This window comes from Passer domesticus, chromosome 3, assembly GCF_036417665.1.
Source record: "Passer domesticus isolate bPasDom1 chromosome 3, bPasDom1.hap1, whole genome shotgun sequence".
Lineage (NCBI taxonomy): Eukaryota > Metazoa > Chordata > Aves > Passeriformes > Passeridae > Passer > Passer domesticus.
This window is the reverse complement of record NC_087476.1, coordinates 47,769,405-47,830,352: the sequence shown is the minus strand read 5'-3', so window position 1 is coordinate 47,830,352 and position 60,948 is coordinate 47,769,405. Positions and strand designations below refer to the sequence as shown.

At 41.6% G+C, this 60,948-nt stretch overlaps 1 protein-coding gene and 2 long non-coding RNA genes across 5 annotated transcripts; all 3 read right to left on the bottom strand.

Annotated features, from left to right (window-relative positions):
- Positions 1 to 13,185: 13,185 nt before the first annotated feature.
- LOC135298065 (uncharacterized) lies at positions 13,186 to 15,990 on the bottom strand. Its single transcript, XR_010360035.1, has 5 exons — positions 15,883 to 15,990; positions 14,167 to 14,228; positions 13,745 to 13,832; positions 13,540 to 13,599; positions 13,186 to 13,300 (listed from the first exon to the last, which is right to left on the bottom strand). It is a non-coding gene; the product is annotated as an uncharacterized LOC135298065 (long non-coding RNA).
- A 2,049-nt stretch (positions 15,991 to 18,039) lies between these two features.
- Positions 18,040 to 22,499, bottom strand: LOC135296531 (uncharacterized). 2 transcript variants are annotated; one of them, XR_010358617.1, is made up of 3 exons: positions 22,360 to 22,499; positions 21,269 to 21,518; positions 18,040 to 19,685 (listed from the first exon to the last, which is right to left on the bottom strand). It is a non-coding gene; the product is annotated as an uncharacterized LOC135296531 (long non-coding RNA). The 2 variants fall into 2 exon arrangements; XR_010358616.1 differs by lacking the exon at positions 21,269 to 21,518.
- Positions 22,500 to 42,518: 20,019 nt separating this feature from the next.
- Positions 42,519 to 48,262, bottom strand: MARCKS (myristoylated alanine rich protein kinase C substrate). 2 transcript variants are annotated; one of them, XM_064412967.1, is made up of 3 exons: positions 48,144 to 48,262; positions 45,653 to 45,825; positions 42,519 to 44,559 (listed from the first exon to the last, which is right to left on the bottom strand). In XM_064412967.1, the coding sequence occupies exons 2-3, from the start codon at positions 45,749 to 45,751 to the stop codon at positions 43,807 to 43,809; spliced, it is 852 nt and encodes a 283-aa protein (XP_064269037.1). In that variant the 5' UTR covers positions 45,752 to 45,825; positions 48,144 to 48,262; the 3' UTR covers positions 42,519 to 43,806. The 2 variants fall into 2 exon arrangements, with proteins under 2 accessions (XP_064269037.1, XP_064269036.1); XM_064412966.1 differs by lacking the exon at positions 48,144 to 48,262 and adding an exon at positions 46,065 to 46,438.
- Positions 48,263 to 60,948: the final 12,686 nt, after the last annotated feature.

Here is a 60,948-nt window from a genome sequence, read left to right as displayed (position 1 = left end):
TGAAGTTCAGAAAAGGATGGCAATTCTCTGTCATTTAAGACGCTGTTAGTTTTAAATAATTTGTGGATTAATTGCTGGTTCTGTTGGAAATGAAGACTTAAGTATGAGAGTAGAATTTGTGGACTGCAATATGGTATTTAACAGGACAAAACAGTGGGGGTTTTTATATGGACTAGACTGTTGCTGGCAGTGGACCATGACATGTTTCTGCTAGACTGAGAACCTCTTCAGAAATACCCATGTGATGAAGTGTTGCTTCTTTGTTTCATTTGAAGGGAGGTAAGTAAGGTGCAAATGCTGTACGACCATGCTCTGGCCAAATGGTCTGTTTGACTTCCTCTTGTCTTATGTTACTTCTCAGCTCACTTTTTCTGAAAAAGAACGCAAAGAAGCAGACAAAAAACCCCAAAACACACATACAAAACAAGCAAAACCAAACACACTGCTCCCCCTCAAAAAAGCCTCAAATGAAACCAACAAAAAAATTACAACCCACTCCAAGTGGAAAGGTGCTTTACTTAATATTTTGAACATTCTCTCTGCAACCTTTGTGTGCTGTAAAGGGTTTTGGTCTATGACTGACCTCTGTGAGCATTGGGGAAGAATGTTTGGGCAAGGGATTGGATGGTTGCTGTAAACATTAACTTATTTAATCTTTCAGTGAATCGTATATGCCCCCTTAGAGCTCCTAGAACTTCAGAGATGCTATTTGTGATCTTAACAGTCTTGAGGAAGAATTGCTGCATTTTCTTTTTCATGACTGAATCATGGATTCAGACATAAGTTCTTTCTTTTTAGCAAATCTTCAAAATGAACTTGTAATTGTAGCCAAAAAAGTTGAATTTATAACAGGGTTTGCTTTTATGTATTTGCAAGCCTCACAGAAAATACAATTCATGTGCTTGCAGTTTCCTATTCTTTCAATGGGTTTCATTTTGGGAACATGAGTTTGTGTGTGGGGAGGAAAGAAAATCTGCAAGTGAATTCAGAATTTCTTTTGCTCAGAGCATAGAATTGCTTACTTCTGTACATTTATCTATGCTAGTAGTTGAAGATGGCTGATGTGGCTGTGCTTAGCCAGGTTTTCAATGTGATTTAGAAATCTCTAAATAGAATCATATTAGGGTTATTATTTGTGGTTAATAGATGTTGCAAACATACAGCCTGTAAGATACTATCCAGAAAACAGCAGCAAAAATACCTATTATCAATATAGTTATCAACCATGGGACTTTTTTTTGTTTTTTAAAGAGTAATCTGTAATAATTATCTACTTGTGAGGTGAAGACATAGAACATGGAGACTAATGTGTGACCATATTTGGTCATATTATAATTCACTCCAAATGTTTGAAGGTTGACTTCAACAAATAGAATTGTAAATGCAAATGCAAACATCTGTGCTTGGGTATGGTTGAAGCACTAGCATGAATGATGTATTTGCAGAGGAGGGGATTTGGTGAAGTGCAGCTATCAGCCTTGTTTCCTTAGCACTATGTTCTTTGTTCCCCATCCTGTGGCATGAGAGTAGCTGCACTCTTCCCCCTCTATGGCTGTGTCTTGAAACAGCTTATATGAGCTTATTTTTAAAAAATGTTATATTCCACACTCAACAGTAAATTTAGTGAAGTGTTCAATTCTTTCCATCTTATCTTAGAAAATACTCTATCTTTGACATGGCATTCATTTTAGACAGATGACCTGTCTAAAACAAGCCATTTAAGCTGGATACCAGCAGGCAGAAATAAAGAATAACTTCCTAGATTACGAACTTGTATTAATAACAGTCTAGGCCTAATGTTTTCTATGGTCATGTTGCCATAATTAGAAATAACCAAAAAAACCTAACCAATCAACCAACAAAAAAAAAAAAAAAAAAACAGGGCCCACCAAAAAGGAAAGAAAAGAAAAAAGTTGTGGGCAAGCTTTAAGCAATTCCATGTCGCATTTGCCAAACCATCTCCACATGGGTAATGCATTTGCTGAATTGCTCTTTGTTTTTTAAATCTATTTTTAAAACTTTCTTTATATGATGCTCTTTTAGCAATATTTGATTCCATAAAATGCTCCAGAGACTTGGCTGGTGGGGGAAAAAAATCTATATCATTGCAGATTGTATTGTGCTGCTGTATTAAGCCTAGAACAAAATTGACTCAGTATTTTAAAAGCAGTCTTTTTCAGGCTAGTGAGCAATTGAAGACAGACAAAACGACATTTGGGCTTGAAGTGGAGGGAAGATCAGAGTTAGTTATGATCAGAGAAGGATTATGAGTCAGAAAGCCATGCTGTTGTGTGGCTGACTGAGACCTCATTTGGTCAGGAAGGTTTTCAAACACAATAGCAACATACTTCTAAAGTTTCTGCTTAGTACCTTTCTGTGAAGAATGTAATTATGAGGGAGATATCTGACAGCTCAGATTGGAAGAACAATACTTAAACACCACGGATTTTTAAATGGATCCTTTCTGTGCTAACAGTTTTCATGTTAACCTTTTCATTGTGTGAGTGAAAGGGCCATGTCTCCCTGCTTACTGTGCAGGGTTTTTGTGTTGTTTCCCTTCCCTCCTTCATCCCCTTCCCCTGCTATTTTTGGCAGTGTTTTTTCATTCCCTGTTCAGTGATTGGTAACACAAAAGGAATCCATGAATAGCCAGTGCTTCTGCAGATACATATGTTACCAGTCAAAAAAAATTGTGCTGTGCACCTGAACATTAAAAAGCTAGATGCTCTCCTTTTTTTTTTCTTTTTTTTTTTTTTCTAAAGAAAAAGCAGAATGTTTCTAGAATTGCCCTGCAGAATTTTACATGCTTCTTCCACCTGAGAGAGCCACTAAAGATGGTAGGTTTTCCTCAAACCAGGTGTTGGTCTAAACCATTAGCAACATGGGAATAACACAGATGCTCAATCTCTCTATCCACAAGCAGCAAGAGTCCATGACACCATGCACACACAGAGCAAAACCAAAAGAGTCAGAGCTTAGTATTTTACAGAAGTAAGGACTTGTGCTTGATTTATGGGATGAAGAAGCACCCCAGCAAGGCTGTGCTTCTCTGCAGCCCCGAGGGAAGTGCACTTGCACTTGCACTTGTTCAGCTTTCAGAAACTGAAGCAGAAGCTCAAGGGGGGTAATCCAGGTCTCTGTTCAGCCTAATTTAGACTTTCTCTTGTTTCCTTTTCACAGGCAGGTGTTGCTAAGCCTGGACTGCATTTGAGAGACATTTCTAAGGCTCACATAAGCTCTGAAACTTATTTAGTTTGGAAACCATTCTACGTGCCTCTGCCTAAAGCTATGTTTGTTGTATTAGAGGGAAATAGGCTTGCAGAAAGGAAAAATCCAACCCCTGGTATCTGTAAAGTCTGACAAAAGTGTTTTCTGTTCTGTTTACCTTACTAGTATTTCCTGTTCTCAGATGGATGGTGCCTTAAGGCTTAAAACATGAGGTAAATTCAAATTATGAGTTATTTTGAGTTCCTAAAGGGGAAGCTTCTTGGGATTTGATGTTGAGAGGCAGATAGATGAACAGCATTTCTGCAAATTAATACCTCCAAATGAAAGTTACTATGGAGAGCCTGACATCTTGTAGTTTCTAAATTGATGAACTGAAATTTTGGAGCATGAATTAAGCCTTTATGTGACAGCAACAACCATTACTTACTACATACTTGCCTATCAAGGTTCCTCTACATAATGACATGAAAAATTCCTTTACAAATTTCTATTTTAAATACTAAAAGTATTTGCAGTACTGTTACAAATCCACTTGGGTAGGCGGAGGAGTTTGCTGTTTGTTTTCTCTCCTCAGATTGCCAAGCTGTCTCCTGAAGGCAGGCAAGGAGAATTGCAACGCAGGTCTTGGCATGTCCCCACCGGGCTCATTGTCAGTGTGTGCTGAGCATGCCTGGGCACGCCACAAAGGAGCAGCAGGGCATGATACCATGGCTGCATTGGCTCTTTGAAGCCCAGAGTGATACAAACCTTGATGAATGGTTGGGGCAGCTCCTGCAGGGACAAGCATTGAGACAGACCGCAAATAAAGGCGCGTCTCTTCTAAGGCTTGAAACGACCTTGCTCAGCTTTCAGCAACAGTTGTGCCAGGACAGAGTTCAGCTCAGGTTTATTTTTAAATTAGGTCTCAGGTAGGCTGAGCTTGTGTATAAATGAAACAGTTCTGGCTGAATGTGTTCCAACAGCAAGGCATTGAACTCTAATGTTAAGACTGAAATAGTTAATTGAGTTAAGGCTGATTATATGTGATAGGAAATAGAAAGGAAATCTTGCTGTTGTTGGTCTTATCAGAGGGTGCAACAATAGGACTTTCACTTTTAGTCCTGGAGATCTCACTTCACCGGGATTGCCTCCTTCTCCCCTGCAGCAATCTCATCTCTGCTTGCTTAAAAACAAGCGGGTGCTGCCTGTGCAAGCCCAGCCATGGGATTTCCTGGCTACCAGGAGCACGGAACCCTGCGAGAAGGGCCTTTGGGTAAAGGTGTTTACAGTTTCAGATGTTGCATGTCAGTGAGGGCGCACTCCTCTGTTCCCTTTCTTTTGGTGGATCACTTCTCTTTGAGGGGCAGAGAGCAGCTTAGTTCTGTGTGTAGTCCTTGTGCTGTTTGAGCTTGTGGATATGAGCAGTTTTTTGTGGCCAGCCAGAACCTGGAGTCATTTCTGGGAAGCATGAACTGCTGCCTCTGAGGGGGTGGGAGCCAGCAAGAGAGGAATCAGGGGCTCCACCTCTTCCCTCCTCCCTGTGCAGGAAGTTATATGGGAGGCTCTCACCCTGGTGGGGACATTGCCCTCCAGGACAAACAGAGGAGGTATTTTCAGTATGACCTCAGTCAGCTCTGCTCCTTTGCAATGAAATGCTGTAAACAAGGGCTGCCTGCATGTGATAGTTCTTTGTTAATCTAAACACAGCTAATAGAAAAGATGTGCAAGGCCCTAGGGAAACTGTTCAGCAAAAGAACAGAGCCAAAACCCTCATTACCAAGCACTTCACTAACATGCTTCTGATTTTTTTGAAAAGAAGCTCAGAAAACATGTGGTAAAATCCTGCAGTCTTTTTCTTGAACTCCTGAATGGTCATTAAAATCACTGTTACCCTGTTTAAGGAATTTGAAGTGTTTCTCAAGGCTAAAATGTGTTCAGAGTATCCCCATCTCACCCTGCTGGAATAAGACCCCAGTCCCAGAGACTGAGAGCACTGGATGAGTGCATTCATCTCCATAGTGTCAGCTCAAGCACTGTTTTCTTTATTTCTGCTCTTTTTCTTGTCCTTACACTTCCTCAGCCTGTGCCAGTAACACAGTCAAAGGTGACATAATAAGCTGCTTTGGAGAATTGTTCTGGGGCTTGGAAGGACCCAGCAAAAAGGTTCTGTGCACTCATTCTCTTTAAGGCTGCCACCACTGTAGTGCGGATGGTAAATGGGAAGAGGCAGAGGTTACCTAATGTGGTACCAGTACTGAAAGAAAACCTTAACAGTTTCTCTTTGGTGTTCCTTCTCCTTATTAGACATAGGGCTCACTTCCCAGGGTACAAATTACATCAGTTTAAAAGCAGTGCTATAGAAGTATTCTATACTAAGGTGACCAGTCTTTTCAGTATTAATGTTCAAATAGTGAGTAAATGAGTCCTTCTCCATAATACTACTGGAAAATACTACCTGATTTTTAGAAGGATTTTCTCCTTTCCAATTTATTATTTCCATTTTAAAGCAGACTTGAACATTTATTGTTTAACTCCCACTGAGTTCTTAGGCTGCTGCTCTAGCAAGGACATCTTGTCGAATGTGGGATAAAAACATGACTACTTTATCACTAGGTAAGGCTTTTTAAAACCTTACCTACTTCATAAAAAACCAGATCTAACAAGAAAATAATTCGTCTTGTTTGACCTTTTCACTATTTCAGCTCCTTTTCCTTTTGTCAGTTCTCCAGCCCCAGGAAATGGTGCTGCATGTTACCTGAGAGGAACTGAAGAGCTGTTACAAACACAAACTTGTGGTCCTGCTACTACGTGTAGTCCTATTTACTGTTTCACTTCTGCCCGAAGTTTTGTTGTGGATGGAGGGTTTGTTTGTAAATTCTTTTGGAGTTTCTCAGCTTGGTGAGTTCTCTAAGGGGTGGGGTGTTCAGTGTGTGATTGCCAAAGATACTTGGACGTGTCCTTCAAGTGTTTATTGTCCTAGGATTCTTGCAGCTGCTTTTATGGGTTTTTTTCCTATCCCTACTTTTACTGCTCAGTTTTTCCTGATTCATCATAAAACCCAAATTTAATAGTTATGGAGACTATGCAGAATTATTTACTTACCCATGTAAAGTCCCTTCTTTAAATTGTTGCTTTATTGAACTTTTTGGCACTTTGTGTACTTCTGAATGAGCCCTTCTGAGCTGACCTTTATTGCTTCCTCTTATTGATAAAATCAGAGGGAACAGTTAGTAAGCACTAAGCCAGTGCAAATTGAAGACATTCTTTTATTGTTTTATTTTCCCTTCCATCCCAGCTCTTAAATTTTCAAAATTTCAAGGACACCACTGAGTGTCCTTTTTATGATCTGAAGCAGAAAATAGATAAAGATCCAGTGAAAATAGCTGAATGGCTGCAGACATGACATGGGAGACATTAAAAGAGCATGCATAGCACAGGGTAAAAAATATTAGCAACACATACATTCATGCTGAAATTTTCCTTTAATACCAGGATGCTTGAAAACTGAGAAAGCATACTGAGAAAAAAATCAGTTCTTGTTAACCTTGCCCTCATTATTAAAAAAAAAAAAAAAGCATCACTTCTGTCTCACTGTCCTACTGTCCCACTGTCATTTTTTGAAATGGAAACACATTAACACATTATTCACAGGAGTAGGAATGTATTTTGAAGATTTTCAAAGGCCTGGTGCAGGCAAACTGAACTCTTCTCTCCAAGACCCAAAGTCTCCTGGAAAACTCATATTAAAAAAGCAGACCAAAAGAGTTGAAGTGGAATGGCAATCTATTTTTGTGGTTTGGATCCATCCTTTGGAATGCTCTAGTGAAATAATTCCCTATTAAAATATTTTTTAAAAAAATTAACACTTTCCTTTTTTAACTATGTATATCTATTCAAGTAAACTTTTCCTTTCTGCTCAGCAGCCAAGAAATTGTACTCTGCATGGGGTAGCTGAGGGTTACATGGGTAAACGGGATCTAAGTGTTGTGAATTTTAGCATGACTGTACCTCAATTTTGATTGCCCAGAGGCATGCAGATTCTAAAGTGTTGTTCCCAACTTTTCTCACTGATACAAGTGAGGCAATTCCACTGGAAGCCTACTGAGCACATAGTTTCTTAAAGGAGGCCTTAATAGAAGCTGATGTTTGTTTTAGAAATAACTCTCAAGCTCCCCTTGGGAGATGCTTCATTTCCCTTCAATTTCTTTACTTTGGACCCTCTGAAAATAGGTACTCAAGTTTTGGATTTTTAAAAAGTACAAAACTAGATGCTGAGAAGGGATAGGACTGAAAACCTGGAATTCTTGAAGAGTCTTGAGTTCAAGAAAAAAATTTAGGGCACATCAGCATCTCATCCAAGAATGAGGATGAGGCATTCCTGAGTTGTCTTTGGAGCTAGGTGCAGCATAATCATATTGGATAGTGTTCCCCCAAATTAAGTTCTGCTGAAGGACAGGACTTGTTTGATGCAGAACCGTGTAGGCATAGCTGACCTGTATTTAGCTGAAAAAAACACTGTCCCCATGCAGTGCTGTAGCTGCACATCTCTGTTGGCTCTCCATTGCACAGCTGGTTGAATCCTTCAGTTCATGCTTGAAATCAGAAAGATAAGTCTTAACAAGCTTAAACAGACACTTGTAAAAATCAGTTTCTGATAATCGTTGTAGTAGCTCTGTTAATAAACTCAATAATCCCCTTTTCATCCTAAGAATAGCCATGCTGAAGAAAACACTTTTTTGGGAAAAAAAAAAAAGAGTAAGAAAGAAAGAAAATAAAATTATAAACCTCATATAGGATTAAGACAGAGGAAATATCTTATACTCAGGTTGAGTTCACCCAAAAGGCCTATGTATTATTTTAACATACAAGATGTTCTACATTAATTGATCACACTATTTCTAAGTAGCTATCCATAAAAAAGGGACAAATAATTCAAAATCAAATGTCTATGTAATACAGAAACTGCAGACAAACATCATTTAAAAGGTCAAACAGACATGATGAGGAAGTACCTCATTTGGGAAGTTATGGTAAAAGTGCATTGAATGACAGTCATTGTGGAAAATTCTCAGCTGATGCCTGTAAACCCAGCCATAGTGACATCAGGCCTGTTGAAACCATGCTATTGCTATAGAGTATTCAGAAAACAAAACAAAAAAAAATTGATATGTTTGCTTACTAAATAGCTATTTACTACCCTCAAATACACAGGTCTTGGTGGCAGAGTGTGGGTGTGTTGTTTTCCACAGAAGACAGTGAAGCTGCATTGTTCAGAACTGTCAAGGGGCAAAGAATACTCTGCCACATACATGGGCTGAGTATCTTTGGTTCCCTTCCCCTGTGCATAAGGCACTAATTCAGCTCCATCAGTCAGCAGATGCATTTTGTTCTAGTTGTCACTTCTGGTCTCTGTGTATTAGCTCAGGATTTTTTTAATAAAGACTTTTTCTTCCATGTGAAAATCATGTGGGTGTCTGAGACTGCTTGATCTTGGATTCAGTGAGAATCTTTGTGCTCAGTTTCTTTGTAGGCTACAGTAGGTCAGGGTTTTAAAAGCCTGGATAAAAGCTTTAATTATCTTATCAATCCATCATCAATGGTCTTGTTTAGCAGAATGTGCAATAACCTGCTCTTTTTTCTAGCATGAAAGATCTCTCTTAACATGGGACTGCATTTGGATGTAAATATCTTTTGAGATGCTCTCATGGGACTGTTTTTCTCCAGGAAACACTCAGTGCCTGCACCAGCTTGTATGTACAAATAATATTTTCTTGTTGTACTGAAACAAAAATGTGTGTTGGTTGTGAAGAACACCTCAAGCTCATCTTTGGTCTGTTTCACACACAAGCTTGATCGAGGTAGGTACTGAAGAAATACTCCTCAGCCTGGAGAAAAACATACTGTCTTCTTTAAGAAACAATGATCCCTGTATGATTTTATGCTAGTGCTTCACATGGTTATCTATGGACAACATCATTCTTTCCATTACTGGTAGGTTCCCTTCTCATTCCAGGTTTGGTGAATAACTCAAGGCTTTCAAAATACCTTTTCCCCTCTATTTGGAAAACGTGTTTCTCCCTCTTCAAACCCAATTTACATTAGCAAATCCTAAGGTCCTGGCACACTCCTAAAAAACACCCCTTTCCTTGTTCATTTTATTTTTCTGTGTTGGCTGGAGGTTTTGATTTTCTAAACCTTTGGCATTCAGTAGTTTACCAATCTACCCGAGGCTCTCTTGTTCTGTGCCAAAAGCCCACAATATCCTTTTTTATAGCGTGGTAACTTAGCACCTGGTGTATATTACCTTCTACGGCCTTGCAAAGGAGGATTTGTACATTCTTGGAAGACACCACCTTTTCTGTAGCTTCTTATAGCTCTGCATATCTACACACACAAATACATCAGTTCTGATAACCATGCTGTGGGACAACTGAAGCAGCACATCCTTGATCAAGTTTACTCACTTGAGCTTGGAATAAGAGACTCAGTGGAGAAATTACAAGATTCTCTACCAATTCGTCTGTATTAGCAGGAGGAATTTGCTTTTAAAAACCAAAATGATAGCCATAAAACGGAAGCTTTACTTTTTAGGCCAACTGGTGATCTTCACAATCTTGTTTCTTTTTGTTGTTATAGTGTTTGTTCTTGAGAGGAAAAGTGTAACTGCTGTGAAAGTGTTTAATGTATGAAGGCATGTGTTCTTTATGTGATGACTTCTGCCTGATAATAATTTGCAGAACACACCACCTATTGCAAATGCATCTCTCCAGTATAATTCTCAGTTAAAGAACAGAGCCCAGAAGTCTGTGTTTTGAAAAGTTTTTGGTTTTCTTTCATTTTTCTTTGTAAAATTGAAAATGCTTTGCAGTTTCTTCCTTCTTTGGAGCCAATTTTTTCAGGCTTTCTGCTATCTCAGCAAATCTTTCATTTGCTTTTTCAAGTGGACTGTTTAGACAAGGAACAAGTTACGGATTTTGGTCCTCTGCACAAAGCAAAGCTGCTCCCTGTTTCTCATTGCTGATACTATGACATGCTCAACTTATCCACTCTCATAGTCCTTGCTTAAGCTCTTGAACTTGTCAACTGTTTCCAGATTTTTAACTTTTTTTTTTTTAAATCCTGGTTCCAGCTGTAAAGTAGGTCATTCAGAGTTAGAATAAGATTAAGTTTTTCAGATCTTATTCCCAAAATATGTCACTTAGTATCAACTGAAACCATTTTGAGCACTTCCAAAAGCTAAAACTATGCAGAATAATCAAAGATATAATTTGAAAAATCTTTTCTTTTTAAAAATTCTTTCCAACAACAAAACTACCTTTAAGTAAACGTTGAATCTAAAAGTAAACTTGAATTAGTGGTGAGTACTGCCTTTATAATTTCCTGTTTTCAAGGAAAAATATACTTTGGATGTTTTAAAAAGACCAAAAAAACAAAACCCAAAGAAAACCTGTGAACCATCCTAGTTCTGGTGCTGAAGACTGCACACTTATCTCCTGTTTCCCTACAGCTCTGGGATCACTCCTTATTCTGTTCTCTCAGTTGAGAATTGGACATATTTGTTATACGAGGATCTGTACAAGGGTAAATATAATGCAGTATTACATGCAAGATGTGGATACAGGGGTAGCAGCTATATGGGAATATCTGTGCAGCTGCACCTCATTTCCAGGTTGCTGCCTTGCTGTCTTTACTAACTGCACACAAATCCACCAGCCCTCCAGATGCTGTCGACCTGGCCTGCCTCTTGAGTGGAAGGGAGGCATGTGCATAAATATGATGTTATGTAATCTTTTGATTTGAGAACTGAAAACCCGTGCCAGCATAGGATCTTTCCTTGAAGAGGGAAGGGAATGTTTTTATGTATAGGTACATACTTTTACAGTTACATTTGAAATTAACCACCTTGTAGAAATAGATAGAACTATCAGTGGAAGGGCAGAACTCCTTTGAAATTAGCTCTCTGGGAGAATCCTGAATAGTCTTCCAAGATCTGCTTAAACTGTGTTCATTCATTTATCCTAATGATAATTTATTGGATGGATTTAATATTTCTTAGTGCAATGGGACTTTGGGGTTTATAAAGCTGAAATACATCATGCCGTTTTTCTAGCCAAAGAAAGGGGAAGAGGTCAAATGTAAATCTCATCCTCCTCTTAGAGGCTGGAAAACAGTAACTGCAAAAGAGTATTTGGTTCATTATCATGCTTTTCATAGGAGTGTAATAGTAGTGTGGTACTTCTGGAAGTAGCCTACCCATTTTTGGGATGGGAGGGTAAATCCCTTACAGTAAGGGATGCTTCAGTAATACATGCATCTAAAACAGTACTGGCAGCAGCCTGAACATCCATTCTTACTAAATGTACTAACACAACATCACTCTACCAAGAAATGAAAATACTTTAACTTCTTCCAGGAAGTAGCAAAAAAGATGGATTTGAGCAGACGCCAAGAGATGTGTAAATAATAACTATGATTACATTGACCTTCCTGCATAATTAAGGCCAAATGAAAAACAAGCTTTAGCAATCTGTTCTGAGGATTTAACCCCTGAATGTGTAGGGTTGCAGGTCTGTTAACTCAGGCATCTATGATGGGTGAATGTCCTGAAACTCAACATATTTTAAAAGATGAAAAGTTTGGCAGCGTGGACATTTCTATCTCTATTCCCTTATGTTTTGTCTCCTTCCCTCAGGACAGTCTGGCACAGTGATCCTGAACACCTGACAGTGTGTTCTGCAGGAATACAGCTAATTACTGAGACATGAGTAGCCTCATTTCTGAGGCTGAGCAGGGAACACTTCTGAGTCCTCATGCATTAAACTGCTGCACGTATTTCTGTAAGACGGGAAGCTGAGATGAGCATTTGCAAAAATTACCATTCTGCTTAATTGTATATAAATAGTTTAAGTCTCAATTCCTAAATTTATTCCAGGGGGAAAAAAATCCTAACTACCCCATTTCTGCTGAGGCAGAATTGCCCAGCATTCAACACTGCTGAGAAGCTTAATGATAACCATAAACCTATACCTTGGAAATGTCATTACCCTATTTAGATTGCAGTTTCTAGGGATGCTCAGAATAAAATTATTCCTCAAAAAAAGGAGTGAGAAACAAGTAGCAACTTGCCATTATCATGCCAATATTTAGATACTTCAAACTTTTAAATTGGGCATGGTGGATGTTGATCTCAGCTCTCTCATTAGAGCTGGAATATGTTTATTTCCTCCCTTTTATGCTAATCTACTAAACACAGTAGGGTTTATTTGGGGGTAAGGTTGAAATCCAAGCTGTCCTGGTGACTTCTGAAGCCACCAGGCTCTCACTGAGCTCTTGAGTTTACCTATGCCTGCGGCCACATGGACTGTGGTTGTCTCATCTGCTAAACAGGGACTGCAAAGGTGAGCCATGTGCATTGACAAGGCTGAATATTTAATGCACACGTGTTGAATTCAAAAGCAGACTTTCACACCTCATAGAGGCGGTGATCAAATAATGTATAGAGATCTTTAAGCATAAACCAAGGGTGACATATGATACTGGATGTGGAGCTACTGATTTATTGGTATTAAATTTAATAAACAAAATCCACTTCTTATACAGACTAAAACCTAGAAGAACAGCTTTGAAGTCCACTGCCTATTATTTGAAATTACAGTGTCCTAGGGCACATAACTGCAAGGAAAGAGCCATTACCATTGACCAGCTTTCAAACTAATCCAAAGACGTAACAGAATTGATTCACTATTTTCCTTTCAAAATGAGAAAATGTAATAGATTATCACAGGTTCTCCCCTCAGGAACAAGAATGCCATCCTCAGTCTTTATGGAATAATACTGAGCTTGGAGAAAAGCTTACAACTTCAATAGGTCTTTACAGCATCCCAGGAGCATACAATATTCATGCTTTAAAGAGCTTGTCACAGTTCTTCTTTTACTTACGTAAACAGAAAAAAAATGTTTAATGTAGTCACAAATGTAGTCACAAACTCTGTTGTATGCAGATCCCAACAGAGGATTATTTTTACTGCTTCTTTAACTTTTTTCCCTACATAAAAGCTGTCTGCATGGAGGTGACAGGAAATCTTCCCTATCTCTGCAAAGATATGAGAAGAGAATTTTAAAGATAGCAGTAACTATGAAGTTTTACTTACTTTGGCATTTCAAACTGTGTGTGCCTCTGATTTAGCTGAAAATAAAGAAGTCTGAGGCAGACTAAAGTCTCCTCCATTAGAGAGTCCTCATTCTGTTTTTCACAGGGAGACAGATATAAGCTTCTGGATCAAAGCCCAGCTACTTTTGAGCCCCAGGATCTGTGTATTGCAGCTGACCAACCTCAGGAGTGCCAATGCATTTTCATTAATCCCAGCCATATCCACACAGCCAAAGCCTGCCCTGTAAATTGGAGACACTCATTCATAATTCATCATTAGCACAAGAGGCTTGGAAGTGCCTTTTTGCTATGAAAAACTGCAGTTAATATATTGCACTCCATTTTTATATCTGTCTGCATTTAATTTCATGAGGAAGGCAATATTACCTGTGGCAGTAGTGTCTGCAGAAAGTTCCAGAACCACTCTTTTCCCTCAGGTGTCCCCCCAACATGCCCTGGTGGGCAGCAATTCCTTCTGCAAAGCAACATGCATTCACTGAATGTGCTTGTCCCCAGCAGAGTGCCAGGAGCTCAAAGAGACAACTCAGGGTGACTAAATCAGTGTCCGCTTTCCAAAGTGCTCTCTAACTAAAACAAAACAAAAATAGAAGTACATTTTTCTTTCACCCCAAGGATTCTGCCTGGGTAAGCCAGGTCCCATGCACAGCTGAAGTCATCCCTGGCACTGGTGGGACTCCTTGTGTCAAAACCCCCTTGCAGCCTGCCAGGTGCTTCCAGGTGTTCTCAGACACACACAGGCAGCCCAGTTGTGGGCAGCTTTTGGGCTGTCAACCAGGTAGCCAGGGTACCTCAGAGCACACTGGCCTCAGTCCTGCTCCTGCTGTCTTCCTTAGTGCAGCAATGCCATAACCTGAGTGCAGGGACAGGGAGGTTAGTTTTTAAACATGCAACAGAGCTTTTGACTTTTACAGCAGTGTTTCAAGGTGGTTTGACCACACTGGCAAAATCAGTGTTTAGCAGAGCAGCTCAGAGAAGCAAACCATAAATGGGTTGAAAGCAAACAACCTGCCTCTATAACTTTTGTGTTCTCCCAATTTCCTCTAGTGCTGTACCTACAGGAGAAAAAAATTCCACAAGCATTGCCTCCAACCTCAATGCATAAAGCATTCTCATGGTAGGACCCAAGTGTTCCCAAGGCTGTTCCAGGACTATCACCATGCCCTGCATCAGAGCACTTCCTGCTTGTGCATCACCACACACGTGCACAGCAGCCCCAGGAACTGCTCTGTGCTGTTGGCCAGCTTTGACGTGAAATAATCAGGTTCACCAGGTGGGCAAGACCAGGGCACAGATACTGCAGTGAAGAAAATTTACAGAAACACAGTCAACATATCCTTTTCCAAAGTGGTTCAGTTAACAAAATCCTCTTGTCTGCCCAAAGCCATAAGAATGAATGGCTGTTCCTATACTGTGTAATGACCAGGCCTTGAGCTAATAAATATTGACCCTATGAAATACAATTTTGTTTAATTCAGTTTTGCTAAGGGAGCATCTAGTGACCTGGGGGATTGGTAAACCCCAGTTCTTTTATTCTGAGGTAATTCTGTTTCTTTGCAATGCATTAGTTGAATGCCTCATAGTGAGAGAGACCAAAATTATGAGCATGAAAAAATGCTCAAGAGAATCACAAATTAATGTATATACAAACAAAAGAGTAATGATCATTCAACCACAAGAGCTTGGGTTTCAGGGTAAAAATACTGATGTCAATGCTGGAAAAAGGACAGAAACCCAAGCAGCTAAGCTGGAGAGCGAAGAATAAATTAATTTAGCCAAACCTAGTTATATTGGAAGGTAAGGTACTTCACTCAGATGTTCATCCTTCTGAAAGAAAACAACCCTGAAACTTCCAGAGCTTTAAATTTCTTCCACCTGGACAGAAAGTGGTGTTTCACTGCTGAGGACAAATCACATTTGCAAGCAAGGGTGGAGATAGGGAAGGAAAACACCACATTGTTGCATTCTCCTCGTTTAATGGTCTAGAGGGATGTTGGAGTTTTTTGTTGTTCCCATCACAGCAATAGTAAAACCAGTATTATGCATAAGATTTTAGTCATCCATTTACGTATGTGTGTGTACACATATACTGCTCTCTTAGCACAATCAAACTGAAAATGGTTATTTCAGCCAGGACTGCATTGCTATAATAGGCCTTTTAAATGGACAAGTTTATAGTTTAACTTCCTATAAGCCCATTAAAAGATTTGAGAGAGAAAGTACAAAACAAAGGAAAATTGAAATGGAATAAATTCATTGATGTGGCTCTTTTCAGCAGCACCCAGGATTCATGAGACAATCACTTACTGATTGACAGCTTAACAGACCTGAACCTCCCCAAAAGTGTCAGCACTGGCATTCTACCCAGGTGTATAGTAATAATTATAGTAGTCGTACTGGAACACAGGGGATTCAATATTACTTGCAAATGTAAGAAACTGTTTTTATACATGGTGTAAAGCTAATAAGTCCGTGCCACTAGGATCGATATTTGTGCCTGAATTTACCTATCTGAATGAACAATGTGGTTTTAATGTTTGTGAAATTACAATTTCTGTTCTCCATCGAGGAGTATTTGAAAGAAAACGACAGATCTAAGTCCATATTGTGCATCAGTATACCTGTGTTCTGCTTCCAACAGGCTGTGCTCAACACTAGTTACCTTGAGGTGCTTCAGCCTATTTCATAAAGGTGCTGTTCCTCTGTGTAGGTTTGCATGTGAGCAACCAGCCCCCCAGCAGCCCAAGAGCAGGATGACCCACCCACTGGATTCCCAAACAGAAACCACAGCTGGAAGTAAAGCCTTCCATCCCCCCATCCCAGAGAGCTGCCCATCTGTCTTGAGTGAGAGAGTGAGAAGGAGAGTGTGTTTCTCAGAGAAACATATTTCCCCTGAGAGTTAGGCTGAGCACATCTTACATATTTCACATAAGGTACTGAAGAGCCCTCATCTAGTTAAGAGTTCTGAGTGACTTGCTGGAGGGTTAGGATTTTACTAGCCTGAGTGTAGGAAGGCATCACACCCCATTTCAACCTCCCTGGTCTTCCCCAATCATCCAGACTTTTCACTTTTTAAAGCAGCATGTTAAATTGGATTCAGGGGTGTACCTTCAGCAGGTAATGTACCAAGACTAAAAGCCAAAAGAAGAGAAGGGGAAGTCTTCTAAATCTCCCACAGCAAAGAACCTCCTTCAGGCCCACCAACAGCAGCCTTCACAAAAACACAAACCCAGAACTAAACAACGATCACGATTATGTTTCATGCTTGGAAAAACAATTAGATAAGTGATACTTCTAAGAAAGTAAACTTCTTCTATAAATGCTTGCTACAGACCTAAACACTTTCTAAAATACAGCGGCTTGCAGCTGGAGAAAGAGAATGCCACAACATTTATGTATAATAATTTAGAAATTATGTTAAACAGTTTGATGAGGAGAAAATGCAGTTTTCCTGAATAAAAATTTCTAAAAAACTCACTCACAGATTTTGGAAACAAGACCTAGTGCAACAGATGTCTCTGATAAAACTAAGAAACTTCAAATTTTCTTACTATTACTACAACTTGTTCAGCTTCATGGGGTTTAGCTAAAGTCAATACTTTTGCTCAGACAACTTTCATATAGTCTTTTTTTTCTCAATTATAAGCTTGATCACAAATCCACTGAAATAAAAAACCCGAACCTCTCCTCATTTTCCAGTGGGACTGAGTTGAATGGAACACTTTATGCAACTGGAACAAATAGCTTTATTAAGGCTTTCTTAGGAACAAACTGCAAAACACCATACAGGATTGATTCTTCACTATTGAGGAGTCAGTATAGTTTAGCTTTTTTTTTCTTTTTTTTTTTTTTTTTAGGCTGCTGTAACATTAACTACTCCAAGTTCTTGTATCACCCTGATGTTATTACCCAGCCCAGTCCTTGGAGTGATGCTATCAGAGTCTCTTTTAACTTTGTTTCTCTAGCAGGGGACAGAGGAAGGAGGACAGAGATAGCAAAAGAGAGTAAATAACATTAAATGATAATATTAGTAAATACATTTCTTTCCTGTCAATCACAATACAAACTGGAGCAAGGTGATAAGAAGAACCACTACTGATTCCTACCATGGCCCTTACTTCCAGTTGTGGCAGGCAGAGGAAAAGAGCAAATGCCTGCTTGGGAAAAGCAGAGATGGGACAATTGACAGTTGCTTCTTATGATGCACTTAATTGAAAACAGAGGTTTTCTTTTGCAAAGCACATTGACCTACATTTCTCTTCTAACATAGGAGCTTCCTGCTCAGCCTTGAGGTTTGTCACACTTCACTTTTCCCAGCTTGGTAACTGTAGCCAAAGGCTCTAGTCAGCAGAGGTTTAAGGCAGACTGATATCAGATCCTGGAGATCCTGTTAGTGAATCCCATAAGTCTTCCTTTGACCAAGGCTGGTTGCTGATAGAATGAGTATGCCATGTTCACTCTCTGTAGGAACTGACACACTGCTTTCTGCATAAAAACAGGGGGCAGACAGACATTTGGACAGATGATCCATCCACATGCTTTTAAGATGGCTTAAGTTTAGTCTTTGGATTGCTCAGCCACAACTGCCTTTTGGGTGAGAGAGAAGGGGAAAAAGAAAACAAAAATAAAACCTTGGGGGGAAAACATTTCTGGAAAAAGAAAACTTATTCAAGAAAGGATTTTATTTACCATTTAGTACAGAGCAGAATCTGATATGCAGAACATCAGCTATAAAAACAGTCAAAATACAGTTTGGACAAGACAAAAATAAAGATGGGCTATGTACATATTCCAAATGTCATATTACATTGCATATCCTTTCAAAGGAAAATACAATTAGGCTGTGATGGATGCATCAGCTACATTAAACTTTCCACTACCAAAATCTAGCACCGAAAGAGTTAACAGGTCTGGCTTTTACATTGTCACAAGGAGACTTCATTGCTAGAATCCCACTGAGATGAATGAAGGCAGCTTATGTCTAGTGTTATTGTTTCCATGTGTTTGGCTCCAGACTCAAGCCAGCATTCCTCTCAGTTTATACTTGAAAGGTTATCTTCACAACCAGAAGAGACAGAAACTTTCTGTAAATATATGTATGTGTAAAGAGGAGGGCAAATACAGGTTAACTCCACTTATTCAGTTCCAGCTTTCCTGAATTAATGTTTTGATACTTATAGCAAAAATAATTTTGTTTACAGAAGCTTCTGACTATCAGAGTGGCAGAGATGTCCCTTACAGCACATTTGGTCTGTTTTAAATAGACAGGGTGACCTGATTGATACTAACACAATTTTATCTTGTGGTTGATAATTTTTAGTCTTTTAGGCTTAGCAATAAAGTAGCAGCTAAAAAAGAACACAGCAAAATATGCAACTAGGAATTGCAAATGGAAGAGACAAAATCTGAGCATATTTTTAAAAGGGAAAGGCAAACAATCTGCCTTTTGGTAAATTAAAATATACTGCTTGTAACAATAGTGCTCCAGAAGGAAAATGTCTGCAGAGACTGGAAGTATTTCAGTTGACTCTAGTTTCACCATGTGAGTTTTGCTAAAGTCTGTTTGGTTTTTACCCCACTTTCTCCACCAACAATCTAACACTGAACTTTCAGCATGGAAGAGTACCTGTAATTGTGTATTTACCTGTGCTTCTCTGGGGAAAAAAAGGAATCAGAAACAGCTTGTGCAGATCAGTAATTTTACCCTACCTTGAAAATTATTCTTCTCTGACTGACAGGATTTAGATAAAGTATAGTTTTGAAAGCATTTTTCTTTGGGAATGCTCAGAGTGTTTCCAGCAATATCTATTTTTGGGGTTTTTTTTGCTGAATCTAGAATTCTTCTGATACAGAGTCTCATATATATATGCCCTAGCTATAACATTGTGTGGTTCTTATTTCTGCAGTAGTAGTTAATAGATCAGCATTTTTCTTCTTTAGAACACGAGATTTTCATTTAATTTTAAAACTGATCTATGAGGATATCATTCCACAGACTATTTTATTAAACATCTGGCAAAAAAGAAGGTAACATATTGACAGGGGTGATGTAGTGCCTTAACTTCTAGGCTCCCCTCCCTTCTCTTAAGGTAGTAAGAACCTCATACAGAGAGCCATCAGAGCCTCACTCAGGGACCTCAATTCCAGTCTTGACCTGAGCTCGCAGTATCTTGCCAACAAGAGGCCTCTGAGAGCTTAACACTGCTATGAGAAAATATGGCTTTAGGTGGAATTTCAGATATCTGGATATGGTCCTTCAGAGTTCAGAGAATCAGATCCACAAAAACAAGTCTGAGACTGGGATGCAGACCTGTAAAACAAGTGGAACCAGGAATCAGGACTATGTCTTAAACTTGGTCATCTTTAGCAGCAGCTCCAGAACAGGACTTTATTACTTCTATTCTGTGGAAGGTTGTTCTTTAGGCACCTTAGTCCAAAGCTGAAGACAAGATATTATTTTGCTGTGTGCCCAACAGCAAAAGCATAGGCTCCCTGAGGGGCACTATAGCCCCCCAAAATTAATTACCCAGATAAATTAGGCTGGGGTAGATATCTTGTGAAATACAACTTTCTGTAGGCACCAAATGTTCCCAGAAGTAATAAATCTCTTAAATATATGAAATAAAAAGACCTGACTAATATATGTAGAGTTTTTCCTGTAAAATTCTTTTTCATGGACTTCTTGTTTCCACCATGGAATTTGCTAAATAGCCAGAGGCAAGGTAAATTTTAAATGTACAAACATTCTACAAAACTATTGCTGGAGGAGGCATTGACCACCTCAGTATTGAAAGCAGTGAGCTCATTTCTCTTTCAGCCTGAAGCAGTCAGAGTGCTACATGGAGATTGACACCCCAATGCACAAATACATTGTACAAGTTGTTCCTCTATTCCTCTTAATCTCATGGGATTTTTGTGGCACTAATCAGCACAGCCACACGGGTCCACTAGCAATGGCAGACCCCTGTTGCCAGCAAGACAGGCTTTAGCAGTAGCTATTCAGTGAAACTGGAAGCTATTTCTATCCAAAACTTCACCAGTTTGTCATTACAGACAATGACATTTGCTGAGGTTTGAAAGGTCTTGCAGAAAGCCTCCAAGGTCTGAGCAGTGGATGCAGATGAGGTGCTCCAGAGAAAACAAGCCAACACCTATGGGGACAGGGTGATCTGAAGAGGTCCCTCCTTTCAGTTATGGTGGCATATTGCTTGAGCAACCTTAATTGCCTCTTAATGAAGGTTTACTTTAATGGGTGAAGCAGGAGCGAACATGATTGTTGAAAAAAAACAGGCTACAATCAAATTCCTATCATTAATTAATGAGAACAGGACAGAAGTAATGAGGTTAAAGAGGCAACAGAGAAAAAAATTTAGCCTACCTGGAGACCTCATTTGCAGAGTTACACACAGGATTTTGTCATAGTAAGTCGTGCAAACATTTCCATCAAAAACATATAGGTTTAGACTAGATACATTTGCAATGAAAATGGTTCCCAGGACAACAAGTTTGAGATGCAGGTTGGACTAAATTCCCTCTTTCTTTTATCTAGGCCTCTATCCATTTTCCTTATGCACATCATCTTCCTGTCCTTGAATGACCCAAGAAAAACTATAGACCTTTTTTTAGGCTATTTTATGACCCAGCTTTACTCTTTTGTTTCTATGATCATCCCTTCTCAATCTTCTGGGACCACAAACTATCTCTCTTGACTGCGGAAAGAATTTAATAAGAGCCAAATTTTGATTTTAGTTGTATCTACTTAGCCCCAGTCTAATAAACAGCATTATGTGAGTGAAATAGTAATTAGATAACACAGCTGAGGTTAAGTGTGAAGGGAATAGTTCAGTCCCTCTCATGCTCTTAGGGCTCAGGTTCTCCTTTATGGCTACATACCAAACAGTATTATACTCCCAATGGAATGGAGAGGGCAGTAATCTTCCCTGGGATGCAGGGTTGGAGCTCTTCTGGCTGCTGGGTGGGGAATGCAGTGGCTTGGCAGCATGGAGCCAACCCAGCACCAGTTTCAGCCTCATGACTTCCGCAAATATCAGCAAATTTATCCCTTAAGATTCCAAGTTTGAGAGGATCTATTTCAGCAGGAAGAAACTCACAGCAGAGGTACATGCAAGGATGAAAATAATATCTGGAGGGAGGAGAAGAGATTATGTGCAGGTAAAGCTGCCTGAATATGTGAGAGTCTCTATTATGTTTTTCCTTGTATTCTTGTATTTGTTTGGTCCTGTGCAGGGCTCGCCTGAGAGGTGAGGCACAGTAACTGACATAAAAGCATTAAGATGTTCCTGAGCACTGCCCCCTGAGAGACATCCTCAGCAATGAAGTGTTACAAAAGGCAGAAAATCAGGTTGGTGGATGAAGGAAGAGTGGACTGTTCATAAGGAGAGACAGGCTTTCCTTACACACAGAACAGCTGCAAAGACAGGATTCATTCCCTCTTGAGGTTCTGGGCAGGAGAAACGAGAGAACCTCATTTCCATCATAGTAGGATTGCACAACAAATACTTTGGAGGCCTCTCCTCTCCTTTGTTCAGCATTATGTTAAAGCCATCAGTTTAACAGCTGCAGGGGACACACACGAAGGACAGCCTCAAGCCACCATTGCAGACAGACAGGCCAGCCAACATGCTGCATTCATAAAGCTACCAACAGGAAACCAGCCCAGCAAACACTCCACCATGGGGAAAAGAGACCACTTCCAACTACCAGGGAGGGAACAGGCAAGAGAGAGGTTGTGTCATACCTGCATGCAACAGTAGGCTCTGTAGAAATGCCCAAAAACCATTTCTAGGTCCCCTTGAGGATGGAAAATCTCTACAAGGCAGCTACATGTATATTTTCTTCCATAGCCATACAAATTTTAGGATATTACATTTCATCTTTCAAATCTTTCTCAGACACATCGCTGTTTAAGAAGGCTTGCCCAGGGACCACACACACGCTTTATCCCCACTGTATGACAGGCTTACCAGTCCTTATATTATAGATGAACACCCAGCTGGTACATTATTTTTTAGGTTTTCTTATGATGACTGCAAGCAGTTGTCATGAAAGTCTAGTCTTCTTCCTCTGGAAAGGCAGATTTAATTTGTGGCTGTTTCCTCTTAGTTTAAATGACAAAGACAGGATAGCAGCTGGGAATAAATACTTAAAGACTTAATTACTTTCCCCTTCTCCAACCAAATGAGTACCTAAAACCAGCTGCAATGGAGGTAGTCCTGTGATAGCCTGTTGCTGGGACTAGTTTTCAGGTTAAGCAAAATTGTCTAAACTAATAAAAATAATAAAAAGAAAATTATAATAAAAACAGTTAACAAGCTGGGAAATCAGAAAACAGAAATATATGGTCCTTTTTCTTCTTTTTATTGAGCTCTTGATAAGGAATCTGTAGTAGAACTACAGTATTTCCAGGAAAAAAAAAAAGAAAAAAAAGAAGGAAACTTTGTTTCAGCACAATTTAAGATGCCTAGTTTATTATTGAGATTTATGAATATTTCTATCCAATTTTCCTGGACAAATCACAGTTAGGAATAACAGTGTTCCTGACATGCAGGATTCAGACAAGAAGTATGTATGAGGTGTCTCTGTGGACTCTGTATGTGCTGCTTGGAGAAAGCACATGTGGTTTTGTGTGGAATATTCTGGCTATCAGCACAGCAGTGCCTGACAGGGACTAAGTGACTGGGTTACTGCAGTTCTCATTCCTGGCTGTGGGCAGTCAGGCAGATGGTGAAGCTATTGGAATCTTGTGTATTTCACGTGCTTTAAGAAAGGAACAGGAGGGAGCCAAGCATCTGGAAGGACCTGTCCTTTCTCATTGTCCATTCTCTCCATGCAAGTTCTGGGGAGAAGGGGGAGAGAAATCTTCAGGGAACAAGGAGGAGCTTGATCCCATGGAATAGTGGAGCAGGGGAAAGAGCAATGCTTACTTTGTACATCAAGCATATGATGAGGCTGGAAGAACTTCCCTACAGTCATCTTTTTGTTAGGAAAATCAAGATATAAAGCTCTTGCCTGGTCATTAAGAAAAGGCCAAGCTTAAAGTCTGTCATGTCATTAATTTAAAAGGTAGGCTAAATACTTAAAGAAATGAGCTTTGGGAGGCCCTCACACTGCAAATAGACTCTAATAATGAGATGCTAGTTTCAGCCAGCATGTTTCCAGTTCTTACATTTCAGCTCCCATTTTTTAAAAGCCTTTTGCCCTTACAAGGAAAACAGACTGAGAGAAGATTTTGAGACTGCCTGATGAATTTTCAACACTGTTTTGGAAGGAAAAAATTAAATCTGCAATTCCATTATTTGTATGAAGAAAAACGGAGCATTGAAAACAGTCAGAGTCATCTTCTCATAAAATCATTGGAGGTTTTTTTCTGCCTGTAGGCTGAACTCAAAGAGGCCCATTAATGTGACTTGTACAAAATGGAGCAGTTAAGGAAGAAAGGTAAAACGGATGTCTTTGGGCTCCTCCTTGTTTTGGGCCACCGGAGGCAAGTTCTGAGTGAGGCTGGCTGCTTTGAAGTGGCTGGCTGCAGCTCTGGCCTGCCTTTGCCACATTGGCTCTGTTGAGGGTGTGGTGCGGAAGAAGCAAGAGGAATCCTCCCTGACCAAAGGATGCATCTGCTGAAGCCCATCACAGCCTGATGCTGGGCAGTGACAGAAATCTTCTATAATACATGGTAACATCTGGCCCATGTCATCTTTTTCTGGTTCAGCTGATGCTTTTTTTTATGTGAAAATACTAAAAACAGATCCAAAGACTCCATAATTGAGGCTGTAGCAGTTGTTTCTTTTTTATTATTATTTGAGAAAACCTTTATGACTCCCTTTAGATTTTGCAGCTCATGGATTATAAATCTGTTCTTCAAAGTAGAGGAATGCAGCTTTCTGGCGCTGGGAGCTGTCACATCTCCTGCAGGAAGGTAGACAGCCTGACTGCTTCAAGCTGTATAATTGCAACAGCCAAAGAAAGGATTCACTTCTCTTTCCTTTCTAGGTCACACAATATGAAGAGACAGACAAGCTGTCTTTATGCTATCCCTCAAAAACATTTCTGTGCTATCCTTTCTAGCTATTCCCATTTCAGGTGAATGAACAGAGCAAAGGTAGGAGCAGCTCAGACCTTGCCTCGTTCACTTTTTTTCACACTGAGCAACTCACATGCTGCCTGCAGAGCTCTTGTAGGTGTTACATGTGTCTACAATTTACATGTGTCTCCAGGCCGCTTGGAAGGTTGGGTTAAGTGGGAATATTGTGACCCCCTCGGTATCTAGGGAGGAAGGATTGGGGTGGTAAGAGAGGTATTTTGAGTGCCATAGCTTTGCTACAAGGATGGCTTACCCTGCCAGAGATTCCCAGCATGTCCCCTTTGCAGCTGGCAAGTGGTGGGAGTGTCTGTAGTGCTGCAGGCACTGATGGGAGAGGCTGCAGCCTCCTGAATGCTGGCAGTGAGTGCTCCTCCTTCGAAGCAGATGAACCAGTAGCCCTGAGGAACAAAGGAGATCACGGGTGTGGAGGTCAGAAGAAGGGTGCTAGAGGGTCACTGTGCGATATAAAGTTCTTCTCTTCCTGGGTTCTGCCTGCTTTCATCTCCAGGAGCAGAGTGCCCTGTCTGTGTTTTTATAGCCTGAAATAACAGATGCTTTTTAATGAGTGCATGGACAGACAGCCTATTGTCTGGGTTTGTGCCTCAGAACTGCATGGTGGGAAGGGCTTGGAATTGGCACTTGCCTTTGTTTACTCTGTTTCTAAGGATGTGTGGTCCTTAGAAGGATGGGGGCCTTGCTGTCTTCCAGGTGTTTTCATGGGCCAGGCCAGAACATAGCCTGTTTGCGTTATGTTTGCTTTTCTCTGAGTAACCCAACTATGCCATGGCCTGAGAAGGACCTCCACATGCATTTCATCTGAATGGACTCTAAGGGTATCCAAATGGCCCCAGTTAACAAGGGTGGCCTATCTGGAAATATTTCCTGGTTGTGAACATAGCAATGTAGTCTGAGACTAGTTAGAAAGCCTGGCTTGTGCATACATATTTTCTCTTCTTTTAGTGTCCCAGTGGGGAAGAGAGTCCCTGAAAGGCTATGAAGCATGGACTAGCTTTCAGAGCTTACTCCTTGCCAGCAGCCTCTCTGTGTGAGGCCAATAAAATTTGTTTGCACTTGACAACAATAGAGTATTTTTGCGTTTCACAGTGTGTCTCCTCAGGACTAACTGCTGTTTGGGAAGGCCCTTAGCTCTATCCCTCCCTTTTATCCCGTGCAGATTGAAGACACCACCCTTTCATGCCCTGCCTCCAGAACATGGTTGCTTGCTATAAACATTGGGGTGGGCTTACAAACTGGGTGGAGAGGAGCTGCTTCCAAGAACTGACCTAGGAGAGGTCAAAGGAAGGATAAAAGCTGAGAATGTGGAACTTGTCTCTGAGATCAAATAACTCATGGGTGAAGGGTGGTCTTTGAGGAGGCATTGAGATGTGGTAGGAGTGGGAGTCAACTAGCTGTTTTTCCTGTGGGCTAAGAATGGATCATCCAATATAATCCACTCATGCTCACCTCTTTTAACCCCCCAGCCTCTGTCACCCATGCCGAGGGGCCGAATTAAGAAGGTTGATCACCTGGGAGGGAGGAAGGGCATTTGAGCACACAGTGCAGCCCTGCTGGGTCAGAAAGCAGCACTCTGTTCTTCAGGGCTAAAGCTCACCTTGACACTGGGACATGCAGAGGCCTTTTGCTTTTTGAAATGCTCAGCCCCAGGCTGATCACCTCAGATCTGGCGGTCCCAGGAGCGGTGCTAACCCCAAGTGCCCGGGAGGTGGGGTCTGCCCTGTTCTTTAGTACAGCAAAGGCTTTTTCACCACACCACTGACCCTACTCAGAGGGGTCAGGCACTAAGCATTGCAAAATGGTTTTATCCCCTTCTCTGTGGATAACAGGGAAACTTTGCAATCCTTCTTTTTTCTCTCCAGCCCTATGAGACATGTGGGTGTTAAAAAAGTCAGGGTAGTAGGCATATAATCCTACAGGATTGAGCATGGGACTGCTAACCTACTACAAAAACAAAGAGGCAGAGCCTTTCTAAAGAACGATCTAACAAGCTGTGGGCAGCTGTTTTTCCTAGGGCAACCCAAATACTGTGCAAGGAGTCTTGTGTGTGGCAGTCTAAGATGCTCTATGAATTTGTGACAAAAGCTCACTCGTGGAGATGTGATACTCTTGCTGGAACAGCAATCCAGTGAGCAGCTGGGCAGACCCCACCGTGAGGGGGAGACAAGCCCTGCAGTAGCCAGGGGTTGCTCACCTGATGGGTTGCTGACAGTGGCTCTTTTTGCTCACAGTATCTTCCAAAACCCTCACCAACTCCTTTTGTTGTGCTGAGCACGTCAGCTGCAAAGCCCTTATGAAATAAAATACTGGTTCTGAGAAAGATAATTATTATAGGTGTTATGATCCTGAAAAATTTTTCTATTAACTCAGATCTACATTGCTTAAATTATTTTGAAAGAAAATGACAGTGTCTCTATTTCAAAAATGGTCAGAGAGTGTTATATTTAATACAGTTGTCTAAAATACTACATGGAATACTGCTGTGCAATAAAAAAATAAGCAATGGGAACAGTTATATCTTCCTCAAGCACAGCAGCTGGATTTTTTTTTTTTAATCCTAGGAGCTTGATTTGCCCAGTTCTTGTAAGGGACAATTAAATTTAATGATCCACACTTCAAAAATGACCTGTGATTCTGAGAATTTTAATTTAATGGTTTCCCTGCTTGAAATATGTCTGAAGTGCTTTATTGTTTAAAATAATTGTATTTGGTGGTTTTTGAAAGTCAAAATGGAAACATTTCAAGGAGACAGAGCCAGCTTTTCCCATATGAAAGGCTAACATACCACACTATTCTACTCGGCTTTTGCCTTTTGGTTTGAACACATATAACTAATTGCAAAAGGTGCTTCATTGATTTTATAAACAAAAGAACACAAATTTTGGAGAAGAAATTATAATTTTAGTTGAAAGAGGACTAAAATATGTTTGTGATGATGCTTCCTAATGTTTACAATAGCATGACATCACATTTCCAATGCAGCTGTTTTACTTCCATGCTAGACAATTTGTACGGTCAGTTTGGTAAAAATTAGAAGCTTTAGTGAGGTTTTCTGGATCATTTATAATCTTATGGGTTTTTTTTAAGATTTAAAATTGCTGACAACAGAGAAAACCTGAAGGGGTAAAGGAGAAAAATCAGCAGAAACTATCTTATGACTTGTGGTTTTCTTTGCACAGACATATTCTGTAGCAGTTCATATACTTATTTAATTTTGTAAGGGAATATTTATTTGAAAGGGTTACAGAAGGCTTTGGCTGCCTCTTACTGATAAATCAACTTTTCTGCATGTTCACTGACTCCTTTAGAGCTTGGAAACGTGTTTTATTTTCTGAACAAGTTAATGAAGAGCAACTAGTCTGTCCATTAATTGTATAATTAGTTGCTTTTAAGTCAGTATTTACCAGCACAGTGCAGTAGGTAAGAACCAGCTCCTGTCACATGAAGTAGCTCTGTGTACTGGCACTGAAGTTATTTTGATGGGTCCCGTGAAATAAACATGCAGAATTTGGGTTTCACAGTGGGCAAAATTGAGGCCTTGCTGTTTATTTCAGGCCACCACAGCAAAAGCTGATTAAAGCACAGCAAGATAAAATCAATTAGTACACAAAATATTTTATGCTAGGGATTTAGTGTAATGCTGTCTGTATAAAAATTGTGTTTCATTCCATTATTTAATGCACTTAATGGGTGTTCCTTAACAAGGGGCATCCTTATACATGCTATTTTATGAAACTTGGTAAGTATAGGCAACATTCAGTCTTGACAGCTGTAGATCAAATTACAAGCAAGCCACAGAGAATGTTTCTGCAGAGGGAACCCTTCCTCCCCTACTGGGCTCCTATGAAAGGCTTGGCCAAAATCCAGCTGACTTTGCTCCCCAACTGCAAGGAGCCAGACTGCATTACACTGCTGGCAGCATTCAGCATCCCCGAGGAGGTTTTTCTGAGCAGAGGCCAAGAGCAGCCACCACCCAGGGCTGCATGGTCTGGTGTGCAGCTGGGGGAACCTTGTGCTGTAACTCATGGCTGGGGTGGTGGCCAGGAGAAGACTCATCCAGGGCAGCTGGAGCCTCACCTCCTCCAGCCACGAAAGCAGTTCCTGCAGTGCATGTCAGTGTTGGTGTGGCTGTTGGTGTCTTCACATCCTTGCCTATCTGCTCATGATTGTCCCCATAGGCTGGGGGAACATTTGTCACAGATGCTGCCTACAATGCTGTCCTCATGGTTTCACAAAATGAGGGTGCAGACCCTGGGCACTTGCATCCCCCCTCAACCCTTCCTGAAAGCACTGGGACTGATGCAAGTGTGCAATCCCCATCTCACATTCTCCAGTAGAGAGGAAAAGTTTGCGTCACACAGATAAAGCTCTGCTCTCACCATGGACTGGACAACTGACATGGTGAAACCGGCAACCCAGCAATGCAACATACAGGGCACATTTATAAATAAAACCTTTATTGTGTACAAACGATGAGGAGACTCTAGTATTGCATAAGGCCATGTTTTTAATGGACTTCAATGCACCAGTGGTTCATGCCTTTTATCAATTTCTGTTCTGACAGTTACCATATACAATTGCCATCCTTCACCAAAATGTTTGCAGCCGTGCTTAATACTGGTTTTCAAAGTTATGGCTGATGTTCATTTGTACCATATGCCAATTGTCATCTCCTGCAAGACAAATGGGGTTTTATATCTACATCTGTGAGAGACTGGACTGTTAATGGTTAATGACTCACACAATAGACCACCAAGGAGGAACCTGGGCATTCCCACCTGAACCTGGGCATATAAACAGAGTGGACCCTGTGCTTTGAGGGCTTCTTTCACTGGATCTAGACTACAACCATCACTTTGATAAAGCTGATATCCAGACAGCAGGGAGGACCAGAAGAAGAGGACAAAATGGATGCTGTCAGGATCCATGGAGTGGTGATATTTTTCTCTACTTAATCTGTCTTTTTGTCGCTCTCTTTCTTTCCTCCCTTAGACCCCTTTTCTTATTTCTATACAGACCCCTTTTCCTATTTCTTTCTCTCTCACTTTCTACATCTCATTTACTGTTAAATAAAAATACATACTATTGAATTCAGCATACGGTCTTGTCTGCATCTTAATTTGGGCAGAGAAATCTCTCTAGTAATTTTAATAACTGGATCTTAAGTATATAGTAGAAGTGATATTTCTTTAAAGACCTGGTGGAACATCTCAAATTTAAGTAGCAAGCTTGCTGATACTGTCCTTTAAAAGATCCATGAATGACCAGGGAAGATTTTTGTGGATTTGTTTGGTTTTGGTGTTTTATCCATCCTTAACAAAGTGCCCAAGATGGCTGCTATTAAAAATCCCTCCTCATGACTGTTTAGGTAAAGCTCAGTGCCAACTTTCGTTTTAGCTTCAGCTTAGCAGCTCTCATTAATTTCTCACATTCTTCTGGGACTTGGGATTTCCATATTTGGTTTTACTCTTGGATTATATCAGACAAGTTTGAACAAAATTCTTTCAGCTAAATGAATGTGAAAAAAATATATTCCATATGTTGTTATCGAAATCTTCTGTAGCTGTTTAAGTCAAAAATGGCAAGACAGAAATCTTTGTGTAGGCTTGCAATATAGCCTCTTCAAGAAAACAATCTTAAGTTGAAGAAAATTGGTTAAGCAGTTTTAAATCAACTTGTCATTTTTTCTGCATACTCTGTAGACATCTTTCATTTTCCCCTCTCTCTTTTTCTTAATTTAGTTTTTAAACCCTTGTTTAAAATGAGTTTGCCAGAGATTCATTCGCTAAGAATATCTTTAATGACATCTCAGTTATGGATGCATTTGTCAAGAACGCCAGCTGCTAAGACCAATGGAGTTGAAAAAGACAAAATATACATCCTTGCTTCAGAATATGTGTGTATTGTCAGCTTCCTTTCCCAATTCTTACCAGCTTATGCATCAGACCTGATGATCTTACTTAGGTCAGTACAATGACAATTTTTGCATGTGTATGGTCAGACTGTTTCTTGCCCTTTTTTTTTTTATCCTAAAAAGATAAATAACATACAAAAGCTAGGCTAAAAAGGGTAGCTAAGTATCCACTTAAAAATCAGAAAACCACAGAGCCTGAGGTTGCTACAACAGTACTATGACTTCACACCCTCTTCATGTTCTTATAAAGCTTACAACACACTTTGACAAAAACCTGTGTTTAGAAAAAGATTAAGCTTTTAAACTCAACTACTTAAATCTAAGAAAAAGTAAGACTCAAAGCAGTTCATTCTCTGGCCCACTAAGTATTTTATAATTTGAAGGACACTGGGATGTCCTCAGTGAGAGAAATACTAAACTCTCCCTTTCCTACTCCTTCCCTCTGCAAGAATGAATACACTGCAGAGCAGAGGAAGGACTTTTCTGTGAAATGGGTATTCAAATCTCTTCAGTCAGGCATGGAAGCTTGCCAGCAGTTCCCAAGAGTATGCTGGCTCTCAGCTATTGTAAAAATAAGTAGTACATAAAAACATATGTCGAAAATCCCTCACATCCTTCCTTCCCCCCCTTTGCTGTGTTTGCCCCTGGCTAAACAGGGCAGCTAGGAGCAGGGCACTGGAATGTCTTTCCCAGGTAGTTTACTTTCTAAGGCATTATAAAGGGACCCTAGACATCAAATCCATGTGTGAAGTCAAGGAATCCTGTTATTCCCCCTCTTATAGGGAGAACTACAGTGCAGAGAGATTAAACCCCAAATTTCTAAATGGTTTGCTGCTCCTCATTCTTGTGTAAAAATCTTAAACACCAAAGGACTGACTGTTCCCATTTGGTTTGGTTAGAGTGGTAAATATTCATCCATTCTGAAAAGCACCCCTCACAGAACACTTCGAAACCATTGGACTAATCATTTGCCCGAGGTGTATGGCAAAACAGTGGCAGTGGCAGTGGAAGAGCACGTTTCCCTGGTACTCCAGTTCAGTGCTTTAAGCACACAAGAGTCCTGTCTCTCCTTCATTCCTGCTTTGTTACCTGAATTATAGGGATGTAAGAAACATCAACCTCATTCTGCTTTGTTCAGAGGAACACTGCATTACTCTTTTCTTAGCTGATCTACTTCATAAATAACCGTGTCTCTGATGGTTACAGGCACAGGAGGGGAAGGTACTACTGAAACCCACGTGCTGGCTTTGGCAGGTACCTTTACAAAGAGACCTTCGTGTTTAGGATGAAATTCTTAAAGTTTCCATGAAAACTGTGTTTGTTAAAAAACCTAAAATTAAGTTTCCGTGTGTAACTTTATTTTTGACATTTTCTCAACCTTAACTTTGTTCTTCATATTTCCTTGTTTTAAGAAGAAACTGGGCTCATAACAAACATCCTTAAGTCAATTCCTGCATGTTATTTTAGTGAATAAATCAGAAATTTTGATACTTTAAAAAGCAAAAAAGGGGAAAACCAAGTTTGTTCTGAAATGCTGAGACAGATAGGAGTCTGAGATCAGGGAATCTCAGTCTCCACCTAGATCAGACCACAGTGATTACTAGAGTGATGTAAATTTACCACTCTCCCTTCTGGCACTTCAGTGATTAATGAAAATACATGCACAGGAGAAGGTGTCTGAATTTCCCTTGAAATAAGCCCAGTCACACTCAGAGGAGAGTGTTAAAGTGTATGTACTAGGAGAAAACACACAATGAAGTAGTGTGTGTCCAGGGTAGACATAATAAAGAAAATAAAACAGTGATGAGACACCTAACAAAATATAGGCTGAAACCCACAGTCTTCTCAAAGCCAGTTAGTATGTGGGGTAAGCAAGGTGGTTGCAGACTCTGTTTATATGTACGTGTGTTTCATATATACACACTATATTACATGCTGTGTATATAGAAATAGCTATAGACTATGAAAATGTAGGCCTGATTTTAGCACCTGAAGATCAGCCCAAAAAAGGAGGACTCAGTGAAGAGTGATGAGCATTTCTCTTTTTTTAGAAGTGTTATTTTCTTATTAATCTGTTCTATGGGGCAGCATGCTACAGACATGTTTGCCATTGTGTACAGCAACAGTCTACAACACTATTTAGATATGTAACATGTTTGCTGCAGGTCCACCATAGATTATAATATATATCTATACTCGCAGATATGTCAACTGCTAAATTTAGCAGACTGTACCTTTGGTTACCACAAAAAAAACCAAACGTGGTTTAATGACTGATGCTAAAGGACAGAGACCCTCCTCTTGGAAAACTAGTTCCTTCTTATGAAACCAGCATGGCAGTACTTCAGTGCTGCTTTGCCTTCAGTTGTTTTTTCTATATCCTCTATAGATTTTAAGGAAGGCAAAAGAAAAGAGATAGGTTTGTATGCTACAAACAAGGAGAAGTTTGGAGGGCTAGGAGTTTAGCTGGCTTTATCATCACATGAAAGTTTATAATAACGAGAAATCAGTTCTCTGTGCCAGCTGGAGGGAGCACCAAAAATAATTAGTATAGTTTGTGAGAAAGGGGATTTTACTTAGGTTTTAGGGAAGGATTTATGACTACCAGTCTAATTCAATGAGCTAACAGGTTCTACAGTAGGTAGAAAGGTGTGGAAAACCCTGTGGAGGTTTGAGGTTAGAATCTGAAAGGTACAATCTGTTTTTATCCTGTCTTAATGCCAGTGGTGGTCAAAATGTTTAGCTTAAGCTCTCTTCCCTACCTATATATCTTTGCTTTATAATTTTAATTCAATGCAGTGATTTCCAAAAGGTCTTGAGAGATCAAGGAAAACTTTGTCATGTGCTTCAGTAAAAGTAGTACAGGAAAGGGAGGGTACAATAACAGTTGTCCAGAATTTATCTCATGAGATACATATGTATAAACATCCAACTAAATAAAAATACACATGCATTAACAGAGCCACATATTATTCTTAATGCAGTTATCAGTAAGGTCTCCATGCAAAAACAGATTTTGGAAATAAATCACTTTTAATATTAATCATATGATATTTCATTACATGTTAACTATTCAGTCTAAGACATAGACTCTATTGAGTTAGGTATTATACACTCACAAGAAAAATTAGAACTGTTCTTTAAGTGTATCTTTCTCAAAAGATGCTCAAAACAACCCTATTGGGCCCTTGCCATTGCACTCAAAAGAGGACTAATTCTTGAGTGATATTTCCTGTGACCCACCTTAACCCTGGGATTTCTGTTGCCTGTGTAGTCCCCATTTTCTGTTTCTGAGTTAAATCTCTTTTCCTGAAGCACAGTCCTTTGCTGAACTTCTGCTTGATTTTTGGACTGTCTCTCTCATGTGTATTATGAGTATTCTGAGTTCCCATTTATGTGCACTTCCAGTCCTCCCAATATAGCAGCAAACAATTGACTGTTATACGTTGAAGTTATTTTTTTAGCTGACTTTTCTCAGCACCTATTTTCCTAGCTTTATTTCCATCACTGTGTTTATGAGAATGTTGCACAGTAGAGCATCAAAAATATTACCGACGTCAACATCCATTACAGCTCCTAACTCCCACTGAACTACTAAACTGGGTATACAGTCAGAACAGATAATAAAATGCAACTGACATGGTTTTTCATTGTGAAGCTGATCTTGTCTATTTCTAATAATTTCATCCACCTAAAATACATTTTTCTCTAGTGTATTTTCAGTTATCTTTGTTAGCTGCTTAATCTGTAACTTCCCTTGTCCTTGTTTCATCATGTTGTGGTTCCACTCAATACACATCTCTCTGTCCTCTGCCAGCCCCTCTCTTTGTTTTCACACTCCTCAACTTTTTTTTTCTTATTATCATTTTTTACCCAAATCTTTTGTGAAACCATACCTAAAACAGGTATTAGATTTATTGTTCTCTAGTTTTCCTATTTCTATTTCTTTTTGTTGTCAAAAGCTGTCACTAATGACTCAGAAATTGTTCAGCTAATTTCCTAAAGCTGTATGGAATATTTTGACTACTACTTTTTAATGTTATTCTCTTAACTATTTTTCCCTCCCTTGGCATGTTGTAGAAAGAGTTTTCCAAGTTTAACGCTCTCAGTAGCAACAAATGCTCAATGTCCCAGTGGTTATGTTGGCTAAAACAATTTTAGGGAAATTCTCTCCCATAGCTCTCCCATGTGGCTAGCAATACAGAGACTATAAATATAGCCAAACCACAAGCATTTTTACCACTTTAGCTGATTTATGCAGCATGATGATGAAAATGTCATCAGGCAATCCCTGCACTACCATTCCTGTCTGCGTTAGAGGAAAAGTTAGCAAAATTTTTCAACTTATGATTGTCAGGTAAGAGCCTCTGATAACTTTGGCATAATGTTCTAGAAATCACAGTGAACACAATCAATTTTACAAACCAGTGAGGCCACTTTTTTCAATGTCATGTGAAAATAAATATGAAATAATAACCAGGTTTTTCTTCTGTTTAATGCACAATGTACACACTTAGTCATCTGCTGGTCAAGGAGGATTCACAGCATTCCAGATGATGGATTTGAACCAATTTCCAGTAGTTCCATTCTAAGTCAATTGGAATACATACATTTTCTTCCTATATCTGTAGTTTTGAAATATAATTTGGATAGAGAACTTATTACTAAAACTCTTGGGAATCACAAATTATAATGGGAAAATTCCGATTAAGGTACTTAATAGAAAATCAATGAAGAATCTTCTTTTCTGTACTTTAATAATATTTAATAACAATATTTAATCAAGCTGGAGGATAGCTTTTGATAAAGAATTAATAGCCCCCGAAAGAAAAATCATATATCTAAATGCAAATATTCTCCCTAAAATGGGCACCTTCCCTCCTTTCCAAAAACCCACGTTTACTTTCACGCTGGAAATTGCTGCCAGTGCTCAAAACAGCCACTTGAAACAGTGAAAAGTATTTTCGTTTCAGTACATGAAAACGGCCTCGAAGTGTCACTAGAGAGCTATCGATAATCTGTTTCAAGCTACATTTCAGTGTTTAGGGGCTGCTTGATTTTTTCACTCAAGTGCCACTTTTAATTTTATTTTTGTTATTGCTTACATTGCCCATCAATACGTTTGGCCATGAAAATGCCCTGGCCGTTTGCACATGGATAGCAAGGCTTTCAGTATCACAGTTCCACTTTTATGATGGCAAAGAGCATGAAGTGAAAAAAGAAACTTGCAAATAACAGATCTTGGCGGGGGGGAGTGGGAAAAAAAAAGGAAGTTGGTAATTTATTCCCTCTCCCTTCATAATCTTGACCAAGACAAATAGAAATGTGATTCTAACAATGGTAGGAAGTGAAGCAGCCTAACCTTTCTGCATTTAGCCTGGAAGCTTTTTCAGAGTAGAGACTGTCTCTCATACATGTTTACACACAGTGCCTGGCACAAACAAGACTCATATTTAATCCTGGCCTTTAGAGCCTGTATCACAGTATAAATATTTCCTAGTAGTAGTAGTCTTACAGAAATGAACCTTTGTTTACACTGCTGTTCAGAAGCTGTCCTCGGCCGTGCTCCTCCTGTGGGATTCCGTCCCAGCTGTCCACGTCACCGTCAGCTGCAATTTCATTCCCTTTAATGTGGCAGATTCATGTGTAAGGAAGCCTGCAGTACAGAAGGTTTTTAAATGTCCAGTTTCACTTGCAAATGGTGCATTTCTTACACGTATGTTGCTTCACTCAAGTGCTGCTGGGAAGGTCTGATGTTCTGCATCCTTTTATAGTCTCATTGTAAACTTGTGTGGCTTCTCTGAAGAGCCACACTACAACTGTCCTCATTCTATCTTTGTCAAAAAAGATGAAGAGTGTATTATTTCTCCTAAAATCCTCAGGAACAGCTCAGCGCTTCCATCTTCTGTATCTCTGACACAGCCACATAGAATGTTATTCCAGCAATTGCTTTTGTAGTTCAATCCAGCACACCTGTCATGAAGCATTTAGGAGTAGGAAAACTTCAGAAGTACTAGTTTGTTTCTACTTCTATTTATCCATAGATTACTGAACTAATGACTATCATAACATGTATGCAACAACAACAACAAGATGCAAGTCAAGGCCCTAAAGCCTGTTTAGATTAGATTAGATCTGCACTGGGATTTAAATAGAGAACTACTGGCTTTGAATCCCTCCATTTTTTAAAGTTGATAGTCCTATTATAACATCACTTTAAAGTATTTCCCCTTTCCTTCTTTTCTTTGGCCCAATTTATAATGACAGCAGAAGCTTCATGATCTTGATATTACAATTTTCTGTGCAAGCGACACAAAGGCAAAAAAAAAATCACCAGATTAACACAGCATTCAGCAGATAGAAGTTATGACCACAAAGTATGATTTTTACATTGAAAATAGCAAATTTTTCTGATTACTTATCCAGAGGAGCTTGTAAATACATTTCTGCATCATAACTTTGATGTACAAGCTTGTTGAACATTAGAAAGATTCCATGTGATGGAGACAGAGGAAAAGCCTGGACTGATGAACTTCCAGAGTATAAACTCTCATATATATAACAATGATGTTAAGTTTCCAGCAGCATTTCATTTTTGTCATTTGTAACAGCAACACGTGAAAGTGCTCCTGTCCATTTTGCCAATATGGATCTGTGGGTCTTCAGCCTCTTCTTTCAGGCAGACACAGATACTTTCTGGTACCTTTATTGCACACCATTTCTTGTGGATTCCAGGTGGATGCTGCACAGAAGAATCAAATGTGCTTCTCTTATCATTAGCAACATCTACCAGGGAATTTCAGAAGTGTGTTGCACAGCTTAGCAAACTTTGGGAAGCGCTGATTTTGGCCTCATTCTAGTGTCACCAAGATCCATAAAAGGGAAGTTAGCTAATTCAGCATACATATGAATGACATTGTTTCGCCATGTGAACATTAACTTGTAAAGTTGTTAAACAGCAGAATAAAACATCACAACAATTTTCAAATTTACCTGTATAAAAACATCCAGGAGAAAGAATTCAGACAAATTCTGGAATTATTTTCACTCCACTGCTTTGAATTATCTTCCTGGATATTTATTAGAAAGCAAACACATATGTAGGATATGCAGAAATGGTACTGAGAGAAAAATAAAAATGATCATGTTCCTTCCTGTGTTCTGAGTATCAGTCCATGATTTCTGTCATTTTATTTAATTACCAAGGTGGGATATATTTGCTGTCCAGTGTCCTCAGAGGAGATAAGTCCTCTGAGTTATATCTGCTAAGTTTGCTTTAACAGACTCCTAAACTGCAATGTGGGACTTGTGAGTGCCCTAATGATTCATTCCTGAAAAATGTTACCTTCACCAATCAGTTTTGGACTTGGTTTCACTGGTGACGTCCAAAAGGAACATGGATCTGTACTCCAGTGGAAACAGTGTCTCTCATAAGTAAATTATATTTTTAAAGGCAGAAGAGGGGTGCTTTAAGCCTATGACAGTCTTCTTCAGGGGCCTAGAAAAAGCAGTTTCTTCCTTTAGTTCCTAAAGCTTAGGGATTGGTTTCTTTTTCTCTCTTGGTTCCCTTTTAAAGGCCCTGCCTATGCAGGTCTTAACGGGTTCAAAATGGTTCTTTTCCAGTGAGATTGAATGGGTTTTGCTTCCTTTGAACATCAGGTGACCCTTGTAAGCATGGCTTATTGCGTCATCAAATTCATTTTAAATACTCAGGTGGTTCTCCATACCAAACTTCAGAGAAATAACTACTCTAGTATAGGCTACAAAGGAATTTTTTGCAGCTATTAGAGCTACTCAGCAAGAACAACTTACCTAACCAACAGATCCATAGGTATTTTTCTCTTGTTTTGGAACCTAAGGTGTGAACTTCAGGAGAGTCTGGTTTGTATTGTATCTAAAAATAAATCTCTAGCCACTACAGGCTCTGCAAAGAGCAACTATCAAATATTTTATTACCCACAGTATCAGCTGTGGTGTTGGAAAATACCCCAGAAGGTGGCATTTCTTGGCTCAAAACATTCCCTCTCCAGCACTTTTCTAGGGCAGGTTATCACATACATGGCCACAGGAACTATCTTAAGAATCCTAACTCCTGGAATATTTGCTACTTGGTGATAAAAATGCATACATCACCAGTAAGATTTCCCTACTTGCAGTTCTAAAATCAAAATTGTGTTAGGTGAAACAAACAAACAAAACAAAACCACAAAATCCTCCCCCCTCTTTTTAACTTAATAATGTCTTTGATATTTTATCTAAATTCATCATATCTTAGAACTAACATTCCATATATCTTGTTTGTGTCTTTCTAATTGCAAATATTAATGTCTTGTTTCACCTAGTACCTTGATAGTCCTGTTTTGGATAAACATGCCTTCCTGCAGCAAAGCCTGAGAGCAAAGATGTGTAAACAATATTTGTAACCATCCTCAAGGCTTCAAAACATTCTAAAAACATTTACTTAACCTTTATGTCACCTCCACCAGGTCACATTATAGGTATCTAAAAACAGGGCATTCTGAATCTGAATTCTTCTGTATAAAGAATACCTCTAGCTCTTGTTTAAAAAGTATACTCAACAATACAGCTCAAATTTACATATTTCTAACTCTGTACTTCATTCACAGGGCAATACTTTGGTCACCCTTCTGTTTAGGCATAATTGCAACTTGGATCCCATTGCTAACCCTCCTCTGATCTTCCCAAAAGGCAATGTTTCCACTTCAGAGCAATCTCAACAGTTGTTCTAGTAAATGCATCATGCTACATCTTCCCTTTCTTAATCCTCAAACAAGCAACAGGCCTTAAAAGCTCACCACCACCCTGGCTCTCCCTAGGGCAAGCCAGTACACAGGCTTTCAGAAACCTTGCACTTCTTGGTAGCACCACCTCTTGCAGTGACAGGAGCCTGCTTGCCTCTGCCCTGCCGGACTCACCGCAATGCCAACAGCTCCCACTCACTGACAGCTGTCCCAGGATCTCAGATTTGTAATGAGAACAAATTAACCCCACTGTCTACCCCATATTATAAACAATATGCCATTTCACTTTCTTCTTACTTCAGGAAAAAAAGGACCCGCTTTAGTCTATCTCGGTGACCTGAGTATGGTAAAAAAAAAAAAAAATAAAAAAATGGTCCTAAGCTAGAATCAGGATGCTTTCAACTAAGCTTCATCATTATGAAAAACACATTTCACCTCAGTGTCTCAAAACAAACACTGAAACCAGTTCAATATCACCAGTGATGACCTTTTACTACTCTTTCACTATAAAAAATAGCATAAAGACCAAATTCACAGAACTAATTTTGCAGGAAACTATTAACCACCATTACAGTTTCAGAATGTGTGTTATTCTAGATTTTTTAAAAGGCAATATTAAAGGACTTGTAACTTAGAAAAACTTCCACCTTTATCAGATCATCTGCAAGTGAAGCTCAAGAGTTAGCTGTTTCAAACAGTACTGCAGAACAAAAAACATTCTTCAAACATAGACAACACCATAATAAAGGAGTAAAATACATATGCAACACTTGTATCTAATACAACCAACAGGAGTTTTTAGATATGGCAGAAGTCGATACAAGACTTGATTTGTATCCAAGGATTGTGGACACAAGCAAGAAGGTGATGGCACTCCAGCTGAAGACAAAACCTGGATTCCACTTCCCTCACCCATCCCACCTTTCCCTTTTCCTGCCTTGCTTCCTTGCCTGAAGGAAAAGTCTCTACAGTTTCACATTAACAAGTATCAGGACCAGATACAAAACTCAAGTACTTGAGGTAAGACACCTTGATTTGGAAAGTCTGAAATGTAGTTTAGATTTTACCAAGATAGACATGAGATCTAAAGCACTTTTGTGCAACCAGGTTACATTCTTGAACAAGGAAAACTGTTGTCTCAGTGTAAGTAAAAAAACAAAAGAAGTAAATCTCTAGAGCCCCTAATCAGGCAAAATCATATCTCAGTGTTTTACCTAAAAATATGACATTGTTTCAGCACTACAGAAATTACCATGTTTATAGCAATAATATTCTTAAAAAGAAACAGGATATGGGAAAATTAGTTTGAAATCACACATTTTAAATTCACATGCTCTGAGAGGATTTGTTGAAATTACAATACTTATTACAATTTGCATTTTCATTAAGGCAGCCAATGCATTTAAAAAAAAAAGTATAAACCCCTCTCATTAAGAAAATGAACCACCTGACCAGTCACTAACACCCAGCCCCTTCATTTTCCTTGTACATAAGAAAGGATATTCCACAATTCCACAGAAATGACTACTCAGTCCCTTGGGAACCCAGGGAGGAATGATGCTCCTGCACAATTCTCTGACAGGAGGAAGCAGTTCAGAACTCCTCCATTTCCATGATTCCAAGCCATTTCTTGACTTCTGTCTTCTTAAACCACACAGTGGAAAACTGGCATCATCAAATCTCACCCGACTGCTGGGACAGGAAGAGCAGACCGTGCAACTGGTGCTCTTAAGATGCACTTTTGAAACTCTACCAGTGTTAGGACTTGGAAACACATTTAAAGTCAAGTCAAGCCACAGAATGACAAAGCCCCAAGCCAAGAGTCCATCTGCCAGGGGCAAGAGCAATTCTGCACTTCCACGAATAGGAAGTGCTTCAGAAACCACCAGCTGAGTGAGGAAAAAACATGAAAGCTTGAGAGGTTAAGAAAAATCTGAAAAAGAATTTTACTAGCAATTATTTTCTTCATATGTACATACACAGTTTGACCAAAAAAAAAAAAAAAAAGAAAAAAAAAAGAAGAAATTCAGACTTCTCTAAGAATCCTTGGATTCAAATATATATATTTATTAAAAAGAGACATTGACTCTATGGCCAAGACATTATACGTCTCAGAACAGGTTTTTACAGCCATGTTATAAAAACCCCTTAGCAAAGCAGTTATGCACTAGACTTCAAACACATGTACTCCAAGAATGACACTGGTGTGGAGGATCTTGTTTTACATCCATTTATTTTTGTCCCTCAGCAACTATAGCATAGTTTCAATACATTTCTAAAGTTATAGAGAAATACCAGGGCAACTAGAGTACATACAAGCCAAAGTTAAAATGGTAGACAGCTGAATTAAAAAACAAAAAACCAAAAAAAAACCAACCCCAAACAAAACAAAAAGAAGTATGCATTCAGCAGGAAATCTACTATACTTCATTCAGTTTAGGCTTTGTTCTTTAGGGAACAAGGTGCTAACGTGCCATTTTCTCATAAAATGAATCATAATTGCTTCCAATGAGTTTCTGCTGAAAATGGTGGAAGCAAATAAGTGTAACACTAAACTTTTTCCTATAAACTTAGAAGCAACACTTTCTTGAATCAATTTCCACCCTCCAAACACCATTGCTGCTTTTCTTACATGAACTCACTGTTTTATTAAGGCATAATTGCCCTGAGCAATATGCTGGAAATTAGCCAAAAAGCCTAACAATTAAAGGCAAGCACCAAGTAATTTTTCTTTTTTCTTTTTTTTGTTTTTAAATTGACAAATTTTGAAATCTGTTTTGAAACTCACCTGTAACTTGGGAGTAGCACTTGAGGAAAAGAAGAAAATATTGCTTTTAATTACTCTAAGTAGAATGGCAGTGTTAGGTTTCCCCCTTCTCCTTCCAGGCTAAAGTTTTCAAGACAATCATCTAGGTACCAAAGCAAGACCAGCATACCAAGCCCTAAGTGGGACATCTGTTCAAGAGCTTAATTTTTAAGCAACTCAGCATAAAAATTTCAGTGCCCCACCCTAAGCAATTAAAATGAAATCTTATTTTCCTCAAGAGGCAAGATCATCATACACTGGATATCTCTGGTCTGAAAAGCAAGATGGAGCATGGACAGGAGAATCACACACTATATGCTCAGACTGCCTTCCAGTCTTCTTTTTAAAGCCAGAAAAGCCTACAAATTACCTGGTGCACTGCACACTTTCTCTGTAAAATGCACAATATTACAGAATCCAAGATCCAGGAAGGTACTTTTCAAAGCTAGTGCTAACAGCACACACAACTGTCTCTGTACAAATTTAGGCAATACTGGCTAGTCCCTTTAAGCTACCAGAGTATCCATAAAAGAAAGACAACCAAATTATACATTTTATTCACATTTATTTTTCGCTTTTAGTGTGCTCACAGAAAATTAGAACACCTTAAGCAGGAGTTTAATAGCAATTTTTGTAAGCAAAGTTACATTCCATCTCTAAGTCAAATTGGTCAAAGCTTCTCCAGTATTTACAAAAACATGATAGACAAGATGCTACACAAAAAAAAAAAAACCAAAAAAAAACATTGCATCTGAAGAGTTTTCCTTTATTTTCAAAGACAACTGGAAAAGAAAGCATTGTCTGCTGTAATAAAAAACATACCACAGTATAAACAGTAACCATTCCACTTATCACAGCTTGGTTGAGTTTAAAATTTGTGTTTAAAAGGTCCAAGATGACTGCAGTTTTACAAAAATGGGCAGGGTGGAAAGAGTTGCAAACTTCATGTGCTTCTGGATATCAAGATTTGTTTTTTTTATACAATAGTCACAGTTAAAAACACCCTGCTGGTAATACATAATTACACTTTATTAAGGTCATAAACCAGCAATAAACAATAAAGCCTATACAACTTGTATTTCTACTTAATCACTGACTGATACAGCTAACATGAGATAAGTGAAAAGTTCCTATGGTTTAAATGAATTTCTAAGACTATGATCTCTTTATCTGGGTATTGATTTTTTTTTTCCTTTTTCCTTTCCTTCTTAATCAAGACTTGTAGTGTTGTAAACCTTATAGAACATCTGCCTCACAAAATACATCGTAATAACTTTCTTTTAAAAAAAAGACTAACCCCTTACATCATTTCTGGCGGGGCGCGCTCCCGGCAAGGGCTGCGCGCCCCTGGTTCCCCACTGCGGCCCCTGTCACTTCATTTGATATCCCTTATTGACCCACCCATCTCCTTCATATATGGGCATGTCCATAGACCGATCGGCAAAAGTTTTATAATATGAAGAGAGTTGCAAAGTATGAAATTAAAAAATAAACGAACAAAATTTTAAAAATAAAAAAAAAAAAACCAACGAAAAAAACCCGAACCAACCAAAAACAAAACATTAATACTGATGAAAAAAAAAACCCAAAAAAACCAAAATATAAAGGATGGGAGAGGAAGGCGGAGGGGAGCCCCCCTCCGCCCGTTGGAATGGCGGCAACATATAACGATTTGAGATGGGAGCTGCGGGGGGAGAGAAAAAAAAGAAACGAGACATCTTTTAAATCAATCCCTGGTTGTAGACAAGTTCTCCGAGACCAGTACCTGGCACCACTCCAAAAACAAACAGGGGGGAAGAAAAGTCCGTCGGCGAGGGGCGGCGGCGGCGCTTACTACTCCGCCGACTCGGCGGCGGGTCCCTCGGGACTGCTCTCGGCGGGGGGCTCCTGCCGCGCCGGCTCCTCCGCGGGGGCCGCCTCCTGCTCGCCGCTGCCCGCCTCATTCGTGGCGGCGCCGGCGCCCGCCGCCTCCTCCGCCTTGCCCTCCGCTGCCTGCTGAGGCGGCTGCTGCTCCTCGGCCGCCGCCGATGCCGGGGCCTCTTCTCCCGCCGCCTTCTCGGGGGCGGCCTCGTCCGATTTGGCCTCCTGCGAGTCCCCCGCCTCCTCCTTCGCCGCCTCGGCGCTGCCGGCCGCGCACGCCTCCTCGGCGGCCGCCTTGCCCTCCTCGCTGCCCGCCGCCTCGGGGGCCGCCGCCTCCTCCTTCCCGCCCTCCGCTGCGGCGGCGGCGGCGCCGCCCTCGCCCTCGGCCCCCTCGCCGGCCTCCTTCTTGTTCTTCTTGAAGGAGAAGCCGCTGAGCTTAAAGGACTTCTTGAAGGAAAAGCGCTTCTTTTTTTTTTTCGGGGTCTCGCTGCTGGACGAGGGGGTCGCGCCCTCCTCAGTCTTGGGGGAGGACTCGCCCTCCGCCGGGGAGGCCGGCTCGGTGCTCTCCGCCTCTCCCGCCTCCTTCTCGGAGGCGGGCTCCGACGAGGCCGCCTCCTCTTTGCCCGTCTCCTCGGCGGGCGCGCTGCCGTTCGCCTGCACCTCCTCCTTGCCCGCCTCCGCCGCCGCGGGGGAGGCGTCGCCGTTCACCTTCAAGTGGCCGTTCTCCTGCAAGACAAGGACCAGCGTTACCGGCGGTGCCCGGGGGGGTCGCGGGACGCCGCCGCCCTCCCCGCCCGCCGGCCTCGCCTCGCCGCTTCCCGCGGTTCGCAGCCCCGCGCTCTCGCCGGGCCGGGCGCCCCCAGCGGCGGGCGGAGCGCGAGGCGGCCGCCAGAGGGCGCCCCGGCTCCACGCAGCGGCGGCCGCGCCGCGCTCCCCCGCCCTCAGCGCGCTCCGTCCGAGCCGCGGCGGCGGCGCGGGGCGGGGAAGGCGAACAAAGCTCGCCCGGCCCGGCCCCGGCCCCCCGCCCGCCGCGGCCCCTCTGCGCCCGGGCGGTGCGGCGAGGCGCCCCCGCCTCCCCCCCCCTTCCCCACTCACGCCGCATTTGCATCTTTCGGGCGCCCGGAGCGCGGCTGGCTGCCCGGGGCGGCAGCTGCGGGGGCGGCGGGGGGTGGCTGCCCGCAACGCCGCCGCCTCTGCGCGGGGCAGCGGCGGCACGGCCAGCCCGGCTCACGCGTGGGGAGGGGGCGCGGGTGGGCGACAGAAAGCCGTGCCCCGCGGCTGCCGACCCCCCGGCGGGGCTACCGTGGACGGGGCGGGCGGCGCAGCCCCCGGCCCGCGCTCCCGCCCGAGGGGGCTGCCCGCGGAGCCTCCTGCCCGGGGGCTCCGGGCCCCGCTACTACACGGCCGTCCGGCTGTGCCGCGAGGGGCACCGAGTGTCTTCGGGAGGAGGTTAAGCGGGCAGAAAAGCCCAGCGGTGTAAGATCCTTCCGTTTACGAGCCATTGGGACACTCCACCATAATACACGAGGGATTTTAAAAAAAGAAAGGAAGAAAGAACCGTGCCCCTTCCCCCCCGCCCCCCACTCACGAAAGATAAAGGAAGGAATCATTCAAAGCCGAGCCCGTTTAACCAAAATAAAGAAATTATTCCTTTGCCTCGAGTTGCAAAGATAAAAGGATCGACCGTATTCTCCATTGAATGTGCCACTCGGGCATCAAAGGAAGAAGAATAAAACAGGATGCGAAACAGAGTCCGTCGAAGTTGGCTTAAAAAAAGGAGTAGATTTAATATTTTTTAAAAATTCTTTTCGATTTTTACCTGTCCATTCGCCTTGGATGGAGATGCAGCCACTGCTTCCCCAGGTTTCTCGGCGGAGGCTTCGCCCTTTGCAGCGGTCTTGGAGAACTGGGCACCCATGCTGTCTTATTCAACAAAGAAACTCAACAGATCCAAAAGGAGGGGAAACAAAGAGCGTTGGGTTGGTATAAATACTGGGCGACCAGCAGCAGCAGCAACACACACACACACCAGAGGGGAAAAAAAAAGAGAAGAGAGAACAGAACCGATTATAATGCACTCCTTTTAAAAAATTTAAAGTTGAAGAGATCAAAAAGCAGCAGCACAGGAGGGAGGGGAAAAAAAGGGAGGAAAAAGTCGAGCAAAAAAAAAAAAAAGGAGCCCAAGTTTAGTAAAAAAGAAGTAATAAAAAATCCCAGATTTGTAGCCGTACTGTAGACAAGGAGAAAATGGAGAAATCTCCCTGGTTGCTAATAAGATGCGGAGTCCAACGCCCAAGTGCACAGATGAATGGGCTTCCCGAGCGGTGACGGCAGCGCTCCGCCCGGCGCCGGCCAATCGCGGCTGCCGCGCACAAAGGGGGGCGGGGCCCGCCCGCCCGGCGAACAATGGAGCCGCGATGGCAGCGGTTTGAAATCGGCCCCCGGCCGATAATGAATGTGCCGCTCCGCTCCGCCGCGGCGCGGGCGGGCGCGCCGGGCCCCGCGCCGGGCCGCCAACAAAACACCCCGAGCGGGAGCGGGGAACAGAGAGAGAGAGAGAGCGAGCGGGGCGGGCGGGCAGGGACAATGGTGCGAGGGGCGTGCGGGTGAGTGCGAGTGCGAGTGTGAGTGAGAGAGCGTCCCGGCCCCGCCGCGCGCCCCCGCCCGCTGCCGCCGTGAGAGAGCAACAGATAGTGTGTGCGAGCCCCGGGCGGGGGAGAGCGAGGGAAGGAGGGGATTTGGTGCTTGCTTTTTTTTTTTTTTTTTCCCCCTTTGTGATTTTTTTCCCCCCTTTTCTTCCCCGGGTTTAATTGGTCGCGATTGTTAAATCGCCCCCAATTTGGAAGGTATTTGAACCACGTAGATCGGGTTTCGCCGAACGAGATCACGAGTCGAAATTAGTAGGTCTGTAGGCCAGATGTTGCAAACGCTAAAGCAGCGGCAGCAGGAGCCGCTGCCGGAGCAGAAACGGACCCCTCCCCCATAGCGATATTGGCTTGGAATAAAATATTTTGTGATTAGCCTACGGCTCTAATTAAATTCTGCTGTCTGATTATTCCTGATTTGTGTTTTTAAAGTATTTTCTGAGGCGGTGACCCACTTCACGATTACATTTCCATGCACTCAAGTAGTGGGCGAAGCGACATTATCAGGGAAACATTCACGCTTTCCCAAACCTCAGCCCCGCGTGTGTATTTACGTTAAATTTAAACCCTCGAATAAGATGTAACCCGAAACTAATGCATGCGAATTAACGGTGATCTGGAACGCTTATCAGCGTTGGGGTGGGCGAAATATCACGGACCCGAGTGATTTCCTTTCTCGGGGGAGGGGGCGGCCTGTGCGGGGAGCCGGCCGGCTCCCTCCCTCCGTGCTGCGATGCGGGGAAGGCTGGCCTAGACCCCCTCCCCCCTCCCCGGCACCCCCATCCCCTTTTAAGGAGCAGAAACGAGCGTCAGAACGATCGTTTCCCATAGTCGGGTAATCTCCTCCGAACGCCTCTTGTTTATAAACAAGGATGTTAAAATGATTCCGATAATGAAGGGCTGCGGAGCTGGGAGGTTCGGCTCAGCCGCCCACCTCCCTCTCCCCCTGGATTGCTGGGGCTGGCGGGATCGGTGGGCTTCATGCGGACGCCGAGAGCCGCCTCTCGGTAACCCCGGTTGCTTTCAACCGCTCGAGGGGATTACTTCGTTTCTTGGGGGGCAGAAAGGGGCATTTGGCCGGTGTTTTTTACGGAGGGGGATAAAACCTCTCCCTCCCTCCCGCCGCATTTCACGCACAGCCCCGCCGCAGCCACTGCCGCCGCTCCCTTTGTCTCGGCCGCCGCCGCCCGCCCCGCCGAGCCCGGCGCAGCGGCGTCCCGCTCCCCGGGGCAGCCCCCACGCCCACCCGTGCGCCCCGCGCAGGCAGCACCCGCAGCCCCCGGGGCCGGCCGCCGGCCCTGCCGGGGTGACCGCCCTCGGCAGGGCGGGGGTGCCGCCGCGCCCCGAGGCTCCCTCGGCGGGGCCGCGCCGCCGGGCGGTTTCCCTGGCGACGGCGAGGGGCGGCGGGGCCTCCATGGTGGGATCGGGAGCGGCTCTGCCCGCCCCGGCGTCACCTGCGGCCGCCGGCCCCGCTGCTGCGGGGCTGGGCTGGGCTGGGCTCGGCGGGGCCGGGTGGGGCCGGGGTCGTGGCCGGGGGCGCCGCGGCGGCGGGAGCCGCTCTCCGGGGATCTGCCGGCTGCCCCTTCTCCCGGGCGTGCTGGTGGAGTGGTGTGCGGCAGCGGGCGCCGGCGGCAGAAGGGATGGAGCGAGCTGCGGAGGGCTCACCTTATGGCGTGACGGCACCGCAACCGTGGGGCACGGCCAGCCGGACTGCTTCCTTCTTCAGGATCCTCCCCCGCTTCTCAACTGCACGCGTTGTGTTTTGCCTGCTCCTTTTAATCTGGATATTAAGGAAACCGTGATTTTGTTGGTGTTGGTTTGGGTTTTTATCTTTTTAGACTGGTTTATATAACAGATCACCTAAGAAGACCTGGTGGAAGACCATGACAGGACTTCGCAGTCAGTATCAAAAGGCACCTGTCCATCCTGAGCGGGTATATGCAATTTCACCGGCACGGGCATATGCATTTCTACTTTCCACCGTAGCTACATCTGAAATTCAGAGTAGCCTCACTGGAAAATTTCACATGGTGACTTCGAGTTTAGACGGTGTGTTTTGCATTATGCTTTTGATATGTTTTTCAACCATTTCAATGTTTTACAACTTGAAAAGAAAAAGAGAAAGTAAAAAAGACTAAGCCTTGACTGATCTTACTCTAGGTACTTAGTTCCACAAGTTCTTCTGTAGAACCTCTGGACAAGCAGAAATCTGGGGTATATGTATGGTCCCTCTGTCAGTGTCAGTGCAATTGAAACCTGGACATCTATCTCTAACCCAAACCCTTGACCGCAGGGTGCAAATACAAGATTTAACCCCTCGAATGACCTCTTGAGCCCATCAGCCACCAGGCTGCTCCTTGTCGCACCACACCTTTATGCACCAAGCAAAGAGATATGCTGGAGGGGAGATTCCTCTTTCTTAAACTTGTACTTTACTCAAGTTCCTGGTCTTTTAATCTCCTTCCAAGAGGCAGGGAGAGGGAAAAGAGAGAGACAAAAAGACAGACAGACAGAAAGACCTCCTTAGTTTTTTGCAACAGGACAAAGAAGAGAATAACACTTTTCTGCTGTGCCTTCCACATAAAAAGTTGTCAGAATTTCTGTGGCAAGAGCAGGGATGTACCAGTGTAAAGTTGCTTGTGTAGAAGGTGTTGGAGATTTTGTGTCTGAAAAAAAGGTACTGTTGTCAAGTGTATTTGCACAGAATAGAATATTCTTAGTTGGAATTTGTGTTAAGGCTTTTACCACAATAGCTGTGTCAGCAAAAAAAACCCCCATATTCCCCCCTGTGTCATGTGTAGTGATATTTCTAAGAACATGACAACTGTAACCGAGAGACAGCTCTGTGGAGCCCCAAAATGAAGAAGAGACAAGGCTGAGGAGCTGTTCTTGGTGAGGGCAGGGGGGCAGGGGCAGCAGGGTTTGCCTCCCCTTGCTCCTCCAAAGGTTTAGGGGCTCTGTCGATGCAGATTTCTGATAGTGAGTTGCACCCTCTAGATGAAGTTGTCTTTTTGCAGTACCTCCAAAGGGTGACTCCTATCGGCACATTTTTCCTAAGGTATTTTCATCCTCAACCTTTTGGGAAGGTTGAAGAGCTGTAGAATGATAAAATGCTTTGTGCAGGGCTGCCCAGCAAATCAGCCTTGCCGCTGACTGTGTTACTGACTCTTGGCTGTGACTTCATGATCATTAATAATAAATCTGTGCCTTGCAGCCACAACTCTGGGCATAAACACAAACCTTCCTGTCAAGTTAGCCAGGTATAAGCATGGTATGTAATGCTTATGTCGACTTTACATTAACATCCTGTGGGGAGGCTAGGAAAAAAAGCTGATAGCTTTTGGCCCAAGAGCAGCTGAGGCAAAGATGCTCCTGAAAAGTATTTGGCCACAACTAGAACAAAAGCTGAATGTGGTGCCACACTCTGGGTTGTGTGGCTATGGAAATCCTGACCTTACATCAGGTACCCTGAAGCTGCAATTTACCACCCTATGAAAACGTGGCTTCTGACTCCTGAAGCTACTGCCAAATCTCCCAACTCACTTGTACCCAATGTTTTTTTTCTTCTCTCAATACTGCCTAAAATATTAATTTTATCCATTCCTGAAATGCAGGTGAATTCAATGGTATTTTCATTGGACAGTTGAAAAGGACAAGGAGAAAGCTGCTCAATAACAGCTCCCTGCCGGTATGGCAGCTTCTCGCTGGAGTCCCAGAAAACCCCATCAGTGACACTCACACTCTGCTAAGGTAAAAGCACAATCATGAACATGTTTTAACTCCTGTTAAAATTTGAAACTTTAAAAAACATGTCCTAACTTGCCACACGTAGTTGGGACACAAATGTATTTTAACTTGTTTGCTGGCAAATGCACTAAAATGCAGCACACCCTGTCAACACTGAGAATCTGAAAACACGTTAATTAAAAGTTTTCACTGACACCTTTTTTTTTTTCTTAATGCACCTTTATCCTCGTCCAGACAAGCCTTTAAAGAAAGTGAATCTACAAGCGGTTTTGGGAGCTGGAATCCAATGTTTACAGAATTCCTGAAACAGTGTGTGCTTTCTAGTGTTCACATTGTGACTCTCCCCTGGGTGACTTGAGCTCTGAGGAGGTGCTGGGAAAGTTCCTTGGGTCCTGGGGTGCACAGAGATCTTTCCTATGTGCAGAGACAGCAGCAAGCAAACTAAAAATTGATAATCAAATTTTACTCTGAGACATAATATTCCCTAAATGCTCATCTATCACAAGTCCTTTCTTGTCCTTGTCCTTATATAAGAACAGTGTAAGACAAGCGTAGGACAAAAAACATATTTTTTTCACAGGAACTTTCAAACTGGAACAGTTTTGGTAACAGGGAACAGGATAATATGAGGTAAATAATGTTAAAAGTTTCAAAACGAAATTCAGATATGCAGAATTGTTGCATCCTTTCAAGTTTCTTAAAAAATGAATATTTAATGATGTCTGAATCTGTGCTGAGATTTCCTACTGACACATCACTTCAATTTCTTCAAGCTTTACTCCAGTTTGGTGAAATGCTATAAAAAGGTTTTAACCTTTATGTCACTCAAACCATTACAAGCCCTTTACTAATATTTGCCAAGCTTTTATTAACTGAATACATTTGACAATGTTTGTTAAATAGGCTCCAGACTGTTTGAATGTCCAGTGTGCTGGGAAACTGAAAGCTTAACAGAGCTTATATATTTTAAAAGTATCATACAGCTGGTCTCTATCACAGATAATTTAAAAATATCTGTCAACCAACGGGATAACTGGCATCAAGTAGTGAGGCTGTTTACTTCTGAGAAGAAAAAAAAATCCCCAAAGTAAAATCAAGAATAAGAAAACCAACAACAAACCCAACCCAGCCCAACCCAATCAAAGACTTCTTAGATGATACAAAAGCAATAACACTCTGTAAATCCCAAGCCCCTCCCTTAAGAGCAATCACAGCAAGTTGCAATAACAAACAACAGGGAAGGTGTGAGTATATCACTAAAAGACTGGTCCATGCTATAGGCTGATTCTTCTTTAAAGAACACCATTTCAGCAGCAAAGAAAGGGCATCAGGGCTCCATTGCGTTATGGGTGTGGACAAAAAAAATAGAGATAGTGGAGAGTTGTAAACACTTTACAGCCTTCAGTTCTAAGGACAAATACTGCTCCACTGTGGTCACAGCTTTACACAGGGTAAGGCAATGCAGCAGTAGTCCTTTACTCCCTTCATTCCTGTGCTCTGACCCTGCAGTTCCATTCCCTCCATTGTGTGTGCCCTGGCTTTCCTTCTGACCTCCTGACAAGCCATTTTGGAGAGTTAAACCAGCAGAAAAATATTCTTTCTCTCTTCCCAATGACCTTCTTCCATTCTCCTCCCTCCACAAGCCTTCCCCACCCCCCATCTTTTTGAGCAGGGAAGGGCAGTTTCCTGCTGGTTTAGCTTCTTGCAACCCTTGGTGTGGCCAGACAAGTTGCAGTGATGACAAGCAGGTGATAACCCGATTGAGCATGAAGTTAAACTTCAGTTCCATCGACATTTGCTTCAACAGCCTCACACAGTCCCCCTTCTCTGCAACTTGTGCTTTCTTCCAGTTTCCTGATTCTCTCCCAGTTCTTCTGGGAAGAGTGATCTAAGCAAAAAATGCCTGATGAGCAGGTATCTTTTAGAGTGGCACTGATAGGTGATGTCTCATCATGTTTCATTGAAAGACCATGTGTACTTTAATGATGGTTACTTTGTATCATGTGGCCACAGCTAGCCTGGCTTTTATGAATTCCAGCTAGATTTGGAGGGGACAGGAGTTACATAAGAGTAGAATAATGTAAATTTATGCTGAAAAGTGTCCAGAATGTGAAATGAAACTGATGGACCCAGCTAAACAGAAGTCTGTCTAAAAGAGGAAATAGGAAGCATTTGAGCTTGACTCAGAGATTTGGATTCCTGGCATTTAGTTGTTGTGAATTGAAACTGATTTAGGGTTAAATGAAACAAAGGCTTGGGGTTGTGGATGTAACAGCTTCCACACCAAGTGCCTAGGCTCTCTGTAGGGCTTAGGCTATGGGGAGAAAGTCAAGTGCCAAAGTCTGTAATTTGCTCAGCTGGCAGGTAGAGGCTGGTACCCTAAGTCTGGTTTTATGATTCTCACTGCCTGAAAAAATACACTGCAGCCACAAGGTGCAAAAGCTAAGCCAGTACAAGGTGCTGTTGTTGAGTTGTTTTTGTTACACTCAGCTCAGAAAGGCTGTTTGTTTCCGGTAGCTGGAATAAACATTACAGAGTGCATCCCAGTCAGCTTGGCAGAAATCTATGTGACATGTACTGCTTGGTGTGCTAGTAAGGCACGGATTTTATACCAGTGGTGATGTAATCCCCAGCTATACATCACAAATAGGAAACACAAAGCATTTGTGCCTGTCTCAGAGACTTGGATTCCTTGTACTTGGTTGGACAGAAGTATATCCCTTTACTTGGAAGCCAGCATTCTGACCTCTTCCCTGCCGTGAGGTGCTTTTGCCCCTTTGAAAGCTTAAGAGGCAGTCCCTTTTCATCCAGGAAGCATGGCTTTAATTCCCACCTAAGAAAATTTGAATCCCTTCATTTACCTCCCTCTGCTTTTCCCATGAAGTTCTAGGATGAGGAAATGTGAGCACAAATGTTTCCATTTTCTCTCACTGAAGCTGTTCAGCAAAGGAATTAAGAGTTACTCTTTGGCATGGAGAATTACATAGTAATTGCTCCAAAACCCGAGCATGATTCTGCAGTCTAATTACTTTGCAGGCCTGCCTGGTAGTGGGAGACAGCTTGCCTCTGGTTCTTACCCTTCAGAAAGTGTTACTGTTTTCTAGTTTCTAGCTCTTAGGGCAAGCAAGGACTGGCCCTTATGGTCCAGTGTTAGCAGTTTGACCCAATGACTTAAATATACAGTCATTATCCTGTTTTGTCTCATTGTTCAGCCTTCAAATAATATTTTTTTTTTTGCAAAGTGGAGCCCTGAGCAGAGAGCTGGTATGCCCTGGCACTGTCACGTTTCCAGCAAGACAGGTCAGCCACACAGCTTAGAGTAAGAGAGAGCTGCACATCATAGCCCCTCCCCTCACATGTGACAAGATGTCCTTCCCATGCAGGTAGGTCAGTGTCCACATGAGCTTCAATTGCTCTGGACATCACATATACAGAGATCTCCTCTGTGGTTCCCTAGGGAAGGCCTTTGAGCAGGTGCTTCTGAAGTGCTTTGGAGGAAGGACAGCTGGGGTGAGATGTGGTCCATTGGTTGGACACCTCTTGGGACACATCTTGCCTCTTGTGTCTCCTGGCATTTTGAAAAACAATAGCAGATCATACTTTAAAGCTACAGGTCTTGGGTCTAGTCTGATGAATTCAGCAACTTACTGATGGCTTTAAATTTTCTGATTGAGTTTAGACAATCAAAATGCGTCTGTGTAATTTTGTAGGTTTAGCTGCAGTTTGTAACTCACCAACAGAGAGAGAACTGACTTTTCATATTAGACTTTCAGACTTTTCATATTTTTTTTTTCATTGTCACAATGAATCACTTAGACTATTCAGAATACCATTCTGATATTACATACCCACCACATTTATTTTGGTTTATATTATTACTAAACATTTTCATATTAGAAAGTGTTTATTCTATGTGTATTTTGTGTTTTAGCACCTTGGTTTTCATGGTAATTGTGGGTAGTTCTGGGAACCAGACTATAAAAAGGTTATAAAATATTAAAAAACATCCAAAGGAGAACCATGAAGATGGTGAAGAGCCTTAAGGGAAACCATACAAGGAGTGGCTGAGATCACTTGGCTTATTCAGCCTGGAGGAGACTGAGGAGAAACTTCATTGGTGTCTACAACTTCCTCATGAGGGGAAGTAGAGGGACAGCTACACTGATCCCTTCTCTGTGGTGACCAGTGAAAATGACCCAAGAGAATGGCTTGAAATTGTGACAGGGAACATTTAGGTTGGATATTAGGAAATTACCTGATGGGCAGCTGGGCACTACAGCAGTGTGATTCTTGGGGTGTCCTGTGCAGTCCTAGGCTTGGATTCTGTGATCCTGGGAGTCCCTTCTAACTCAGGATCTTTTATGATTCTGTGTAACTTGTGCAAAGGATTAAGTTCATGCCCATGTCTACAAACCCGAAGAAGAGTTCACCTTACTTATACAATGAGTTCACTTGTCTTCAGGAGTATGGATATGTAGGATGACAGCCACCTTTTTTTAAGTGTCATAAGTAACAAAAACTACTGTCTTCATGCTGAGGGTATTGATACAGCCTCTTTTAGTAAGAAGTGGGTAATAATTGTTTGGGTTTTTTTTCATTTGGGCTGTTTTAGGTTTTTTTTTGTTTGTTTGTTTGTTTGTTTTTAACAATGGCTTTAGAATTTTGTTTTATAAATGGTCCTTAAGCCATGTACTGATTTTTGAACATGAAAGGAAAGGTAATTTTTTTGTCACCAGTATTGCAAGAAACCACAGTCTATGCTGCAGACTGTGGTTTAAGGATTGTTAAATTAAGGATTGTTAAAACAAATGATTGCAAATTCAGCTGTTTGATTTAGAAAAACACATATATATAACACAAGGGACAGGAGGGGCTCTTGCTGAAATAACTGGTTAAAGACTGGGACATTTGTGTCCATAATCCTGCTGGGAATTAGTGGTGAAATAGCTAGTTTAAGATGGGGACATTTTTGTCCATATTATGCCCTGTGGCAGACTGCCTCTGTGATTGGGGTAAGTCTCTGTAGGTGTGTCTGCCCTGCAGACCGGGACACTGGGTCGGGGCACTAGCTGTAGTACAATTTGTTGTGGATATTGGAAGCAGACATGGATATAAGCTTAGATGAACTGGCTTCAATTCTTGGTAAAGAATATTTTTCTGCCTTGAACTCTTTTTGTCTATGGTGCCAAACACACATCCCTTGTACCCAACCTTCTATAAAGCCACTGTCAAGCAAAGACAGCAGGAAGGCTGTGTGGATGAACAAGTAGCTCCTGATTAAGCTCTGACTGAAAAAGAAAGAAGACAAGGGGCAGAAGCAGGTGACCCAGGAGCAATGCAGACACAGAGTGCCATGATGTAAATTGGAAAGCCAAAGCTCACCTACAGTTAAGCCTGATGTGGGATGAGAAGGGCTACTACAAGCATACCAGCAGCAAATGGAAGATCAGGGATAATGTGGGCCTGCTGCTAAATGAGGGCAGGGACCTGGTGCCAAGGGGTACAGAAAAGATCAAGATAGTGAATGCCTTCTTTACCTTAGTGCTTGCTGGTCAGACCAGCCTGCAGGAACACCAAGACTCTGCAATCAAAAGGAAAGTCTGGAAAAAGGAAAACTCACCCTTGGTGGAGAAGGAGCCCATAGAAAGGAACATTTAAACAAACTGAATGTATACAAGCCCATGGAATTCCCTGGAGGCACCCACAAGTGTTAAGGGAGCTGTTTGATATCACTGCAAGGATACTGTTGGTCATCTTGGAAAAAGTTGTGGTGATTAGAGTGGAATCACAAGGACTGGAAGGAAGAAAATATCAATCCTATCAGTGAGAAGGTCAAAAAGAAGGATCTGATGAACTATAGGCTAGCCAGCATTCCCTTGGTTGCCAAAGTGAAGCCTCCATCCTCAAAAGTCATCTGATCACAGTCCTGGACAACTGGCAGTCCTGCTTGAGCAGGGGGATTGGAGCAAATGATCTCCAGAAATGCCTTCCTATCACAGACACAGTGTGATTCTATGTGATTCAGACTGTGATATTGTTTTCATCACTGCCTTAGCTCTGCCTATACTCAATTTAATTTCAAGTTGTATTTCTGAGATCTTATGCCTCCATTAAATGGTTTATGGAATGTGGAAATTAATACACCTTCCTATGTGCCTTGGAAGTATAAATACACCAAAGATTGTGAGGTGCTTTCAGTGAACGAGGCATACAAATGCCTTTTGTACGCATTTATAGAAAGAGAAACTTTTACAATCTTTTCCCCCTGTACAGTACAAATTACATTAAAGTGTGAGAAAACAATATCTGTAATAATGTTCTTGAAGCTGGGAACTCAGAAACCAAGTAAATCACAGGTTTAATGTGAACCCCTGCCTTTATAAGTTCCCATGTTTTCTGTGATACTGTGTTGGAGTCTATACAGAGCAGATGAAGTAGTGTCACAGTAATTTTTGTTTATTCCTTTTAAATTATACTTTCTCACACTTTTGTAAGGTCTCCCGTTTCCCCCCGTGCAGCTATAAAAGACTGCTTTCAGTCTGTTTAGGCTCAAGGCACACATGCAGTCTTTCTTTTATTGACAAAAGCAGATGGCGATTTCCCTGCGATCCATTTCCTTTTCCCTGGCTGGCATGTGAAACATGGAGAGCATACTGGAGGACATGCTGTCATACCACGCCAGCCCCCGAGTGCTCCCCTCGCAGGGGACAGCCCAGGACCTGGCTGCCCATGAGGCATCTGAATTACTGGAAACTATTTACATTTGGCTTAGAGCTATTTTGACAATCTTCAGCTGAATCCTTTATTTCTTCCTTCTTAGCATGTAAATGTCCTTTTTATAGTAGCTATTCTTACAGATTTTATGGTTCTCTTTTCTTAAAGTGTCTCATTCCCAGTTCCCCATTTTTATTTAAGTTAGTCCCTTTTCATTTCCTGGACATACCATGCTAAGCAAAACATACATTTGAGGGGTGAAATTTGGTGTCTTCCCCAAATTATCTCATGATGCTGGCCTCTATCATTCCCTTTTTTGTCTTGAATGTGCCAATTATGTCCCTTTTGCCATACTGTCTTTCATGTTTATAAGGAACTCTGCAAAATGTATTATTATCTTCTTTTTTATGCTTCCTTAAACCACTTCTTTGCTTTTACACCTACCAGTGCAAAGAAATGACTGGTTTATCCATTAATTTCTATTTTTCCCCCTTGGATTTATTGGTAGTTATTTTGAGTTTGAAATCTCTGTGAGATCAGGCCTATCTTTGTGGACTGTCATTGCCTTATCAGTTAGCGTAAGGACAAAAAAAGTGCAAATTTAAGTCTCTGAGGTGCTTTAATCTTGGCAGTGCCTGAGCAGAGTTCCCCTTTCTGCATCTTACTGAGATTTACTAGGGAGGATGTGCAGCTCAGTCAGTGTGTGGGCATAAAGCCTGTAAAGAGCTTTGGAGCAACAACTGGCTTGACACAGCACGTGCAAGGAACAATTTATCTTTCATTCTGTTCCCCACATATATCATGGGCACTTTAATTTTTCTTTCTTTACCCCTGTCAGGATTTTCAGATTGCTTTTCATATGCCTGTGTTCAGCACTATTTCTTTCAGAATCAATTCAGTTTAAATTTTTCATTCATGTACAAAGAAAAATTTCTGAAATCAACAAATAAAGCATCTGACTCATTTAAATGCTTATGAGCCTAATACTGCATTCATATTACTGAAAAAAATAAAGAAATGCTTTTCTTTAAATCTAAATTTTATGAAGCATAATCAGAGGAATTTTTTGTATTCTTAAGCATTATGAAATTTGAACATACAATAGCATTTGCAATGCATTCATGGGTGGTCTGGAAATCTGTGAGCAGAAAGTATGAAGCACCTCCACATTAGTAAAAGCAGGAAAAATTCTAGCCAAAAGAGAAATAAGATATAATTTTCACTGAATGTGCAGGACTTTCAGTGCCCAGAGAAAACAGGTAGCATTGAGATTTTTGAGATCATCTTTCCTTCTCTGCACATTTGCAGCAAACAGTAATGCAGTTCTTGTGCAGACTGAGCCTTCTGCGGTGGCAACAAGCAGAAACATTCAGGGAGATTCAAAACTGAGCTTGGCTTAAGCAGGCAGACTGAGACCATTCAGACTGCAAAGCTGATTCTTTATGGAGAGTATGATTTGGGTCTTCAATGATATTAACACTAAAAATGTCAAAAGCTATAAACACATATTATAGTGATATCAAACTATTTGAGCAAAGTGTCGGTGGGTTTCTCGGAAGATGCAGACAAGGACAGTTTCTTTCTTTATGAACTCATCAGTCCCCATATAGAGCAGAGACCAGTCTTTGAAAGGCTTTTATATCTCATCGCTCATACCTCACACCTCATTTATAACCCCTTTATAGAGGGTAGAGCATAAGGTGATTCCTGCTCTCCTCCACTCTGAATGCAGGACCCCATTTCCTGTCACCTAAAGATCCAAAAGTGATGTTACACATAGAGGAACTCTACCCTTCCTTGGCACTTGCTTGAGGAGAAAGAGGAGCATGGCGGCTGGGGGTGAAGAAAGGCTCAGCACCTGAGGTGAATTTGGACTTGGCCAGAGGAGCATAGGGGCAAGGCACTCATGTCCCAGATGCTCAGCTTTGCGGTCGTGTCAGCACAAAGGCTGCAATGTCATTGTTCTTTGACACTGTCATCAGCAAGCACAGCTCTGCTGCCCCTCACTCTGCTGGTCATTGTCCCAGGAAAGGAAGTTTGCTCTGTTCTGTGCTGTCAGGTTGTGCTTCTAAGCAGATGATTGTATCTTGAAAAGGCATTGTGTAAGATTAGAAAAAGCCAGTCTGTCTGAAAGGTTTCAGGGAGGAGGTTTTGGCACCACAGCACACAAGACTGAGACATGATTATGTTATCTACCTGCTTGTCATCAGATATACACAGTGCATCTACTGCCTAGCCAGCAAAGGGGCCAAAGGAGGAGGGAGGCTGACCACACCTCTCTCCAAGTCATGGATTCCCATTATCTTTTTCTGCCAAGACAAGGCAGGAAACAGTTTGTGTTTGTCTGGGTTTCAGTGAAGACTGGTGACACAAGGCCTTAGTTTACAGCAATTTCTAGGATTGGAGAAGTGCTTGGGACAGGACATTACACTCACTCTGTAGGAAGTGCACATCATGGAGGGGTTATGTCCCTCCTGAAGTGTTTCCAGCAGTTCTGAAACCCTGGCTGGGGGAAATCCAGCCCATTGGCAGGGAGTGTGGCCCTGTGCCCGTGGGTGGAGAGCAGGGGTTGCCAAGTAAATGATTAGTGGAGCTCAAGGGCCTGAACCACAGAACAAAACAAGTTGTGTCCTTCTATATATCGTAATCTAGTGAGTTTCTTCTCTTCTTATGTTTCAGGATCTGGGGCGAATCATCCTACTTTCTTTTCCTCAAATCTTCATGAGGGGCCCCACTGAGATATCACCAAGTTTGATGAAGGAATGAAGAAAATGTGGTGGTTTTATTTTATATCTATATTTACTTTCTCTTTGGTTTGTTTGGAAGTCTCTCTATATAAAAATACTTTCAAATATAATTTGCTTTCTTGGGTGAAATTTGTCTCCAGTTCTGCAGAAATGCTGTACAAATGTGGTGCTCTCATAGTTGTTTTTGAGCAGTATCGGAGTTTTCAGAAAAGGTAACAAAATATAAATCAAGAGAAGCATTCAGACTGGTATTTCTGAAATTCTTTTAGTAACCGATGATAGACTATGGGTTTCAATTAATTTGTATTAATTGTTTTCCAAACACAATGTTTTCCCTTTTAAACTTTATATTTCAAACCACAAATCTGTATGCAGCACAAACATATCTGCACACAAATATATATGTTATGCATTGGCTCACTATTCCATTCATCATACAAAAACCTTTAAAAGTATCACAAGCTTGCTGAAGTCAAACAGAGATAAGAGCAACTCAAGTTCTGATTTTAATTCTGCTTAACTCAGCATGTGTGTTTACATATGTCAACTGTATCTGAGATTTCTAAAAGGTGTCCTGGGCAAAATCAGTACACATTTTTAGTTACTCTTACACTTCATTAACAAAGTCATAATTTGATATTTACTAGATCTTAACCACTGAAGCAGCAGATGTATAAGATTAGGAGAAAATGGGAAAGGTAAGGTGTTGAAGTACTTAAATCACCACCATATTTGGGTTTTTCTGAAACAGAAAATCAAATCAGCTCTGGTTTCCAAAGGATTTATGGAAAACCTCATTGACAGCTGCATTTGCAGGTTGCACTGTGCTTTTATGAGCTCTATTAATGATGTTAGGGAGATTCATATTGTAATACATATTGTTCCCTTCTAAGCAGCTTTCATGGTGTTAGTAACTAAACTGCTTTGTTTTCTGCCTAATATTGATGATAATCAATGACAAAAGCCACATGGAAATGGTATAAATCTGCTTTTCTCAAAATTGTTTTGTAACCAGGTCCAACAGCACTGTGGAAGATCTGTCATCCTCTGTGCTAGTCTCCTTACCTTGTTGCAAATATTAACAAAGATAATAATCATGTTGATTAAAGTAGCAGGGCCATCAAAGTAAGGTTTTGCAGGGTGCTAGTCAAATGTTGAGTAATAGGTGTCTCCTCCCAAGCCCAAGGTTTACAGGTAGACAAGAAATGGGGAAGGAGGCTTAGCAGCAGAAGAAGAAACAATCAAAAAAAGCATTCCCCTTC

Coding starts and splice junctions, on each gene's coding strand:
- MARCKS (XM_064412967.1), bottom strand. CDS start 45,751: ATGGGTGCCCAGTTCTCCAAGACCGCTGCAAAGGGCGAAGCCTCCGCC. Junction 44,560..45,652: donor CATCCAAGGCGAATGGACAG/GTAAAAATCGAA, acceptor CTTGTCTTGCAG/GAGAACGGCCACTTGAAGGT.